Consider the following 72,089-nt stretch of genomic DNA (forward strand, 5'->3'; position numbering starts at 1 on the left):
GCTTCGCTCCTGCCCCCTCCCCAAGTAAGATTTTCATACGTGAAAGTACGTTAATGGTTTTGGTCCCTGAGATGCTTCGATGTCACTGCCATTCTCAAATAGCATAAGTTCTGGATGTTGGGTGCCATAGTTCAGAGTTCTGAGCAGCGCTTGTAACACTGTCTGAAGCTTATTTCCACCTACTGCAGCTTCACTATTCTCAAAGTAAGTGAGTGTCGTTTGTGGACCTGACTGCATTAGAAAACAATGTGATATGTTACCTTCCTAAACAGCTTGACGGAGGCCCCTGAGGGGCGGTGTGATGGCCATGGACTCGGAGAAGACGCTTGGCTCCGACACCCTCCCCAAGTCTTATAGCACTGGTGTAGCCTGAGATTGCCCCCGACATAGGCGGCCGGCTCCCGGGATCCGGCGGAACTTTTTGCCTTTTGATGACTCTTCAATTCTGAACCTTGTCCCATCCAGCTGAGTTGCGCCCACTCTTGCGGCTACAGCGTCTTGCCCACCATCCAGCTGAATTGCGCCCACTCTTGCGGTGCAGCGATAGGCGACTGCCACAGGACTCTCAAAATGGCGGCCGGCTCTTCGGTTTTGGGCCTGGTCCACTAAAATGGCCCTGGGACACCTTTGAACTCGGACGCTTCCCTGATAGGGCTTGGGTCCCATTCTCGAAAAGCGTCCCCTCAGCCGTGAACATTCTACAAAAGTCTTGGGGGCCTCCGACTCCCGCAGGCTTCTGGTGGGGAGCGGCTGCCATGATTGCTCGTGGAATGGCCACGACGGAGCTACGAGATGGTAGTGGTCTCATGCTGACGCCAGCTTTAGTCTGAAACATCCAGAAACACTGTAGACTACCAATTCGATCAGTTCCGGTAGCGCCCCAACATGACCCGGAAGAGAAGAACTTGCCCTCCCCTCTTTGACTGATGGTTCTTGTTGCCTGTCCCCTCTGTTGTCATTTAACAGAACTTTTTGGACTGCTGAAAGGAGTTGTGTTCCGAACGCTGGTTGGTGGAGACATTTTGACTATATTCTTGACCTACGTTGTCGCGTAATGCGTTATATGACACGCCGCGTTACCGCACCCGGAAGTGATCCGCGGCGCGGCGCGCAGCGCGCAACGTAAGCATAACAGGACATGTGACTTGTTAATAAAACTTTTCATTGGTTCATTTTACTTTTGTTAATTTAATGATGAAAAGCTTGGTCATATGACCTAAAAATTACGCTTTTTATTGTTTTCGAACAATATTTTTTTTTCAAACATATGTTATAATATTCCAGGCTAATGTACTTTCCCGGAAAATTTACAACTGTCTTGTAAGTAAAATATATTCCTTTTTCGAGAAAAAGGGCGTTTCTTCCTTCCATAACGGAGCCGTTGAGTAAAAGAGATTCGACCTGCTATCTTAGTCGCCGATACGCCTGATTATCAGATTCTTATCGATCACTTTATATTGCAGACATGAAAAACACAACTGCCCTTAAGCATTTATCTTTACTGCGTTCCTACATATTATACCTTTTATTCGTCATGTAATTGGACTGCTTTATTTCACTTGCCTTTACTGATTCGAAAACAGTGACTAAAAGTAAAAACTTTACCAATGTAAATACTACTACCGTGTTTTGTTTTAAAAACCTTTATTGTGAAAATGTCAGTATACAAATACGGGCCTATAACCACGTGGGCCGGCCACGGAGCAAACTGAAATCGTATATGATGAGGAGACATTTAAACTGTAGAAGAACGTAACGAGCGGGCCATTAGGTTGCAAGAACAAAGGTGTCTAACAGTTGCGGAATCGGTGGACGTACATTTTGTAATTAAAATACGATACAGCCACTTACAATAACATTTTCTAGATATACATTTGCGGGCAAGGAGTTACGAGTCCCATTTATACCGGCGCCATTTTGGGCGAGGCCGGGCAGGTCCAAGATATAGTCAAAATGTCTCCACCAACCATCGGCCAGACCAGAACCCCTTTCGGCCCTTTATGCTACAAGATGGTGTCTTCCATTCAGAAAATAGTGTTGGCAGCATTTTGAAAGGAAACAGAAACAGCCATTCTCCTAGTGAGTTTCACATTGTTACATTTAGGAAGAATGTTGAAGAGTAGTATGTGGAAAATCTGAAGCCATTTTTCTACAAACTCTCAATCAGACTTGGATGGAAAAAAAAAACCTGAAGAATGTACAAACTGAAAACCAATTTTTGTCTGTATAGCATCAACAGTAACGCTTGAGTCAGCTTTGTGTCAAGCCGCCATTTTCATTCAATCAATAGCGTCCCGCTGCACACATTCAGGGACCTGGTCGTGTCTTCAGATGAAACGGATTGTAGGAAAAGAAGCAGAAAGGAAAAGGAAAAAAGTTCCGCCGCACCTCGGGAGCCGGCCGCCTATGTCATGTGCCACCTTTGGCCACACCAGGGCAATAGTGAAGCTGCAGCAGGTGCAAATAAGCTTCAGACAGTCTTACAAGCACTGCTCAGAACTCTCAACTGAGGCACTCAACATCCAGGACTTGCCATTCGGATCTTGGCGCCTTGTGCTGGTTCCGACCTATTCACACATCAGTCCACTACTGACATCACCTCATAAGCCAACGGGGCACCCCACGCCGACTTTCGGCGCAGCATTGTAGGATGGCCACACCAGTGCGGCCACTTGCTGGACACCACCTCGGTGCCATCCGGATCTCGGCGCGTTCGAGTCACTGTGCCGGAAGAGTGACCGGAACTCAGCAGAACACGCCGTCTTTCGGCGCAGCATTGTAGGATGGCCACACCAGTACGGCAATTTGCTGGACACCACCTCGGTGCCATCCGGATCTCGGCGCGTTCGAGTCACTGTACCGCAAGAGTGACCGCAACTCAGCTGGACACGCCATCTTTCGGCGCAGCATTGTAGGATGGCCACACCAGTGCGGCAATTTGCTGGACACCACCTCGGTGCCATCCGGATCTCGGCGCGTTCGAGTCACTGTACCGCAACAGTGACCGCAACTCAGCTGGACACGCCGTCTTTCGGCGCAGCATTGTAGGATGGCCACACCAGTGCGGCAATTTGCTGGACACCACCTCGGTGCCATCCGAATCTCGGCGCGTTCGAGTCACTGTACCGCAACAGTGACCGCAACTCAGCTGGACACGCCGTCTTTCGGCGCAGCATTGTAGGATGGCCACACCAGTGCGGCAATTTGCTGGACACCACCTCGGTGCCATCCGAATCTCGGCGCGTTGTGCTGCCTTTGGCCTATTCGCACATCGGTCCGCTACTGACGCCGCCTCACGTGCCAACGGATTTTCTACGCTTTTTGTAGCCCTATGCCGCATAACAGGTCATGTGACTTGTTTATAAAACTTTTCATTGGTTCATTTTACTTTTGGTTTCCTAAAGATGGAAGGCTTGGTCATATGACCTAAAAATAACACTTTTCATTGGTTTAGAACATTTTTTTTCCCCAAACGATGAAAGCCCCACCTTGTTTCTGGATCATTCAGACTGAAGCTGGCGTCAGCATGAGAGCACCACCATCTCGTGGCTCCGTCATGGTCATTCCGCGAGCAATCATGGCAGCCGCTCCCCACCGGAAGCCTGCGGGAGTCGGGGGCCCCCAAGACTTTTGTAGAATCTTCACGGCTGAGGGGACGCTTTTCGAGAATGGAGCCCAAGCCCTAGCAGGCAAGCGTCCGAGTTCCAAGGTGTCCCAGGGCCATTTCAGTGGACCAGGCCCAAAACCGAGGAGCCGTCCGCCATTTTAAGAGCCATGTTGCAGCCGCCTATCGCTGCACTGCAAGAGTGGGAGCAACTCAACAACATGGTGAGCGAGACGCTGTAGCCGCAAGAGCGGGCGCAACTCAGCTAGATGGCCGCCACCTGGGGAGGCCCGTTCACGCCGCCTCCCCCACGCCCGGGCCGCCGCACGCCAATTTTCGGAGCAGCATTGTAGGATACCAAAACCAGTGCGGCAGTTTACTGGACATCACCTGGGTGCCTGTCGTACATGTTGTGTCAGCCATGTGACACTGGACACAGTCCCATCAACATCTCAACGCGTTCTGCTGCCTTGGGACTATTCGCACAACAGACCGCTACTGACGAGGCCTCCCCCCGCACCACCCGGGACGCCCTACGCTGTTTTTCTGTGCTGCATTGTAGGATCCCAAAACCAGTGCGGCACCCAGGCGACATCACCTGGGTGCCGTCCAGAACTCTGCACGTTGTGCTGCCTTGGGACTATTCGCACAAAAGACAGCTTCTAACCATTGTTGCTTTTTGTGTTGAAAAATGTTTAAATGTTTTTAGTTTTTGTTCCGTTCGTTATAGTTAATAGTTAATAAAGTTTTATAATCTTACTTTGTTGGAGTGTTATCTATTTTTTTAAAAACGGGTGAATGGGGCCTTGAATCGGGTTATTGTCATGTGTGGGCTTTGGAAGTGTGCTGCTGCAGGATCGGACATTTCAAACTCAAATGCACGTTCTTTTTCTTACCTTTCCGAAGCATGGAGCGCAATAGCAGGCAGAGAAAGGGTGATGCACGTGTTGAACACTACCTGACCTGGCAAGTTGCTGGCAGTGCCCCCCCGCCCGCTCCTAAAAGAGGGCACACACACACCGCCGCCCCGAGTACTTCACAAATCTTTAAAAGACCATGCGCTTGTTCATGAGGCTTAAATGGTTTATCACCCCTTCTAGAACCCCTGCATCGACCCTCTGACGTTTCCTGGAAAAATTACCATGTAACACAATACCAAGCCCTGTCAGCTGAAACCCCCAAGGAATCGTGGGACATATTATCAAGGGGGTTTATCTCCGCTTTTTTGGCTTTAAAAGCCATGAAAGCAGAGATAAAATTATCTCCCTATTACCAAGCTGTCGCTAACACCAGTTAGTGACAGCTAAAAGGAGATAGCCACCATCTTGGGCCCCGCTTTGCATGTCAGTGATACTTATCACTAATGACATGCAAAGTGGCGTACCAAGATGTTAGCGACTGGAAACAGTCCCTAACATCGCTATCTTCTATTACCAACTTTTGGAGATATTCGCGCTAAGCGCGAATATCTCCAAAATCTAACACCTGCCCTGAGCAGTTCTTAGCCATGTTATCCAATGGGAGGTGGATAACATGGCTAAGAGCATTTGCTCGATAATACATGAATATCGCTGACTTTTCTGCGATAATAGCAAGGTTTATCTGCGATAAAAATCGCCGATGTGCGGCGATAATTTTTGTCTCTAAACAAGTTAGAGACAAAAATTATCGCTAGTTGTTCGTAATATGCCCCCGGGTTTTTGCTTGCAGAAATCGGGAGGCGGGAGACTAGCACTGAAATCAGTAGTCACACGCCTGAATCAGGAGGGTTGGCATGTCTGAATTCTCTACAGCTGGGGCCATAAACTACATCCGCAGGGGTAGGTGATAGCCTGGGACCAGCCTGGCATCTAAAATGGCTGCCGTGCACGACAAAATTGTGGCATTGGAAAAAAGGCAAGATGGCGCAGCCTCCTCAGCCACCCTCAGGAAACATAGGGGATTAGGATACGTCTCCCGCACCCCCTTATACCTAGTAATTTAATTAACGAAGCACAAAATGGCGAATTCCCGTTTCGCTACCAGTTTGCGGCCCAGTTCGCGGCCCGTGAAGCGCTTCTACCGTGAAAAATAATTTTTTTTTCTTTTCCCCACGGGACCCTTTAATAACCCCAACAACATTCCTAGGGGGTCAAGAGGGGGATACCTTGCCCCCTTTCATTAAATTCCCCCTTAGTTTTTCACCTCTTCTTCTCTCTCGATCCTACCGAGAGACAAGATGGCGGCCGCTCCGGACTGTCACGCAGCAAAATAAAAAAAAGCTCACGCACAGCCGCTGGAAGAGATGTATCAACATATATGAGCCTCCTCAGCCACCCTCAGGAAACATAGGGGATTAGGATACGTCTCCCGCACCCCCTTATACCTAGTAATTTAATTAACGAAGCACAAAATGGCGAATTCCCGTTTCGATACCAGTTTGCGGCCCAGTTCGCGGCCCGTGAAGCGCTTCTACCGTGAAAAATCATTTTTTTTTCCTTTTCCCCACGGGACCCTTTAATAACCCCAACAACATTCCTAGGGGGTCAAGAGGGGGATACCTTGCCCCCTTTCATTAAATTCCCCTTTCGTTTTTCACCTCTTCTTCTCTCTCGATCTTACCGAGAGACAAGATGGCGGCCGCTCCGGACTGTTTAGAATGTTGACAGACACCGGAGAGCCAATCAGCTTTCTGCGCGCAAAGTTCCGATAAGCGAAAAGTAAGCGGACCGGATCGCTGCCCGGAGCGCTGTTACAGATATATATCTTGATTTAAACGTTAATTTCTCAAAATCCACTGAAGTACATATATTGAGACCTAGCAAAGGCACATCGGGCTACCAGTCCCTACAATTTTGCCAAGTTTCGTGCAAATCCATTCAGCCGTTCGAGCTAAAAGTGAGGCCAACCGCCCTATGGAAAACTCAATGTAAAAAACGCGTTTTGGGACCCCCCTTTTTTCTCAGCCCCCCCTTGACGAAACCCCACCAAATTTCCAGGGGCTGCTCAAAAACAAAATGTGCCATTTTCCTGAAAATTTCAGCCGATTCCGTCCACAAACGCTAAAGTTATTAGACATAGAATTTTCAGAAATCCCATAGGGAATAAATCCTAACTATATATACCTACTGGCGATAGCCAGTAGGTAATATATATTTATATATATATATATATATATATATATATATATATATATATATATATATATATATATATATTACCTACTGGCGGTCGCCAGTAGGTATATATAGTTAGGAATTTTTCCCTATGGGATTTCTGAAAATTCTATGTCTAATAACTTTGGCGTTTGTGGACGGAATCGGCTGAAATTTTCAGGAAAATGGCACATTTTGTTTCTGAGCAGCTCCTGGAAATTTGGGGCGGTTTCGTCAAGGGGGGGCTGAGAAAAAAGGGGTGTCCCAAAACGCGTTTTTAACATTGAGTTTTCCATAGGGCGGTTGGACTCACTTTTAGCTCGAACGGCTGAATGGATTTCCACGAAACTTGGCAAAATTGTAGGGACTGTTAGCCCGATGTGCCTTTGCTAGGTCTCAATATATGTGCTTCAGTGGATTTTGAGAAATTAACGTTTAAATCAAGATATATATCTGTAACAGCGCTCCGGGCAGCGATCCGGTTCGCGTACTTTTCGCTTATCGGAACTATGCGAAGCGAAGCTGATTGGCTCTCCGGTGTCTGTCAACATTCTAAACAGTCCGGTGCGGCCGCCATCTTGTCTCTCAGTAGGATCGAGAGATAAGAGGAGGCCAAAACAAAGGGGGAAATTTCGATAAGGGGGCATAGTAGATCCTCCCTGACCCCCTAGGATTTATGTGGAGGTTGTAAAAGGTTTCTGCAGGGCAAAAAAAAAAAAAAAAAAAAAAAATTATTTATGCGTGGTGAGCTCCTAGTACGCGAACCGGGTAGCGCTCTGGGCAGCGTACTATAAGGATAAAAGAATGATAGATTTTTCTAATACTGTATGTTAATTATTTGTTGTTTTTGTTGGTTTTTTTTTGTTTTCTTTATTTTTTTATTTTTTTTTATTATTATTGTGTTTCATACTTTATTAAATTTTCTAACATTTCATTGTCAGAAATGTCATAATTTATTATAGGGTGTAATTTTTTTTCATTTTGAAGCAGGTTGTCCACTGCTTCAACACATTGTAGAAGTTCGTGGTCTCTACTGTCATCCATAAAGTCATCAATTTTGTCTTGGCTGCTCTCCTTCAGTTCAATTGAAAATGTAACTTGTTGTTCGCCTTCCATTTTGCCTGAAATTTTGAATAAAAAAATATATATTAGTAGAGATTGGGCACTGTTGGGATTAATTTTAGATAGGTAGTTTTTATCAGTGAATTTTTCTTTTGGCAGTGTATAGTATCAGAGTGGAAATATAACTATAAAAAAGTGTATGTAATTTAACGAAGAGAAGCCTAACTCCATTCCTAACTATAACAGAGAAGTCTATCTAAATCCATAACTACTACAGAGGGATAGTGTATATGTATCAGAAAAAGTCTACCATATCAAGTTATAGTGTACAATATACTTCATTTTTAAAAATAACAACTTACCTTCAGAAACAAGTTGAAGTCTTAGGTAAGTATTGAAATGTGATGTACAACAAGAAGTAGCAGTCAAAATGGCTGTGTTTTCTTCTCTTCCTTTATATATATTCAGGTATATAACCAATCAAATATCAGGTAATAAAAGTAGAAAATGAAAGTAAGATTGTTATTGGTTGTCAATTCCAACACTTCAGATGTGTTTTGTGAAGTAATTTACCTCAAGGTATTTAGAGAGGTCTACAGGCTTAATGGCTAAATGGAATTTCAATCAAATTTGTAAAAATGAAAGGGATTGTTATGTAGTATGAGTTAATCTATATTTGGTGAGAGTGTCTCCAGTCCTTTTTCTTGGAATTACTTTCCCACCTTTTCTTTGGGCCGCTTCCCGGGAAGCAGTTTAGTCCGCGAACTAGAAGCGTAACGGGAGTCCACCATTTTGTGTTTCGGTCGAATTAACATATAAAATGGAGGTTAAATAATGTTCAGAAAGGGTAGAAGGGGACACGGTACAAGTATTTTGACCCCCCAGGTTTTCTGAGGGTGGCTGAGGAGGACCATATGTGCGGAGAAAAAACATTTTTAAAATAATTTTGGGCGGTTAGTTTCCAGTTCGCGTACCGGGTAGCGCTCTTTGAGCGTAGTTTGTTGAAAATTACAGAAATAAGTTAGAGAAAAGTATTAATTGTGCGTGATCAGATGAAGGGTAGCTCTGAGAAGAGCTTTTGGGTTTATGTTCCATTTAGGTACTTATAAGTAGGTACCAATGCACAGTCTTAAATTCAGAATGAAAATTCTGTTGCCCTCATCTGAGAAGTGAACTCCATCTCCTCTGTAGATATCTTGCATGTAGTAACGCAAGTTATTATTGTACAGGGAGCCCATTCCATGGTCTCTCATGAAAGCTGAAACAGATTTGTTTACATGCTTCCTCGCTTTCTCAATTTGTGGACAAAATTGGTTGGACCACCTCCATTTCTGTCTTTGGCATATATTGGAATATACCAAGGCAGTTTGAGGAAAAAGTGCCATTAATTGCTCAAAGGTGTCCTTTAAAAGTATTTCCAGACCTACTCCTGTTAAAGTGCCCAAATCATTACCTCCACAATGCACTATTAACAGGTCAGGTTTTGGCAAATGCATAAAGGTTTTCACCAATGGTATCAATTGGTGACATTTTAATCCTCTTTGGCCCAACCATTTAATTTCCACATCTTGTAAATTGAGGTTGTGTAAATTTCTGTTGTAAGCATACCTTTGAGCCCAGTGGATGTAACTATGTCCAACAATCCAGACGTTAAACATGGTGGGAGAAGGTTGTGCTGCAGTCAGATGAAGTGTGGTAATGAAAGGGCAGTTGAAACAGTAGGAGTTTGTAAAGAAAAAAAACTGTGGATTTCCAATGCTAATGATTCATTAGCAGTGATTGGCGCATTTCCATTTCTGAAAACAGAAAGTTAGGGTGCATGGATGTGTTCTTGAAACATGTAATTTCAATGGTCAAGGAAGAAACTTTTAATGAAAGATTGCACTGGATACGCAGGTGCACTGAGAGTTCAGAGTTCAATTGAAACATTGTTGTGTGAATTTGCAAACATGAGAGGTCTTCCAGGAGGTCGTTGCTATGGAAAAAAGGCAGAGAGGGCAGAGGGGGGGAAGGGTTTTGATTTGAAAAAAGTGAGGGAAGAGTTATGATTGGCTAATATGAGAGATATGTGAAATGAATATCTGTATGTCTGTGCTTTCAATAGCTGCAGCCTCTGGAGTGCATCCTTTTTCTTCTGCTGAAGACAATTTGGTGTATTTCTGAGACTGTTTTTAAAATCCAAAAAGTATTTGCTAAGGTGAGAAAAGATGTATTTATTTTAGATATAGAATAGAATGATTTAAGGAGAAAATGATGAAGAAAGCTGTGTTTTAAAACTGTGGCTTTGTCTATAGTGATATAGAAATAGATTTTGTTACTTTGAGAAATTGTATTTGCATATTCGGTGTAGGATTCTGGCATGTAGTAACTCAAGGTATTGTTGTATATGAAGCGCATTCCATGGTCTTTTATGTAAGGTGAAACAGATATGTTGTTTTTAAAAACCATTTTGAAATCAATTAAATTTTGGATATGTACTGTTAGAGCTTCATAGGTTGTTTTGGGTCATATTTATAAGGCATTTGAGTGTCTTTGATGTTATTTTTTCATTTTTAAATGGAAAGCATTCCTCATGGGGCAAGTGTCTTGTAAATACGCTCTCACCTGCGCTTGGCAAATTTAGATTTTGATTATGGGAGTTACATAGCCATGTTAATAATGTCGGAAAAATGGTGCTAGGGCATTCCAGAAAACGCTTTCGTGTGTCTCAAGGACATTTTCAGTCATTTCCTCTTGAATGCAGGTATACAATTGATTTATATGCTGTGTTTAAAAACGATTCTTTTCTATGATGATATTTTTTCTCTTTTAAATGGAAAGCGTTCCTCATGGGGCTCTGAGCAGTTCTTAGTCATGTTATCCAATGGGTGGTGGATAACATGGCTAAGAGCATTTGCTGAATAATGCATGAATATCGTTGACTTTTCAGCGTTATTCATGCATTGCGGCCGTTTTTTTTCGCATTTGCGAGCAGTTTCTAGCCATGTTATCCAATGGGAGGTGGATAACATGGCTAAGAGCATTTGCAGGATAATGCATGAATATCGCTGACTTTTCAGCGTGATATTCATGCATTGCTACCGCTTTTTATCGCTAAGGAGAAAATGATGAAGAAAGCTGTGTTTTTAAATTGTGGCTTTGTCTGTAGTGATATAGAAATAGATTTTGTTACTTTGCGAAATTGTAATTGCATATTCGGTGTAGCATTCTGGCATGCAGTAACACAAGTGTGCTTGGCAAATTTAAATTTTGATTATGGGAGTTACATAGCCATGTTAATAATGTCCAAACAATGGTGCTGAGTAGTTTTTAGCCATGTTATCCAACATGGGCTTCCATTGGATTTCCACAGAGCATATTATGAAGCCCATTATCGCCGCTTTATCAGCCGTTTTCGGCCGATAATGCGACGATAATTTTAGTGTACAGGTTTGATAATATTTCCCTACATTCGCAGGGCTAGGTGATAGGCTGAGACCAGCCTGGCATGTAAAATGGCTGCCGTGCACGACAAAATTGTGGCATTGTAAAAAAGGCAAGTTGGCGCAGACATTGTGTCTCAATAAGGATTCATTTATAACAATGTGGTATTTTATCAAGCCTGTGCGCTTCAATTATCGCCGCTTTATCGGCCGAAAACGACCGATAAAGCGGCGATAATGGGCTTGATAATATGCTCTATGGATTTCCAATCGAAGCACATGCTAGATGTGAAGACATCTAAAATGGGCTTCGATTGGAATTCCACAGAGCATATTATCAAGCCCATTGTCGCCGCTTTATCGGCGATAATTTTAGCGCACAGGCTTGATAATATGCCTCAAAATATTTTATCGCACTGAGAAATTGGTGGTCAACACTTCCTGATTTCCTTCGAATCGAACGTTAACAGACGTCACGCAGCAAAAATTTAAAAAAAGCTCACGCACAGCCGCTGGAACACATGTATCAACATATATGAGACTCCTCAGCCACTCTCAGAAAATATAAGGGATTAGGATACGTCTCCCGCACCTTCTTATTCCTAGTAATTTAATTAAAACGAAGCACAAAATGGCGTATTCTCGTGCAGTTTGCGGCCCAGTTCGGTGTTTGGGAAGCGGTTCTATCGTGAAAAATATATATTTTTTTATTTTCCCCAGGGGACCCTTTAAAAAATTCCAACAACATTCCTAGGGGGTCAACTGGGGTATACTTTGCCCCATTTCATTAAATTTCCCCTTCGTTTTTCACCTCTTCTTCTCTCTCGATCCTACCGAGAGATAAGATGGCGGCCGCTCCGGACTGTTTAGAATGTTGACAGACACTGGGGACCCAAGCAGCTTTGCATTGCTAAGTTCCTTTTCGCAGGTGGGAGCGTATTTACAAGAAACTTGCACCATGAAGAACGCTTTCCATTTAAAAAAGAAAAATAACATCATACACAGTCATATGCCTTGATTTGCTATGTTAAATAATAAGAAGGGCATTAAGTTTTTGATGACTGTTATTCATTTACTGTTTGGTAATAGTGGTTATTAACATTTTTTATTATATTTTTCAACAGATTCAACTGCAGATTCTTTCATAGTTTGGAAAATGCCTACAAAAAATAGAATTAGAAAGGCTCAAAAACGTCAAAGACAGCACGGTGATGTTTTATTGCAGCAGTCCTCTTCCCTAAATACTTATCAAAACACCAAGAAAGCTCCGGGTAAGAGCACAAAGTCTTTCTTAAAAAATATTTGTAGTAAAAAAAGTATTTCTCGCCAAAATGTTTCAGTTCAGAAAAAGAAGAGTAATTTAAATGGAAAGGAAAGACCCATGAAAAATGTTACTGGTAGAGGAAGAGATAACTCTGTGCATGATAGTAGAAGGAAAGAACAGTTTAGGGACATTCGACAACGAATGTTCCGTAATCGGATAATAGTTAATTTAATAAAAAATATTAAGAAATGCAAACAGAAAGCGGCATTTTATAAGAAGAAGAAAAATGTCGAGAAAATTATTGATCATGCTTTTGAAATTAAGCGAAAGTTGTTTATTTTGGTAATCAATAGAATTAGGAAACTAAGCAAGGTAATTTCTGATTTTAAAACAAACAGTAGATGGAAGAGAGTAGTAAATCGTAGCAACTTTTGTGAAGTTTTTTCCGGAGAATGGATGCATAGTTCAAGTTCTGAGGCATTTTTTAATGAGGAGAGTTATTTTCAGGATAATGATTTGGTGCATGCAGTTGACATCAGTGGTCGAGCTTATGAAGTGAAGGATGGTTGTCCAGTTGAAAAAGAAAAACTTGTGACAACAGAGACAGAAGAGGCGCTAAGTGATGAGGTTTTAGGAAGACGTCCTAAGGCTCCTGTGTACATTTGGAAGTGTAGTTCTATTTGCAGTGTGCGACAGGTTTCCATCAATTTGCTTTGTGATTTTATACGGACATTTAATAAGAAAAGTTTGAAGCAGAAAATGAAGTTGTTGCAAGATTTAGATCCTTGCAGAGTGAGACAAATAACAGGTTTGCGTGGTCATTCACTGGCTTGTCTTTCCAGGAGAGTATGCCAGAGTGTTTTTCATCATTTCAGGATGCTAGCAGTGCATCATAATAAAGTGAGAAAATTAGTGAGAATGTTGTATTATGCAAAGAGTCCAGCAATTATGCTTAAACAATTATGTGCTGCTCTTTTGCATGGTTCTGAAATAGATGTGAAGAATATTTGTGAAGAAATTGAGTTTTGTTACTTTAGTAGTAAAGATGAGAATGTTCAAATTGACCCTGAAGTAGAGAGTAATGTGGAAGATAATGTACAGGTTTACAGTACAGATAATTTTCAGAAGGAAATTGCCACGTTTCAGATGAAATCAAGTGAGAGGCCTAATTTCACTTGTGTTTGTTGTCGACGTACTTATTATAAGAATCAGACTAAGGTAGTGGATTTATATGCAAAAAGTGAAAGGGAAAATAATAGTGAATGGAAGGATTTTGCCACATACTTGATGGTAGAAAATTATTTTGATTTGGGATCGGATCAACGTGTGTGTAATTATTGTTGTAATAAATTAAACCAAAACCAGATGCCTGCTAGGGCAGTTCATAATAATCTTGAATTGGTTGAGATTCCTTCTGAATTGAAGGATTTAAATACTTATGAATCTATTTTGATTCAAAGTATTCATCCCTTTCAGGCTATTGTAAGAATGGAGCCAAAGACAGGGAAGTTGCCTCCAGCAGATTTACAGAGAGGATTAAAGGGAAGAGTTGTTTATTTGCCTTTAGATTTGAATAAAAACATTAACACAATTGGAGTAGAAGAAGTGGAAGAGGAACCTCTGGTTATCTTGGTTAATGGGGTTCCGACAAAGAATAAGAAAATATGGCAAGATTTAGTGGATGTTAGGAAAGTCAAAAAGGCAACAGTGTATTTGAAGAAAAATAATAAGTATTATAAGAATGTGTATGTTGCAGAAGAGGAAGTAAGTGATGAAGAGGATAGCGATTTGTGTGCTGGGCAAATTGAGAAAGTAGAGGCCTCTAAAAGGGAAGAAATATATGAACATTATAGTGTTCATCCTTTGCATTCCAAGGAAGTCATGGGGAATGCTATTGAGTTGTTTCAAATGAAACAAGCCAAAGGGAGTCCCATTAGTGTTTGGGAGGAAAGTTTGGAAGCTCGGTGTTTCCCACAGCTATTTCCCACAGGTCGAGGAGGAAGATATGATGAGCGATCTCATCAAATTCCTGCGTCTGAATACCGGACTTTACGATTGTATGGAGAAGATCCTAGGTTTCGTCAATGCATTCCCTATTTGTTTCATCTCCTGTTTGAAAGCGATCTGTCTGGACTGTCATATGCAGTGAACCACATCTTAAAAAGTGGTATACAGATGCGAAATATCTCGGCAAGAGACTTTATGCATAAAGTTAATGTCCAAGATAGTATTTTGGATTCTCACTTAATTAATCTCATGGCGTGTCAGCGTGGTACTAATGAGTATTGGTATCATCGTCATGGTGATTTAAAATGTATGCTGAGGAACTTAGGAACTCCGACATGGTTCCTCACTCTGAGCTGTGCCGAGTATGGCTGGGAAGACTTACTTGAATTTCTACGAGAAGCAAATGGAAATATTGAAAACATTGAATTCAAGACACCTGGAGAACTGTGTTCTTTGGATCCTGTGAATGTATGCAGGTACTTCAATCATAAATTTGAAGCTATGATGTCTTTCATCACAAATAAGAAGAATCCACCTCTTGGAGAGGTGTTGGATTTCTTCTGGAGAAAGGAGTACCAAGCAAGAGGTGCTCCTCATATACATATGTTGTTGTGGATCAAGGATGCACCTAAATTTGGAACAGATCCCGATCACTTAGTGATGAATTTCATAGAACAGTATTCTACGTGTGCTGTTCCAAATGCAACGGAGAAGAAAAGCCTAAGAGAACAAGTTCTACGTTTCCAAAGCCATCGTTGTGGAAAGTACTGTCGTCGTAAATTCAGAAACAAGGACAAGTTCTACACCAAATGTCGTTTCAACTTTCCACGGCCGGTGATTTCTAAAGGAAAAGTGAACAGTTTGATGTCTTCACTACGACATAATGTGACGAGGAAATCACCCAAAAATACATACAATTTGAAAAGGAACGAAGAGTCCAAGTACATCAATGACTACAACCCAGTGATTTTGTCCATGTGGAATGCTAACATGGATATACAGTTTGTGGGTGACAACTGCATGGCTGTGGCTCGGTATGTGACATCTTACATCACCAAAAAAGAAAAGACAGAACTGAAGGATATGTGGGAGGACATATCCCATGAAAAGAGCCTCAGCAAGAAGTTGTACAGTTTCAGTCTGAAGATGTTGTCGCATCGAGAAATCGGAGCTTACGAATGTTCAGATCGATTGTCTTCAGCAAGTCTCTATGCCAAATCTAGGAGTATCGTTTGGGCGAGTCTTGGTCTTGCTGCAACGCGAAATCGAGTTCTAAAACCTGTCCGGGAAATTGAGTATTTGGCGGAAAAGGAGCCAAACAGTACCGACATTTTGAAGACCAACATGTTGGATACATATTATCCAAATCGAAGCAGTCACCTTGAGAATGTTTGTCTATATGAGGTTCTCCAAAATTATATATTCAAGAGGAACATCAAAGAAGATATTGAGAAAGGAGTGTATGCTGTAATTGGAAGTGAGGGATGCCTGGTCAAGCAAAGAAAATGCCAATTAGTAAACCATTGAAAATTGAGTGGTGAATCTCCAGAAAAAAAGGAGTTTTTCTATTTAGCACTTTTGCAACTTTTCAAGCCTTGGCGTGCAGAAGAGGAACTGCTTGGAGATTTCCTCTGTTACGAAGACTCTTTTAATGCAGCCAAGGAGTCCATAGAATGTCCTGCTTTTCCTAAATATCAAGAAATGCTAACTTTGGAAATTGAGCAGGAAGCAACGATTGCAGCCGAGATTGCCAGAGACAGTTCTCAGGACAGTCAGAGTTCTGTTTCATTGAGTCAAGATCCACTTGGAGGACCTATTATCGAAAATGAAGCTGCCACTGCTATGAATGAAGTGGAAAGAGCCATGGCACATGCTCAGGAGGATTCAGTTAACTTAGAAGACTTGGAAAAACAACTCAACGTTGAGCAGAGGAAAATATATGATGAAGTTACCAAGGAAATTGAGCACGGATTAAGTCATGAGAAGAAAGAGTGCTCATGTACGTCGTTGAAGCCTGTCCGACTGTACGTGAGTGGAAAAGCGGGAACTGGAAAGAGTTTCCTCATTAAAGCAATTTCTTGTTATTTGCAGGAAAGGACTAAGTCATCGCTGTCTTGTGTTGTCACCGCTCCTACTGGACTGGCAGCACATAACATTAAAGGTATTACTTTGCATCGTCTACTGATGCTGCCGGTGGAGCATGACAACAAATTACAATACAACAAGTTATCTGGAGATGCTTGCTGTGAAGTTTCAAGAGTCTTGAGGAAAATGAAACTACTTATCATTGACGAAGTAAGCATGGTTTCCAATGTCATGCTTGCCTTTGTGCATTTGAGAATGCAAGAAGTACTTAAAACTGAATATGATGTGTTATTTGGTGGCAAACACATCATTGTTTTCGGAGATCTTCTGCAGCTGACACCAGTAAAAGGTCAACCTGTGTTCAAAATACTCACACATGAAGATACCAGGAAGTGCCTAGGGAGCATTGGCAACGTCAATATATGGTTAAACTTCAATTATGCAGAACTGCATGAAAATATGCGTCAGGCAAAGGATGAAGATTACAAGAATATTCTACAAGATATTAGAATTGGAAAAGTGACCGAGCATGGGAGAGAAGCTTTAAATGCACGATTACTGTCATATTTATATCCCAAACAAGAGATTGTGCCTGAGAATATTTTTCAGAAAATTACTGAAAAGAAATCCGGGATATGTCTCATGCCAACTCTTGCAGAATGTGCCATCTTCAACAACAAAATGTTGAATTTAGAAAAGCAAGAGATTGTGAAACTTGAAGCTATCGACAATTTAGAGCATATGGGATCAACAATTATTTTGTCAGACAATTTGAAATCAAAATTGGATTCATTAGAGAAGACTATATCTAAAACAGCGGGTTTTGAAAAGACTTTGAATGTGTGTTTAAATTGCCGAATCATTTTGAGAAGGAATTTACATGTAGAAAGAGGTCTGGTAAATGGATCAATGGGTAATGTTGTTGATTTTGAGAAATACAAAAATAGAGATGGAATAGAATTTTTAAGAATTAAATTTGATGGCATTGAGGAAGTACAGCAAATTGGTTGTTGTTCTGCTAGGTTTTTGCTTGTTAAAGACTTATATGTTCGCCGTAAACAGTTTCCTGTTTGCTTGGCATATGCGGTGACAATCCATAAATCGCAAGGTTTAAGTGTAGACTGTGCATTGGTGAATATTGGCAGTTCTGTGTTCAAGGAGGGTATGGCATATGTGGCATTGTCACGAGTTAGAACTTTATCGGGATTGTACTTGATTGACTGTGATGTCACAAACATTTGTGCGGATCTAGATTGTGTTAAGGAATACAATAGGTTAAGAAGAGAGTATGCGCCACATTTGCCTCAATATCCTTTGTTTGAGAAACGTGTGGTAGGCCAGAAACGTAGAAATATCAGTAATAGTAGGGAGGTTGTTGCAAAAAGACTAAAAGTCAATGAACCGAAAGTTGTTAGCAGAAAGAAAGTGGATTCTGTTGAAGATGTTGTCGGTTTTCAATTTGAAAACAGTTCTGGTGTCAACTGCTATGCAAATGTAGTGGTTAATGTTCTCTTTCCACTAGAGAGTTTAAAAGAACAGATTGTGTTCAATTCGGAACAAAGTTTATGCTGCTTGTTGAATTCTGTGTTAGAGAAATGTAGCACTGATCGAACAAAAGTAGAAAGTGTGTCTGAAGTTCGTTATCTGTTAGATGAATGTTCAGGTCAAACAGACTTCTCTGAAAATAATCAGCAAGATTGTCAGGAGTTTTTAATGTATATGCTTGATGTATTGGAAGATGAGGGTGTAGATGTAGATCACCTGTTTGGGCTTTCTTATCAATGGCAGCATGACTGCGAGAACTGTATGGTATCAAGTACTACTAGTGTAGACTCAGAAAGATTTATATATTTAACTTTGCCAGACAGTAAATCAGTGTCCTTTAATAAGCTAGTAAATGCAGCGGATCACAACATGGAGTGTAGCCAATGTAAATGTGATATGATGTCAACATTATTTATACGTAGATATAGCCAGTATGTCATTTTAATGATCCAACGATGTAGGCCTGATGGATCAAAATTGTCAACTTTAATAAAAAATGTTGTGGCTTCTCAGCTGTCAATATCAGGGAGGACTTTTGTAACTGTAGCAATTATCTATCACGATGGTCCATCAACAACATCAGGACATTATACAGCTTACTTAAAGTCTGGAAACGGCTGGTCATTCTGTAATGATTCCGTTGTAACTTTCAAAAAAAAATTGCCGTTTGACCTTAAAAATTCTTACCTGGTGTTTTTAAAACCAAAATTTTAAGTAGAGGGAATGTAAGTCTGCAATGCTGTCTAGATTAAAAATCCAACTATATAAACCTGATGCAAGTAAGTTTGCTTCATAGTAAGCAGTATCAGTGTCATAGGAAAAGGAGAACATGAGTGACAAAGAAGAGTAAGATATTAGTAGTCCAGGATTGTGAAAATAATCTCAAATATTTTATTTTTGAAAGTTGCGAAAATAGAAAATGTCGGGATTTGATTGGAAAAATTACAAGACTTGCGAATCGCGGCAACATGATTTGGCCTAGTGGAAACATGTGATAGAATGAGAGAAGTTTTTTTTTCTATGTAACATATTTTACGTATCGATGGAGGTTTTCTTTCAGAAAGTGGCGGGCTGAAAATATTTATAGCACAACAGAGTGGATGCTGTTTATAGGAGATCCTTCGACGTCATTGAAAGTAAGTTAATTTTAAGGAGTTTTGAAATCAGATTTCTTAGGTTGTATGGGTTTTTTAAACACAGTCATTTTGATTGTGTTTTTTTTTCCCCGCTGTTACATGATGAATACCTTCAAGTCACTGATTTAAGTGAAATTTGATACATTCTGAGAACAGCAAAAATAAACCATTTAACATGTATAATTAATGTTATGCTTTTTGTACTTATGATATACATTTAGAAATGTGAGGTACATATGGGTAAGCTGAGTCTTCTGTAAGTATCAATTTTAATGCTTACAGTGCTGTACTTCTGGGTACTGTTTTTTTTAAAAAAAAGAAAAGAGGCCTCACCTCAAAGAAAGCTCTTGAAAGCACACATCTTATTTGCATCCTAAAACAATCATTTTAAATGTTAGACACAATTTTATGATGGTTTTACATCTCTTTTGCGCTGTTATGGCATCACTATTGTGAGACATAAGCAATGCAAAAGAAGCATCATATTTCAAAATAGGCCTCATTTCATCAGCATGAAGATACTGTTTGTTGAAAATAAATATATTTAGGATTGTGTAGGGGTCGTAGAGAAGTAGAGGTTTCTATAAGTGTCAAAGTTGTTTAAAAAGTGTTTCTTCTTGAACCTTTTCCCTTCTTTTTTCTAATTTTTAAATACATGTTTTAATATTTTTGGAAATGTTTGTTCTCTCTGTTACAGATTGAATGTATGAAAAATTTTCTTTAAAAATTAACAAGAATTATAAGGTAAATGTTTTCTACTTTTTTAACCTGCATTCCACTGCTGATGATGTCACTGACTATGTTATGAATGATGTAATAAGTGGGCATATCTGTTATCTCGTTAAAAAAAGGAACAGTAAGTTTAAGGATAGGAAACAGACAGTTATGTTACAAAAAAGACAGCTATAGGACGTAAACAAAAAAAACTGTTACTCGCAATCCACTGCTGATGATGTCACTGACTATGTCAAAAATAATGTAATATATGACATGATCAGAAGTGAATTGCGGGTCACAGTATCTTTTCTTTACTCCCTATAGCTGTCTTTTTTGTAACATAGCTGTCTGTTTTCTTTCCTTATACTTACTGTTCCTTTTTTTAAAAAAAAAATTTTTGGTGCGCTCAAAGTTCGCGTACCGGAGTGCGAACTGGGAGCGAACTAATAGAAATAGAGCTTGGCAGAGTTCAAAGAATTCTACCAATTTTTTTTAATAATGGGGAGGTAGTTCTGAAAAGAACTTTTTTTTTCTTTTTGTTGTTTTAATTTTTTTTTATTAGTTTTCTGAACATTTTTTATATTTTTTTGTTTTTTTCTGAACATTTTGTATTTGTTTTTTTTGGGGGGGGGAGGGGGGAAACAAAAATGATTCATCGAAGAGGGCTCAACAGGAGCAACAAAAAAAAGAAGAATTTATTTTTGGGGGCGTTTTGGACATACATGATTTTGGATGGCTCTAATTATAAGAGTTATGCTACTTTCGCGGTAGCATAATATTTGATTGCACCTCACACAAACTTGTTTCACTTCCCCCATGTCCATTTGAATATTTGGGATCAGCTCCCTTGCTTCAGGTCCCGTAACTTCTGGCACAATCGATCTTCTGGCTATTGCTGGTGAATTCTGTTGTTTGTCTCGAAGCTGAGCTGCACTATAGTTATTTGGGTGCCACCTGCTCATGTGTCTGTGCATAGTGAAATTCCCATAACTATATTTTTTGTCCGTGCCTCTAGAAAGACGATCATCACAGATTCGGCAAAAGACATACCTGGCGTTCACTTTCTTTTGCCCTGGTGGAAATTTAAAAAATTGCCAAATGAAATTTTCCTTCCTGTTATACCTCCTGGGCTCCTCAGGCAAATATTCAGGCTCTTCCTCCTCTTCCTGCTCTTCCTCTTCTTGAAAGATTGGTTGAGTTGGTGGTCCTTTCTTTCCATGAGGAGGTGGAGGTGGTGGTGGGGGAACACTACCAGAAGCAACAACAGAAGCCATTTCTCTGGATTGTACAAAGGTCTTTCTCTCACCAAGATGAAAGTCAGAGTGAGGAAAGAAGGAGGGGTTTTCATCATTTGGGAAAAGCCAAAGTTCTAAACCAATGAAAAGTGTTAATTTTAGATCACATGACCTAGTATTACATCATTAGGAAACCAAAAGTGAAATGAACTAATGAAAAGTGTTATTATCGAGTCACATGACCTGCTGTCTTTACGTTTCGCGCTTTGCGCCGCTATCCAATCCGCTTTCGAGTCCGCTAACTTGGCGCGTCGGATAATGTATTACGCGACAACGCAAAACGTCATGATAACGTAACAGTTACGCTTAAGGAGCGATTACCGGCTCGCGCACCAAGTCGCGGCTTTGAATTCAGCTAACGGGAAGCTGACCAGTTCGCGGACTAGGAGCGGAACAATTTTTTTTTTTTAAAAATGTATAAAAAACATGTACAATATATTTTATGATTTAAAGAAGAATACATTTTACAGATAGAAATATTAGCTTTCAAAAAACCATTGAAATTCAATGAAAAAACCATAGGTTATAGTCCATATATAGTTAGGAATTAGCATTTACAAAACCTCATTTTACTCGCATAAAACCATTGAAATTCCATATATAGTTAGATGCGCTAACTATATATCGCGCACCCGCAATCCACTGCTGATAATGTCACATATTACATCATTCATGACATGGTCAGTGACATCACTGATGACATCACTGATGACAACATCCAGTGACTGTATGTTTCTGTAAAGTTAAAACATGTCTTACATATTGAAGAATGAGTGGATGTATAAGTGTCTGGATGAAGGATTTAGTAGGTGCATGACTGACTGTATGAGTGAGTGATTAAATGTGTCTCACTGAGTGCACGGGTTAGTGACTAAACTGTCTTAATAAGTGCATCATTATGTCTGTTGTTCTGTAAACTGCTGCATGTGTTGATCAGTAGCTATATGAGTAACTATATGGATTATTGATTGGTTGCCCAAGTATATGTATGGGAGACTGAGTGTGTGTGTGGGTGGCTGGGAAGTGTATGACTCTGTGCATAGATGTGTGAGCAGTTGATACACTAGATGTATGGGTTCAAAAGTGCATGTGGAAACAGCTGTATGGGCGGTTGACTGTGTGCATGAGTGTATTGGTGAGTGAATGGATATCTCAGTGCTACATGTCAAAGTAAGTACATATTTAAAACACAGTACATGTGAGAGTTGACATATATAAATAACTGTGCATAAGAGCCAGTGAATGTGTGAGTGGCTGTATTGATCATTGTGAACTTGTATCAGGGATTGTATAAGAGAGTAAATATGTGTTAGTATATGTTTGAATAAGTAAGGTGTGTATAACTGTATAGTTGAGGAAATGGAGGTGTGATTGATTCTTTGCAAGACTGACTAGGTGTGTGAGTAACTCCATGGATGAGTGACAGTCTGTGAGTGTCTGTTTACACTGATTGTATCTAAGGTCATATTAGAGTCTGAAGAGGTTCATTGAATTATCACATAAATGATATCATCAGTGATGTGATCACTTATGTCAAATGAGATGTCATCAGTGATGTCATCAGTGATGTCATTTGAGATGTCATCAGTGATGTCATCAGTGATGTCACTGACCATGTCATGAATGATGTAATATGTGACATCATCAGCAGTGGATTGTGGGTGCGCGATATATAGTTAGCGCATCTAACTATATATGGAATTTCAATGGTTTTATGCGAGTAAAATAAGGTTTTGTAAATGCTAATTCCTAACTATATATGGACTATAACCTATGGTTTTTTCATTGAATATATATATATATATATATATATATATATATATATATATATATATATATATATATATATATATATATATATATATATATATATATTCACTGAAAAAACCATAGGTTATAGACCATATATAGTTAGGAATTCGCATTTACAAAACCTTATTTTACTCACACAAAACCATTGAAATTCCATATATAGTTAGTTGCACTAACTATATATCGCGCACCCGCAATCCACTGCTGATGATGTCACATATTACATCATTCATGACATGGTCAGTGACATCACTGATGACATCACTGATGACATCTCAAATGACATCACTGATGACATCTCAAATGACATCACTGATGACATCACTGATGACATCTCATTTGACATTACTGATCACATCACTGATGATATCATTCATGTGATAATACGATGAACCTCTTCAGACTCTAATATAACCTTAGATACAATCAGTGTAAACAGACACTCACAGACTGTCACTCATCCATGGAGTTACTCACACACCTAGTCAGTCATGCAAAGAATCAATCACACCTCCATTTCCTTAACTATACAGTTATACAAACTTTACTTATTCAAACATATACTAACACATATTTACTCTCTTATACAATCCCTGATACAAGTTCACAATGATCCATACAGCCACTCACACATTCACTGGCTCTTATGCACAGTTATTTATATATGTCAACTCTCACATGTACTGTGTTTTACATATGTACTTACTTTGACATGTAGCACTGAGATATCCATTCACTCACCAATACACTCATGCACACAGTCAACCGCCCATACAGCTGTTTCCACATGCACTTTTGAAACCATACATCTAGTGAATCAACTGCTCACACATCTATGCACAGAGTCATACACCTCCCAGCCACCCACACACACACTCAGTCTCCCATACAAATACTTGGGCAACCAATCAATAACCCATATAGTTACTCATATAGCTACTTATCAACACATGCAACAGTTTACAGAACAACAAATTAAGACAGTTTAGTCACTAACCCATGCACTCAGTGAGACACATTTAATCACTCACTCATACAGTCAGTCATGCACCTACTAAATCCTTCATCCAGACACTTATACATCCACTCATTCTTCAATATGTAAGACATATTTTAACTTTACAGAAACATACAGTCACTGGATGTTGTCATCAGTGATGTCATCAGTGATGTCATTTGAGATGTCATCAGTGATGTCATCAGTGATGTCACTGACCATGTCATGAATGATGTAATATGTGACATCATCAGCAGTGGATTGCGGGTGCGCGATATATAGTTAGTGCAACTAACTATATATGGAATTTCAATGGTTTTGTGTGAGTAAAATAAGGTTTTGTAAATGCGAATTCCTAACTATATATGGTCTATAACCTATGGTTTTTTCAGTGAATTTTCAAGGTTTTGTAAATGCTAATTCCTAACTATATATGGTCTATAACCTATGGTTTTTTCAGTGAATTTTCAAGGTTTTGTAAATGCTAATTCCTAACTATATATGATCTATAGCCTATGGTTTTTTCAGTGAATATATATATATATACATACATATATAAACATATATCATCTGTATATCTATATAAATACAAACATAAATGCATGCATACATATACTTATATGCATTTTAGGGTTGTTAGGGCGTTTTCGTGTGTATTATGTTGCTTTTTTAGGGCTTTTGGGTCAATTAAGTAGGGTTCCCGGAGCCTAGGGCTGAGGGGCCGGTTCAGTTTCGTGCGTATTGGTGTTGGCAAGGTTTTGAGGGATTTTGGCGGTTTTTGGTCGAGATTTGGCCGTTTTATGGCTTTTTTTGTGTTTGCAGGGGGTGCGTATTCGGGTTGAAATTCGTCCCCGTTCCAGTGGATGGATTGGGCTGATTTTTGAAGAGATGTTAGGGAATCGCTGGAACTAGTGTCCAGCCAAGTTTGAAGCGGATCGGAGCAGTGGAAGTGCTTTAAAGAGCACTTTTTGTGCGGAGTAGCGAATTGCCATGTTATTCAATGGGAGTTTTTGGTGCGCATGGAGAAGGTGAATTTGGGGTGTTCCAGTTGCGCTAGAGGGACGGGGCTTGGGTGAGCTGTAGGGAGAGTGGATCGGCAGGTGTGCCAAATTTTTGGGATTTGTTGGCCGAAGGGAAGGGTGTGCTTGGGCAAAGTCGATTTGGTGAAAACGGTGCATTATTTACATGAAAGTTGAAAAAACACTAATAAAAGCAAAGCTAAAAAGCCACCTCATTACAAACAGAATGGCTTTAATTTAAACGAGGGCGAGATCTATTGCGTTTTCAATGCTTGTTTACTTTGGTTCCATCAAGAAGGCATTCAGATGTGTCACACATTTGCCATAAATTCTGAATGTTAGCACTCTAGTTGCACATTAGATCACTGTAGTAAAGCTACTGCTCACCAGGGACGTCTGCTGCTGGTATTCAAAGTGCATGTTTCAGTCTGCATGTCAGAATTTTTTTAATGAAATAGAAGAGGATTTGAGAAGTCACTCAAAATGATCCCTAATTTTTCTTTCTGAAGCACTAATCATACTTTCTATGGCAAAATTAACCCCCTCATGTTGTTCCTTTTTAAATTGAGTGTTTTCAGACTTACCACTTCATTCCAATCAAGATGGCTTCTGGTGTGCCATACTTTTGTCATAAGTAAGACTGTTAGCGCTCTAGTTGTTCTTTAGAACACTCTGGGACATTCTGTCATTGGGCTATACTTGGGGTACATCTGGGTGATATTTGGGCTACATTTAGGCTCTTTTGTCTCTGGTGGCCATCTTGGGAGACTATGTCAGAATTTTTTAATGAAATTGAAGAGGGTTTGAGAAGTCACTCAAAATGTGCCCTAATTTTTCTTTCTGCAGCACTAATCATAATTCATATGGCAAAATATACCCCCTCATTTTGTTCCTTTTTAAATTAAATGTTTTAAGAGTTACCACTTTATTCCAATCAAGATGGCTTCAGGTGTGCCATACCTTTGTAATAAGTAGGACTGTTAGCGCTCTAGTTGTTCTTTAGAACACTCTGGGACATTCTGTCATTGGGCTATACTTGGGCTACATCTGGGTGATATTTGGGCTACATTTGGGCTCTTTTGTCTCTGGTGGCCATTTTGGGAGACTGCATGTCAGAATTTTTTAATGAAATAGAAGAGGATTTGAAAAGTCACTCAAAATGTGCCCTAATTTTTCTTTCTGCAGCACTAATAATACCTTCTATTGCATAATATACCCCCTCATTTTGTTCCTTTTTAAATTAAATGTCTTAAGAGTTACCACTTTATTCCCATCACGATGGCTCCAGGTGTGCTATACCTTTGTAATAAGTAGGACTGTTTGCGCTCTAGTTGTTCTTTAGAACACACTGGGACATTCTGTCATTGGGCTATACTTGGGCTACATCTGGGTGATATTTGGGCTACATTTGGGCTCTTTTGTCTCTGGTGGCCATTTTGGGAGACTGCATGTCAGAATGTTTTAATGAAATAGAAAAGGATTTGAGAAGTCACTCAAAATGTGCCCTAATTTTTCATTCTGCAGCACTAATCATACTTTCTATGGCAAAATATACCCCCTCATGTTGTTTCTTTTTAAATTAAATGTTTTAAGAGTTACCACTTTATTCCAATCAAGATGGCTTCAGGTGTGCCATACCTTTGTAATAAGTAGGACTGTTAGCGCTCTAGTTGTTCTTTAGAACACTCTGGGACATTCTGTCATTGGGCTATACTTGGGCTACATCTGGGTGATATTTAGGCTACATTTGGGCTCTTTTGTCTCTGGTGGCCATTTTGGGAGACTGCATGTCAGAATGCTTTAATGAAATAGAAAAGGATTTGAGAAGTCACTCAAAATGTGCCCTAATTTTTCATTCTGCAGCACTAATCATACTTTCTATGGCAAAATATACCCCCTCATGTTGTTTCTTTTTAAATTAAATGTTTTAAGAGTTACCACTTTATTCCAATCAAGATGGCTTCAGGTGTGCCATACCTTTGTAATAAGTAGGACTGTTAGCGCTCTAGTTGTTCTTTAGAACACTCTAGGAGGCTGCAGTAGAACACAAAGGAATCAACTGACAGTCTCTGTCCTTGTTGGATGTACATGTTTTACTGAGAATGTCAGACTTCATTTTCACATGACTGAGAAAGATAATGTGAATTTACAGAAAATATGCTTTCAGTTTAGCTTATAGATCCCCTTCCAAACCACTGTGGGAAAATCATGAGATATTAGTTTTCTTTCAAACAATATTCATGATATCACAGCAGAAGGTTTTTTCACATGGTAAAATCACCTTAGAATCCACCACAATTCCTAAAACGAGTATGGTACCATCAACAAATGATTTATAATGTAACTAAAGTCCTAAAACCCTCTATTAACTACAATGCTTTTTAATGAGGTGCTATCATGTATATTGGTCCCAAGATGGCTGCCAACACTTCTTGGATGAAGTGCTGACAGCCAATCAGATCAGATGTGTGGTTAGGCTCCGCCCAGATATATATCTTGTTTTGAACCTAAATTACTCAAAATCCACTGGAGCACATATATTGAGACCTAGCAAAGGCACATCGGGCTAACAGTCCCTACAATTTTGCCAAGTTTCGTGCAAATCCATTCAGCCGTTCGAGCTAAAAGTGAGGCCAACCGCCCTATGGAAATTAACATGGGAAAAACGCGTTTTGGGACCCCCCTTTTTTCTCGGCCCCTCCTTGATGAAACCCCCCCAAATTTTCAGGGGCTGCTCAGAAACAAAATGTTCCATTTTCCTGAAACTTTCAGCCAATTCCGTCCACAAACGCCAAAGTTATTAGACATAGAATTTTCAAAAATCCCATAGAGAAAAAATCCTAACTATATATACCTACTGGCGACCGCCAGTAGGTAATATATATATATATATATATATTACCTACTGGCGGTCGCCAGTAGGTATATATAGTTAGGATTTTTTCCCTATGGGATTTCTGAAAATTCTATGTCTAATAACTTTGGCGTTTGTGGACGGAATCGGCTGAAATTTTCAGGAAAATGGCACATTTTGTTTCTGAGCAGCTCCTGCAAATTTGGGGGGGTTTCGTCAAGGGGGGGCTGAGAAAAAAGGGGGGTCCCAAAACGCGTTTTTAACATTGAGTTTTCCATAGGGCGGTTGGACTCACTTTTAGCTCGAACGGCTGAATGGATTTGCACGAAACTTGGCAAAATTGTAGGGACTGTTAGCCCGATGTGCCTTTGCTAGGTCTCAATATATGTGCTTCAGTGGATTTTGAGAAATTAACGTTTAAATCAAGATATATATCTGTAACAGCGCTCCGGGCAGCGCTCCGGTTCGCGAACTTTTCGCGTATCGGAACTTTGCAAAGCGAAGCTGATTGGCTCTCCGGTGTCTGTCAACATTCTAAACAGTCCGGTGCGGCCGCCATCTTGTCTCTCGGTAGGATCGAGAGACAAGAGGAGGCCAAAACAAAGGGGGAAATGAAGGGAAGGGGGCAAGGTAGACCCCTTCTGACCCCCTAGGATTGATGAGGGGGATATTATAGAGCCACGCCGGGCCCAAAAAAAAAAAAAAAAAATCCGATTTTTTCGCCGTAGAGACGCGTCTTGGTTCGCGAACCGGGCAGCTAACCGGGCAGCTAACCGGGAAGCTAACCGTCAGTGTAACCCAAAAAAAAAAAAAAAAATTCCGATTTTTTCGCCGTAGAGACGCGTCTTGGTTCGCGAACCGGGCAGCTAACCGGGCAGCTAACCGGGAAGCTAACCGTCAGTGTAACCCAAAAAAAAAAATAAAAAAATCCGATTTTTTCGCCGTAGAGACGCGTCTTGGTACGCGAACCGGGCAGCTAACCGGGCAGCTAACCGGGAAGCTAACCGGCAGTGTAACGGGAGTCTGAGGAGTAGCTGATTGGCTGTCAATATTGTAAACAGTCCGGAGCGGCCACCATCTTGTCTCTCGGTAGGATCGAGAGACAAGAGGAGGCCAAAACAAAGGGGGAAATGAAGGAAAGAGGGCAAGGTAGACCCCTTCTGACCCCCTAGGATTGATGAGGGGGATATTATAAAGCCACGTGGGGCCAAAAAAAACCAAACAAAAAAATCCGATTTTTTCGCCGTAGAGACGCGTCTTGGTACGCGAAATGGGCAGCTAACCGGGCAGCTACCGGGAAGCTAATCGGCAGTGTAACGGGAGTCTGAGGAGAAGCTGATTGGCTGTTATCATTGTAAACAGTCTGGAGCGGCCGCCATCTTGTCTCTCTGTGGGATCGAGAGACAAGAGGTGGAAAAAAAAAAGGTGTAAATGAATGAAAGGGGTAAGGCAGACCCCTCCTGAACCCCTAGGATTGATGAGGGGGCTATTAAAGTTCCCTGGGGGGTGAAAAAAAAATAAATTGCGATTTTTCGCGGTAAAGGTGCTTCCTGGTACGTTAACCGGGCAGCTAACCGGCAGCGTAACGGGAGTCCGACATATTGTGTTTTTTGAACGTTTGTGATATGTGCACGTGTGGATTTTGTCTAATTAAGGTTAAAAAAATATATATATATCTTTAAGCGTGTTCTGGCGCGCTTACGTTTTGGGTTTGGTTTGCGCTGCAGAGACGATACGTCACGGTTATGCGATGCATCATGAGGCGGCTCACGGGCTACGTGATACGTCACTTAATAAAGAATATATTTTACAGCTATAGATATTAGCTTTTAAAAAACCAATGAAATTCACAGAAAAAACCATAGGTTATAGACCATATATAGTTAGGAATTTGCATTTACAAAACCTTGAAAATTCACTAAAAAAACCATAGGTTATAGACCATATATAGTTAGGGATTAGCATTTAAAAAACCTTATTTTATTTGCACAAAACCATTGAAATTCCATATATAGTTAGTTGCACTAACTATATATCGCGGACCCGCAATCCACTGCTAATGATGTCACATATTACATCATTCATGACATGGTCAGTGACATCACTGATGACATCACTGATGACATCTCAAATGACATCACTGATGACATCACTGATGACATCATCCAGTGACTGTCTGTTTCTGTAAAGTTAAAATATGTCTTACATATTGAAGAATGAGTGGATGTATAAGTGTCTGGATGAAGGATTTAGTAGGTGCATGACTGACTGTATGAGAGAGTGATTAAATGTGTCTCACTGAGTGCATGGGTTAGTGACTAAACTGTCTTAATTTGTGCATCATTATATCTGTTGTTCTATGAACTGCTGCATGTGTTGATCAGTAGCTATATGAGTAACTGTATGGGTTATTGATTGGTTGTCCAAGTATTTGTATGGGAGAGTGAGTGTGTGTGTGGGGGGGTGGCTGGGAGGTGTGTGACTCTGTGCATACATGTGTGAACAGTTGATTCACTAGATCTATGGGTTCAAAACTGCATGTGGAAACAGCTGTATGGGTGGTTGACTGTGTACGAGAGTATTGGTGAGTGAATGGATATCTCAGTGCTACATGTCAAAGTAAGTACATATGTAAAACACAGTACATGTGAGAGTTCACATATATAAATTACTGTGCATAAGAGCCAGTAAATGTGTGAGTGGCTGTATGGATCATTGTGAACTTGTATCAGAGATTGTATAAAAGAGTAAATATGTGTTAGTATATGTTCGAATAAGTAAGGTGTGTATAACTGTATAGTTTAGGAAATGGAGGTGTGATTGATTCTTTGCATGACTGACTAGGTGTGTGAGTAACTCCATGGATGAGTGACAGTCTGTGAGTGTCTGTTTACACTGAGTGTATCTAAGGTTATATCAGAGTCTGAAGAGGTTCATCGTATAATCACATGAATGATGTCATCAGTGATGTGATCAGTAATGTCAAATGAGATGTCATCAGTGATGTCATCAGTGATGTCATTTGAGATGTCATCAGTGATGTCATCAGTGATGTCACTGACCATGTCATGAATGATGTAATATGTGACATCATTAGCAGTGGATTGCGGGTCCGCGATATATAGTTAGTGCAACTAACTATATATGGAATTTCAATGGTTTTGTGCAAATAAAATAAGGTTTTTTAAATGCTAATCCCTAACTATATATGGTCTATAACCTATGGTTTTTTTAGTGAATATATATATATATATATATATATATATATATATATATATATATATATATATATATTCACTGAAAAAACCATAGGTTATAGACCATATATAGTTAGGAATTAGCATTTACAAAACCTTGAAAATTCACTGAAAAAACCATAGGTTATAGACCATATATAGTTAGGAATTCGCATTTACAAAACCTTATTTTACTCACACAAAACCATTGAAATTCCATACATAGTTAGTTGCACTAACTATATATCGCGCACCCGCAATCCACTGCTGATGATGTCACATATTACATCATTCATGACATGGTCAGTGACATCACTGATGACATCACTGAGACATCTCAAATGACATCACTGATGACATCTCAAATGACATCACTGATGACATCACTGATGACATCTCATTTGACATTACTGATCACATCACTGATGATATCATTCATGTGATAATACGATGAACCTCTTCAGACTCTAATATAACCTTAGATACAATCAGTGTAAACAGACACTCACAGACTGTCACTCATCCATGGAGTTACTCACACACCTAGTCAGTCATGCAAAGAATCAATCACACCTCCATTTCCTCAACTATACAGCCAAAACAAACCTACACGAAGAAATGAAAGAAGTTGCCGAATGGATGAAACACAGCCGTCTGAAACTGAACTCAGATAAAACAGAAGTCCTCATCTTAGGTACATCCCCCTCTGCATGGGACGACTCTTGGTGGCCGGAAGCCCTTGGAAAAGCACCCATCCCGACAGACCACGCATGGAACCTAGGCGTTATCCTGGACTCTTCACTTTCAATGAATAAACAAGTCAACGCCGTATCCTCATCCTGCTTCAACATTCTTCGCAAGCTCAAAAAAACATTTAGCTGGATCCCCACCGAAACCAGAAAAACAGTCACCCATGCTCTGGTCACGAGCCGACTGGACTACGGAAACACCCTCTACGCAGGTACTACCGCTAAACTCCAGAAGAAACTCCAACGAATCCAAAACGCCTCAGCCAGGATCATATTAGACATCCCGCGTAACGAACACATCTCTGGCCACCTGAAAGACCTCCACTGGCTACCCGTCAATAAGAGGATCACTTTCCGACTGCTAACCCACTCACACAAATCACTCTACGACATCGGACCAGAATGCCTCAACTCACGACTGTCCTTCTACACCCCCTCCCGCCAACTACGCTCTTCCAGCCAAGCCCTCGCCACTGTACCCCGCATCAACAAGACCACCATGGGAGGCAGATCCTTCTCATACCTGGCAGCTAAAACATGGAACTCACTCCCCACCTACCTTCGCCTTACCCAGAACCTCCTAGCATTTAGAAAGCAACTTAAAACGTGGATATTTGACAAGTAATCCTCCTCCCCTCCCTTAGCGCCTTGAGACCCTCTGGGTATGTAGTGCGCTATATAAATTCTCTGACTTGACTTGACTTGACTACAAACTTTACTTATTCAAACATATACTAACACATATTTACTCTCTTATACAATCCCTGATACAAGTTCACAATGATCCATACAGCCACTCACACATTCACTGGCTCTTATGCACAGTTATTTATATATGTCAACTCTCACATGTACTGTGTTTTACATATGTACTTACTTTGACATGTAGCACTGAGATATCCATTCACTCACCAATACACTCATGCACACAGTCAACCGCCCATACAGCTGTTTCCACATGCACTTTTGAAACCATACATCTAGTGAATCAATTGCTCACACATCTATGCACAGAGTCATACACCTCCCAGCCACCCACACACACACTCAGTCTCCCATACAAATACTTGGGCAACCAATCAATAACCCATATAGTTACTCATATAGCTACTTATCAACACATGCAACAGTTTACAGAACAACAGACATAATGATGCACAAATTAAGACAGTTTAGTCACTAACCCATGCACTCAGTGAGACACATTTAATCACTCACTCATACAGTCAGTCATGCACCTACTAAATCCTTCATCCAGACACTTATACATCCACTCATTCTTCAATATGTAATACATATTTTAACTTTACAGAAACATATAGTCACTGGATGTTGTCATCAGTGATGTCATCAGTGATGTCATTTGAGATGTCATCAGTGATGTCATCAGTGATGTCACTGACCATGTCATGAATGATGTAATATGTGACATCATCAGCAGTGGATTGCGGGTGCGCGATATATAGTTAGTGCAACTAACTATATATGGAATTTCAATGGTTTTGTGTGAGTAAAATAAGGTTTTGTAAATGCAAATTCCTTACTATATATGGTCTATAACCTATGGTTTTTTCAGTGAATTTTCAAGGTTTTGTAAATGCTAATTCCTAACTATATATGGTCTATAACCTATGGTTTTTTCAGTGAATTTTCAAGGTTTTGTAAATGCTAATTCCTAACTATATATGGTCTATAACCTATGGTTTTTTCAGTAAATATATATATATACATACATATATAAACATATATCATCTGTAAATCTATATAAATACAAACATAAATGCATGCATACATATACTTATATGCATACAGATGCATGTTATTTACATGAAAGTCGAAAAAACACTAATAAAAGCAAAGCTAAAAAACCACCTCATTACAAACAGAATGGCTTTAACTTAAACGAGGGCGAGATCTATTGCATTTTCAATGCTTGTTTACTTTGGTTCCATCAAGAAGGCATTCAGATGTGTCACACATTTGCCATAAATTCTGAATGTTAGCACTCTAGTTGCACATTAGATCACTGTAGTAAAGCTACTGCTCACCAGGGACGTCTGCTGCTGGTATTCAAAGTGCATGTTTCAGTCTGCATGTCAGAATTTTTTTAATGAAATAGAAGAGGATTTGAGAAGTCACTCAAAATGATCCCTAATTTTTCTTTCTGAAGCACTAATCATACTTTCTATGGCAAAATTAACCCCCTCATGTTGTTCCTTTTTAAATTGAGTGTTTTCAGACTTACCACTTCATTCCAATCAAGATGGCTTCTGGTGTGCCATACTTTTGTCATAAGTAAGACTGTTAGCGCTCTAGTTGTTCTTTAGAACACTCTGGGACATTCTGTCATTGGGCTATACTTGGGCTACATCTGGGTGATATTTGGGCTACATTTGGGCTCTTTTGTCTCTGGTGGCCATTTTGGGAGACTGCATGTCAGAATTTTTTAATGAAATAGAAGAGGATTTGAAAAGTCACTCAAAATGTGCCCTAATTTTTCTTTCTGCAGCACTAATAATACCTTCTATTGCATAATATACCCCCTCATGTTGTTCCTTTTTAAATTAAATGTTTTAAGAGTTACCACTTTATTCCCATCACGATGGCTCCAGGTGTGCTATACCTTTGTAATAAGTAGGACTGTTAGCGTCTAGTTGTTCTTTAGAACACTCTGGGACATTCTGTCATTAGGCTATACTTGGGCTACATCTGGGTGATATTTGGGCTACATTTGGGCTCTTTTGTCTCTGGTGGCCATTTTGGGAGACTGCATGTCAGAATGTTTTAATGAAATAGAAAAGGATTTGAGGAGTCACTCAAAATGTGCCCTAATTTTTCATTCTGCAGCACTAATCATACTTTCTATGGCAAAATATACCCCCTCATGTTGTTTCTTTTTAAATTAAATGTTTTAAGAGTTACCACTTTATTCCAATCAAGATGGCTTCAGGTGTGCCATACCTTTGTAATAAGTACGACTGTTAGCGCTCTAGTTGTTCTTTAGAACACTCTGGGACATTCTGTCATTGGGCTATACTTGGGCTACATCTGGGTGATATTTGGGCTACATTTGGGCTCTTTTGTCTCTGGTAGCCATTTTGGGAGACTGCATGTCAGAATGTTTTAATGAAATAGAAAAGGATTTGAGAAGTCACTCAAAATGTGCCCTAATTTTTCATTCTGCAGCACTAATCATACTTTCGATGGCAAAATATACCCCCTCATGTTGTTTCTTTTTAAATTAAATGTTTTAAGAGTTACCACTTTATTCCAATCAAGATGGCTTCAGGTGTGCCATACCTTTGTAATAAGTAGGACTGTTAGCGCTCTAGTTGTTCTTTAGAACACTCTAGGAGGCTGCAGTAGAACACAAAGGAATCAACTGACAGTCTCTGTCCTTGTTGGATGTACATGTTTTACTGAGAATGTCAGACTTCATTTTCACATGACTGAGAAAGATAATGTGAATTTACAGAAAATATGCTTTCAGTTTAGCTTATAGATCCCCTTCCAAACCAATGTGGGAAAATCATGAGATATTAGTTTTCTTTCAAACAATATTCATGATATCACAGCAGGAGGTTTTTTCACATGGTAAAATCACCTTAGAACCCACCACAATTCCTAAAACGAGTATGGTACCATCAACAAATGATTTATAATGTAACTAAAGTCCTAAAACCCTCTATTAATTACAATGCTTTTTAATGAGGTGCTATCATGTATATTGGTCCCAAGATGGCTGCCAAAACTTCTTGGATGAAGTGCTGACAGCCAATCAGGTCAGATGTGGGGATAGGCTCCGCCCAGATATATATCTTTTTTTGAACCTAAATTACTCAAAATCCACTGGAGCACATATATTGAGACCTAGCAAAGGCACATCGGGCTAACAGTCCCTGCAATTTTGCCAAGTTTCGTGCGAATCCATTCAGCCGTTCGAGCTAAAAGTGAGGCCAACCGCCCTATAAAAATTAACATGGGAAAAACGTGTTTTGGGACCCCCCTTTTTTCTCGGCCCCCCCTTGATGAAACCCCCCCAAATTGTCAGGGGCTGCTCAGAATCAAAATGTTCAATTTTCCTGAAAATTTCAGCCAATTCCGTCCACAAACGCCAAAGTTATTAGACATAGAATTTTCAAAAATCCCATAGAGAAAAAATCCTAACTATATATACCTACTGGCGACCGCCAGTAGGTAATATATATATATATTGCCCACAGTACTTCCCCACTCAGGAAGAATTCTCACGGACACCTCACATGGGTTTGCAGGTAATTTAATCACACATCAGACTGCACAGCAACGCGTTTCGACTTCGAAGTTGAAACGCGTTGCTGTGCAGTCTGATGTGTGAATAAATTACCTGCAAACCCATGCGAGGTGTCCGTGAGAATTCTTCCTGAGTGGGGAAGTACTGTGGGCAATATTGTACAGGGCTGCCGGTGCCCTGATCACGGACAGCCCTGTGAGACGGCCTCTTTCATGACCGGAGTCGTTGCTGTTGATATATATATATATATATATATATATATATATATATATATATTCAATGAAAAAACCATTGGTTATAGAACATATATAGTTAGGAATTTGCATTTACAAAACCTTATTTTACTCGCATAAAACCATTGAAATTCCATATATAGTTAGATGCGCTAACTATATATCGTGCACCCGCAATCCACTGCTGATGATGTCACATATTACATCATTCATGACATGGTTAGTGACATCACTGATGATATCACTGATGACATCTCAAATGACATCACTGATGACATCTCAAATGACATCACTGATGACAACATCCAGTGACTGTATGTTTCTGTAAAGTTAAAATATGTCTTACATATTGAAGAATGAGTGGATGTATAAGTGTCTGGATGAAGGATTTAGTAGGTGCATGACTGACTGTATGAGTGAGTGATTAAATGTGTCTCACTGAGTGCATGGGTTAGTGACTAAACTGTTTTAATTTGTGCATCATTATATCTGTTGTTCTACAAACTGCTGCATATGTTGATCAGTAGCTATATGAGTAACTGTATGGGTTATTCATTGGTTGTCCAAGTATTTGTATGGGAAACTGAGTGTGTGTGTATGGGTGGCTGGGAGGTGTGTGACTCTGTACATAGATGTGTGAGTAGTTGATTCACTAGATGTATGGGTTCAAAAGTGCATGTGGAAACAGCTGTATGGGCGGTTGACTGTGCATGAGTGTATTAGTGAGTGAATGGATATCTCAGTGCTACATGTCAAAGTAAGTACATATGTAAAACACAGTACATGTGAGAGTTGACATCTATAAATAACTGTGCATAAGAGCCAGTGAATGTGTGAGTGGCTGTATGGATCATTGTGAACATGTATCAGGGATTGTATAAGAGAGTAAAGTAAATATGTGTTAGTATATGTTTGAATAAGTAAGGTGTGTATAACTGTATAGTTGAGAAAATGGAGGTGTGATTGATTTTTTGCATAACTGACTAGGTGTGTGAGTAACTCCATGGATGAGTGACAGTCTGTGAGTGTCTGTTTACACTGATTGTATCTAAGGTTATATTAGAGTCTGAAGAGGTTCATGGTATTATCACATGAATGATATCATCAGTGATGTGATCAGTCATGTCAAATGAGATGTTATCAGTGATTTTATCAGTGATGTCATTTGAGATGTCATCAGTGATGTCACTAACCATGTCATGAATGATGTAATATGTGACATCATCAGCAGTGAATTGCGGGTGCGCGATATATAGTTAGCGCATCTAACTATATATGGAATTTCAATGGTTTTATGCGAGTAAAATAAGGTTTTATAAATGCAAATTCCTAACTATATATGTTCTATAACCAATGGTTTTTTCATTGAATTTTCAAGGTTTTGTAAATGCAAATTCCTAACTATATATGGACTATAACCTATGTTTTTTTCTGTGAATTTCATTGGTTTTTTAAAAGCTAACATCTGTAGCTGTAAAATGTATTCTTCTTTAAAACCCAAAATATATTTTAGATGTTTATTGATAATTTTTTTAAAAATATTTTTTTTCTTCGCTTCCGGTAAGCGAACCGGGAAGCTTTCCGTTAGTTCGACTTGATGCCGCGATCTAGTACGCGAACCGGTAAACGTTTCGTTAGCGGAACTGTGACGCGTCGCGGAAGCGCGACGTATCACGTTGTCGCGTAATGCGTCTTATGACGCGCCGCGTTACCGCTCCCGAAAGTGCTCCGGACCGCGAACCGGAAGCGATGCGGGACGCGGCGTGCACCGCGTAACGTAAGCGGAACAGGTCATGTGACTTGTTTATCAAACTTTTCATTGGTTCATTTCACTTTTGGTTTCCAAATGATGTATGACTAGGTCATGTGACCTAAAAATAACACTTTTCATTGGTTCAGAACTTTTGCTTTTCCAAAATCATGTAAACCCCTCCTTCTTTCCTCACTCTGACTTTCATCTTGGTGAGAGAAAGACCATTTTCCAATTTGATTGCAATGGCTTCTATCCTTGCTTTAGCTGGTGGACCCCCACCACCACCTCAACCTCCTCATGACAAGAGAGGACCACCATCACAATTCATTTCCAACAGAGAGGAGGAAGAGGAGGACTTAGAAGAAGAGGACACTGATGAACCTGAATTTATTCAGGAGTTGCCCCGTGTTTCCCGAAGGAAAACAAGTTTTATATGGCAGTTTTTCTCAATTCCTCGAGGGGAGAAGAAGGTTAATGCCAAATAAGCCACCTGCCTAATCTGCAAATACAGATTATCTCGAGGCACAGACAAAAAGTATAGTATGGGCAACTATACTATGCATCGCCATATGGTCAGGTGGCATCCATTAAATTACAGCCGGGCAGAGTTAAGGGACCTTCAAGATAATCCCCCGACATCTCCTGTGGCCAGATCAACATCAAGTATATCTTTGACTGCAAGAGAGGCACAGGACACTGTGCCAAACATACAGCCAAACTTCAAGCACATGAAGTTTACGTGCATACATTGTGGTGCTATGCTCTCATGTGGCAACATGAGCGTGAACTTAATCAACTTGGTGTTTGAAAACCATAACTGCCCTAACCCACCCAAGCAGTAATTCTTTTTTTGCTCCTGTTGAGCCCTTTTCAATGCCTGTTTTTTTGTTGTTTCCCCTCCATGAAAAACACAAAAAAAACATAAAACTGTTCTAAAAATACAAAAAAAACAAAAAATGTTCCAAAAAAAATAAATAAATAAATAAAACAACAAAAACATAAAAAAAAGTTCTTTTCAGAACTACCTCCCCTTTCAAATAAAATTGCTAGAATGTTTAGCACTCTGGCAAGCTCTATTTCTTTTGGTTCGCTTTCCAGTTCGCTGCCCGGTTCGCGAACTTGAAGCGAACCAAAAAAATATTTTTTTTTAAAAAAAGAAGAGTTAGTATTAGGGAAGTAAACAGAGAGTAATGTAAAAAGAAAGACAGCTATAGGGAGTAAACCAGAGATACTGTTTAATAGATCTATTTATTAATTCAGGATGACGATAAGGTGTGATGACTCCTGAGGTTTGTTTAAGGTGAGACCTACTCAGGGTTACAGATCAATTTTACACTTGTTGAAAAATACAGAGCAGATAAAGCATGTGAAGGCCTACCAATGAAGTAAGTCATGTCCTCTTATTACATCATTCATGACATGGTCAGTGACATCATCAGCAGTGCATTGCGGGTAAAAAGAGTAGAAAACATTTACCTTATAATTCTTGTTACCTTTTTTAAATATTTTTTCATACTTTCAATCTGTAAAAGAGAGAACAAACATTTCCAAAAATATTACAACATGTATTTAAAAATTAGAAAAGAAAAGGGAAAAGGTTCAAGAAGAAACAGTTTTTCAACAACTTTGACATTTACAGAAGCCTCTGCTTCTCTACGTCCCCTACACAATCCTAAAGATATATATTTTAAACAAACAGTATCTTCATGCTGATGAACTGAGACCTATTTTGGAACATGGTACTTCTTTTGCACTGCTGATGTCTCACAATAGTGATGCAATAGCAGCGCAAAAAAGATGTAAAGCCATCATAAAATTGTGTCTAATATTTTAAATGATTGTTTCAGGATGCAAATAAGATGTGTGCTTTCAAGAGCTTTCTTTGAGGTGAGGCCTATTCCTTTTTTTAAAAAAAAACAGTACCCAGAAGTACAGCACTGTAAGCATTAAAATTGACACTTACAGAAGACTCAGTTTCTCCATATCTACCTCACATTTCTAAATGTATATCATAAGTACAAAATGCAGAACATTAATTATACATGTTAAATGGTTTATTTTTGCTGTTCTCAGAATGTATCAAATTTCACTTAAATCAGTGACTTGAAGGTATTCATCATGTAACAGCGGGGAAAAAAAAACACAATCAAAATTATTGTGTTTAAAAAACCCATACAACCTAAGAAATCTGAATTCAAAACTCCTTAAAATTAACTTACTTTCAATGACGTCGAAGGATCTCCTATGAACAGCGTCCACTCTGTTGTGCTATAAATATTTTCAGCCCGCCACTTTCTGAAAGAAAACCTCCATCGTTTTGAAAAATATGTTACATACAATAAAAGACTTCTCTCATTCTATCACATGTTTCCACTAGGCCAAATCATGTTGCCGCGATTCGCAACTCTTGTAATTCTTCCAATCAAATCCCGACATTTTCTATTTTCGCAACTTTCAAAAAGAATACATTTAAGAATATTTTCACAATCCTGGACTACTAATATCTTACCCTTCTTTGTCACTCATGTTCTCCTTTTCCTATGACACTGATACTGCTTACTATGAAGCAGACTTACTTGCATCAGGTTTATATAGTTGGATTTTTAAATTGACATTATAATTAAAAGTTTTGGACCAATAATCTAGACAGCATTGCAGACTTACATTCCCTCTACTTGATGAACCTTTTGCAATTCTTCACAGGAAATCCCGAGATTCTTTCTTTAAAATTTTGGTTTTAAAAACACCAGGTAAGAATTTTTAAGGTCAAACGGCAATTTTTTTTTGAAAGTTACAACGGAATCATTGCAGAATGACCAGCCGTTTCGAGACTTTAAATAAGCTGTATAATGTCCTGATGTTGTTGAAGGACCATCGTGATAGATAATTGCTACAGTTACAAAAGTCCTTCCTGATATTGACAGCTGAGAAGCCACAACATTTTTTTATTAAAGTTGACAATTTTGATCCATCAGGCCTACATCGTTGGATCATTAAAATGACATACTGGCCATATCTACGTATAAATAATTTTGACATCATATCAGATTTACATTGGCTACACTCCATGTTGTGATCCGCTGCATTTACTAGCTTATTAAAGGACACTGATTTACTATCTGGCAAAGTTAAATATATAAATCTTTCTGAGTCTACACTAGTAGTACTTGATACCATACAGTTCTCGCAGTCATGCTGCCATTGATAAGAAAGCCCAAACAGGTGATCTACATCTACACCCTCATCTTGCAATACATCAAGCATATACATTAACAACTCCTGACAATCTTGCTGATTATTTTCAGAGAAGTCTGTTTGACCTGAACATTCATCTAACAGATAACGAACTTCAGACACACTTTCTACTTTTGTTCGATCAGTGCTACATTTCTCGAAAACAGAATTCAATAAACAGCATAAAATTTGTTCTGAATTCAACAGAATCTGTTCTTTTAAACTCTCTAGTGAAAAGAGAACATTAACCACTACATTTGCATAGCAGTTGACACCAGAACTGTTTTCAAATTGAAAACCGACAACATCTTCAACAGAATCCACTTTCTTTCTGCTAACAATTTCGGTTCATCGACTTTTGGTTTTTTTGCTACAACCTCCCTACTATTACTGATATTTCTACGTTTCCGGCCTACCACACATTTCTCAAACAAAGGATATTGAGGCAAATGTGGCGCATACTCTCTTCTTAACCTATTGTATTCCTTAACACAATCTAGATCAGCACAAATGTTTGTGACATCACAGTCAATCAAGTACAATCCCGATAAAGTTCTAACTCGTGACAATGCCACATATGCCATACCCTCCTTGAACACAGAACTGCCAATATTCACCAATGCACTGTCTACACTTAAACCTTGCGATTTATGGATTGTCACCGCATATGCCAAGCAAACAGGAAACTGTTTACGGCGAACATATAAGTCTTTAACAAGCAAAAACCTAGCAGAACAACGACCAATTAGCTGTACTTCCTCAATGCCATCAAATTTAATTTTTAAAAATTCTATTCCATCTCTATTTCTGTACTTCTCAAAATCAACAACATTACCCATTGATCCATTTACCAGACCTCTTTCAACATGTAAATTCCTTCTCAAAATGATTCGGCAATTTAAACACACATTCAAAGTCTTTTCAAAACCCGCGGTTTTAGATATAGTCTTCTCTAATGAATCCAATTTTGATTTCAAATTCTCTGACAAAATAATTGTTGATCCCATATGCTCTATTTTGTCAATAGCTTCAAGTTTCACAATCTCTTGCTTTTCTAAATTCAACATTTTGTTGTTGAAGATGGCACATTCTGCAAGAGTTGGCATCAAACATATTCCGGATTTCTTCTCAGTAATTTTCTGAAAAATATTCTCAGCCACAATCTCTTGTTCGGGATATAAATTTGAAAGTAATCGTGCATTTAAAGCTTCTTTTCCATGCTCGGTCACTTTTCCAATTCTAATATCTTGTAGAATATTCTTGTAATCTTCATCTTTTGCCTGACGCATATTTTCATGCAGTTCAGCATAATTGAAGTTTAACCATATATTGATTTTGCCAATGCTCCCTAGGCACTTCCTGGTATCTTCATGCGTGAGTATTTTGAACACAGGTTGTCCTTTTACTGGTGTCAGCTGCAGAAGATCTCCAAAAACAATGATGTGTTTGCCACCAAATAACACATCATATTCAGTTTTAAGTACTTCTTGCATTCTCAAATGCACAAAGGCAAGCATGACATTGGAAACCATGCTTACTTCGTCAATGATAAGTAGTTTCATTTTCCTCAAGACTCTTGAAACTTCACAGCAAGCATCCCCAGATAACTTGTGGTATTGTAATTTGTTGTCATGCTCCACCGGCAGCATCAGTAGACGATGCAAAGTAATACCTTTAATGTTATGTGCTGCAAGTCCAGTAGGAGCGGTGAAAACACAAGACAGCGATGACTCAGTCCTTTCCTGCAGATAGCATGAAATTGCTTTAATGAGGAAACTTTTTCCAGTTCCCGCTTCTCCACTCACATACAGTCGGACAGGCTTCAACGATGTACATGAGCACTCTTTCTTCTCATGACTTAATCCATGCTCAATTTGCTTGGTAACTTCATCATATATTTTCCTCTGCTCAACGTTGAGTTGTTTTTCCAAGTCTTCTAAGTTAACCGAATCCTCCTGAGCATGTGCCATGGCTCTTTCCACTTCATTCATAGCAGTGGCAGCTTCATTTTCGATAATAGGTCCTCCAAGTGGATCTTGACTCAATGAAACAGAACTCTGACTGTCCTGAGAACTGTCTCTGGCAATCTCGGCTGCAATCGTTGCTTCCTGCTCAATTTCCAAAGTTAGCATTTCTTGATATTTGGGAAAAGCAGGACATTCTATAGTCTCCTTAGCAGCAGTGAAAGAGTCTTCGTAACAGAGGAAATCTCCAAGCAGTTCCTCTTCTGCACGCCAAGGCTTGAAAAGTTGCAAAAGTGCTAAATAGAAAAACTCCTTTTTTTCTGGAGATTCGCCACTCAATTTTCGATGGTTTACTAATTGGCATTTTCTTTGCTTGACCAGGCATCCCTCACTTCCAATTACAGCATACACTCCTTTCTCAATATCTTCTTTGATGTTCCTCTTGAATATATAATTTTGTAGAACCTCATATAGACAAACATTCTCAAGGTGACTGCTTCGATTTGGATAATATGTATCCAACATGTTGGTCTTCAAAATATCGGTACTGTTTGGTTCCTTTTCTGCCAAATATTCAATTTCCCGGACAGGTTTTAGAACTCGATTTCGTGTTGCAGCAAGACCAAGACTCGCCCAAACAATACTCCTGGATTTGGCATAGAGACTTGCTGAAGACAATCGATCTGAACATTCGTAAGCTCCGATTTCTCGATGCAACAACATCTTCAGACTGAAACTGTACAACTTCTTGCTGAGGCTCTTTTCATGGGAAATGTCCTCCCACATGTCCTTGAGTTCTGTCTTTTCTTTTTTGGTAATGTAAGATGTCACATACCAAGCCACAGCCATACAGTTGTCACCCACAAACTGTATATCCATGTTAGCATTCCACATGGACAAAATCACTGGGTTGTAGTCGTTGATGTACTTGGACTCTTCGTTCCTTTTCAAATTGTATGTATTTTTGGGTGATTTCCTCGTCACATTATGTCGCAGTGAAGACATCAAACTGTTCACTCTTCCTTTAGAAATCACCGGTCGTGGAAAGTTGAAACGACATTTGGTGTAGAACTTGTCCTTGTTTCTGAATTTACGACGACAGTACTTTCCACAACGATGGCTTTGGAAACGTAGAACTTGTTCTCTTAGGCGTTTCTTCTCCGTTGCGTTTGGAACAGCACACGTAGAATACGGTATACACCTGTTACAACGCATCTTTTACAACTACCTACTGTTACAACGCGACTTTTACAACGCATACCATTACAACGCATTGCGCTGGGGGGCGCTCTAGGATAGGGAATAAGTATAATTTACTATCCAACACCTTCCCTAGTGTCCACGGGGACTGGAGTTAGAATAGTAAATTATACTTACCACTATCCAGCACCTCAAAGCGCTATGCGTTGTAATGGTATGCGTTGTAATGGTCGCATTGTAACAGTAGGTAGTCGTAATGGTATGCGTTGTAACATGGTACATCCGTAGAATACTGTTCTATGAAATTCATCACTAAGTCATCCGAATCTGTTCCAAATTTAGGTGCATCCTTGATCCACAACAACATATGTATATGAGGAGCACCTCTTGCTTGGTACTCCTTTCTCCAGAAGAAATCCAAGACCTCTCCAAGAGGTGGATTCTTCTTATTTGTAATGAAAGACATCATAGCTTCAAATCTATGATTGAAGTACCTGCATACATTCAAAGGATCCAAAGAACACAGTTCTCCAGGTGTCTTGAATTCAATGTTTTCAATATTTCCATTTGCCTCTCGTAGAAATTGAAGTAAGTCTTCCCAGCCATACTCGGCACAGCTCAGAGTGAGGAACCATGTCGGAGTTCCTAAGTTCCTCAGCATACATTTTAAATCACCATGACGACGGTACCAGTATTCATTAGTACCACGCTGACACGCCATGAGATTAATTAAGTGAGAATCCAAAATACTGTCTTGGACATTGACTTTATGCATAAAGTCCCTTGCCGAAATATTTCGCATTTGTATACCACTTTTTAAGATGTGGTTCACTGCATATGACAGTCCAGACAGATCGCTTTCAAACAGGAGATGAAACAAATAGGGAATGCATTGACGAAACCTAGGATCTTCTGCATACAATCGTAAAGTCCGGTATTCAGACGCAGGAATTTGATGAGATCGCTCATCATATCTTCCTCCTCGACCTGTGGGAAATAGCTGTGGGAAACACCGAGCTTCCAAACTTTCCTCCCAAACACTAATGGGACTCCCTTTGGCTTGTTTCATTTGAAACAACTCAATAGCATTCCCCATGACTTCCTTGGAATGCAAAGGATGAACACTATAATGTTCATATATTTCTTCACTTTTAGAGGCCTCTACTTTCTCAATTTGGCCAGCACACAAATCGCTATCCTCGTCATCACTTACTTCCTCTTCTGCAACATATACATTCTTATAGTACTTATTATTTTTCTTCAAATACAATGTTGCCTTTTTGACTTTCCTAACATCCACTAAATCTTGCCATATTTTCTTATTCTTTGTCGGAACACCATTAACCAAGATAACCAGAGGTTCCTCTTCCACTTTTTCTACTCCAATTGTGTTAATGTTTTTATTCAAATCTAGAGGCAAATAAACAACTCTTCCCTTTAATCCTCTCTGTAAATCTGCTGGAGGTAACTTCCCTGTCTTTGGCTCCATTCTTACAATAGCCTGAAAGGGATGGATACTTTGAATCAAAATAGATTCATAAGTATTTAAATCCTTCAATTCAGAAGGAATCTCAACCAATTCCAGATTATTATGAACTGCCCTAGCAGGCATCTGGTTTTGGTTTAATTTATTACAACAATAATTACACACACGTTGAGCCGATCCCAAATCAAAATAATTTTCTACCATCAAGTATGTGGCAATATCCTTCCATTCACTATTATTTTCCCTTTCACTTTTTGCATATAAATCCACTACCTTAGTCTGATTCTTATAATAAGTGCGTCGACAACATACACAAGTGAAATTAGGCCTCTCACTTGATTTGATCTGAAACGTGGCAATTTCCTTCTGAAAATTATCTGTACTGGAAACCTGTACATTATCTTCAACATTACCCTCTACTTCAGGGTCAATTTGAACATTCTCATCTTTACTACTAAAGTAACAAAACTCAATTTCTTCACAAATATTCTTCACATCTATTTCAGAACCATGCAAAAGAGCAGCACATAATTGTTTAAGCATAATTGCTGGACTCTTAGCATAATACAACATTCTCACTAATTTTCTCACTTTATTATGATGCTCTGCTAGCATCCTGAAATGATGAAAAACACTCTGGCATACTCTCCTGGAAAGACAAGCCAGTGAATGACCACGCAAACCTGTCATTTGTCTCACTCTGCAAGGATCTAAATCTTGCAACAACTTCATTTTCTGCTTCAAACTTTTCTTATTAAATGTCCGTATAAAATCACAAAGCAAATTGATGGAAACCTGTCGCACACTGCAAATAGAACTACACTTCCAAATGTACACAGGACCCTTAGGACGTCTTCCTAAAACCTCATCACTTAGCGCCTCTTCTGTCTCTGTTGTCACAAGTTTTTCTTTTTCAACTGGACAACCATCCTTCACTTCATAAGCTCGACCACTGGTGTCAACTGCAAACATCAAATCATTATCCTGAAAATAACTCTCCTCATTAAAAAATGCCTCAGAACTTGAACTATGCATCCATTCTCCGGAAAAAACGTTACTACGATTTACTACTCTCTTCCATCTACTGTTTGTTTTGAAATCAGAAATTACCTTGCTTAGTTTCCTAATTCTATTGATTACCAAAATAAACAACTTTCGCTTAATTTCAAAAGCATGATCAATAATTTTCTCTACATTTTTCTTCTTCTTATAAAATGCCACTTTCTGTTGGCCTTTCTTAATATTTTTTAATAAATTAACTATTATCCTGTTACGGAACATTCGTTTTCGAATGTCCCTAAACTGTTCTTTCCTTCTACTATCATGCACAGAGTTATCTCTTCCTCTACCAGTAACATTTTTGATGGGTCTTTCCTTTCCATTTAAATTACTCTTCTTTTTCTGAACTGAAACATTTTTGCGATAAATACTTTTTTTACTAAAAATATTTTTTAAGAATGATTTTGTGCTCTTACCCGGAGCTTTCTTGGTGTTTTGATAAGTATTTGGGGAAGAGGGCTGCTGCAATAAAAGATCATCCTGCTGTCTTTGACGTTTTCTAGCCTTTCTAATTCTATTTTTCGTAGGCATTTTTCAAAATATGAAAAAATCTGCAGTTGAATCTGTGGAAAAATATAATAAAAAATGTTAATAACCACTATTACCAAACAGTAAATGAATAACAGTCATCAAAAACTTAATGCCCTACTTAATATTTAACATAGCAAATCTTTTGCACCAGCACTGCATCACAAAAATGACACACAGTGCTACAAAACAGGCATACAACAATCATAAATCTCTCCCTAATATTTTAAATGATTAATTCAGGATGACGATAAGGTGTGGCCTATCTAAAGGTTTGTTTAGGCCCAGATCTTTGGACTGGGGTGAATGTGTGTCATTGATCCTCATTCAGTCCATCGCCTGTTTTGTTTATTTGAGGTGAGGCCAACACATGGTTGCAGATAAGATTTTCACTTAAGAAAACAAAGGAGATAATACATGTGAAGGCCTACCAATGAAGTAAGTCATTCATTGAAATTAATTACATTTCTGGATATGTACTGCTAAAGCTTCTTAGGTTGTTTTGGGTCATATTTATAAGGCATATGAGTGTGTATGATGTTATTTTTCCTTTTTAAATGGAAAGCGTTCTTCATGGTGCAAGTTTCTTGTAAATACGCTCCCACCCGCGAAACGGAACTTTGCGATGCGAAGCTGATTGGCTCCCCGGTGTCTGTCAACATTCTAAACAGTCCGGAGCGGCCGCCATCTTATCTCTCGGTAGGATCGAGAGAGAAGAAGAGGTGAAAAACAAAGGAGGAATTTAATGAAAGGGGGCAAGGTATACCCCTCTTGACCCCCTAGGAATGTTGTTGGGGTTTTTAAAGGGTCCCGTGGGGAAAATAAAAAAAATATATTTTTCACGGTAGAAGCGCTTCCCGAACACCGAACTGGGCCGCAAACTGCTGGCGAAACGGGAATTCGCCATTTTGTGCTTCGTTTTAATTAAATTACTAGGTATAAGGGGGTGCGGGAGACCATTTTGTGCTTCGTTTCAATTAAATTACTAGGTATAAGGGGGTGCGGGAAACGTATCCTAATCCCTTATATTTTCTGAGGGTGGCTGAGGAGGCTCATATATGTTGATATATGTGTTCCAGCGGCTGTGCGTGAGCTTTTTTTTTTTTTTGCTGCGTGACGTCTGTTAACGTTCGATTCGAAGGAAATCAGGAAGTGTTGACCACCAATTTGTCAGTGCGATAAAATATTTTGTTATAAATGAATCCTTATTGATAAACATTGTCTGCGCCATCTTGCCTTTTTTACAATGCCACAATTTTGTCGTGCACGGCAGCCATTTTACATGCCAGGCCGGTCCCAGGCTATCATCTAGCCCTGCGGATGTAGTTTATGGCCCTAGCTGTAGAGAATCCAGACATGTCAACCCTCCCGATTCAGGCGTCAGACTACTGATTTCAGTGCTACTCTCCCGCCTCCCGATTCCTGCAAGCAAAAACCCGGGGGCATATTACCAACAACTAGCGATAACTTGTTTAGAGACAAAAATTATCGCCGCACATCGGCGATTTTTATCGCAGATAAACCTTGCTATTAGCAAGGTTTATCGCAAATGCGATAAAAAACGGCCGCAATGCATGAATATCGCTGAAAAGTCAGCGATATTCATGCATTATCCAGCAAATGCTCTTAGCCATGTTATCCACCTCCCATTGGATAACATGGCTAAGAACTGCTCACAAATGCGATAAAAAACGGCCGCAATGCATCAATATCGCTGAAAAGTCAGCGATATTCATGCATTATCCAGCAAATGCTCTTAGCCATGTTATCCACCTCCCATTGGATAACATGGCTAAGAACTGCTCGCAAATGCGAAAAAAAACGGCCGCAATGCATGAATATCGCTGAAAAGTCAGCGATATTCATGCATTATCCAGCAAATGCTCTTAGCCATGTTATCCACCTCCCATTGGATAACATGGCTAAGAACTGCTCAGGGCCCCATGAGGAACGCTTTCCATTTAAAAAGGAAAAAATAACATCATAGAAAAGAATCGTTTTTAAACACAGCATATAAATCAATTGTATACCTGCATTCAAGAGGAAATGACTGAAAATGTCCTTGAGACACATGAAAGCGTTTTCTGGAATGCCCTAGCACCATTTTTTCGACATTATTAACATGGCTATGTAACTCCCATAATCAAAATCTAAATTTGCCAAGCGCAGGTGGGAGCGTATTTACAAGACACTTGCCCCATGAGGAATGCTTTCCATTTAAAAAGGAAAAAATAACATCAAAGACACTCAAATGCCTTATAAATATGACCCAAAACAACCTATGAAGCTCTAGCAGTACATATCCAGAAATGTAATTGATTTCAAAAATGGTTTTTAAAAACAACAACATCTATTTCTATATCACTACAGACAAAGCCACAGTTTAAAAACACAGCTTTCTTCATCATTTTCTCCTTAATTCATACTATTCTCTATCTAAAATAAATAAATCTTTTCTCACCTTAGCAAATACTTTTTGAGTTTTGAAAACAGTCTCAGAAATACACCAAATTGTCTTCAGCAGAAGAAAAAGGATGCACTCCAGAGTCTGCAGCTATTGAAAGCACAGAAATACAGATATTCATTTCACATATCTCTCATATTAGCCAATCATAACTCTTCCCTCACTTTTTTCAAATCAAAACCCTTCCCCCCTCTGCCCTCTCTGCCTTTTTTCCATAGCAACGACCTCCTGGAAGACCTCTCATGTTTGCAAATTCACACAACAATGTTTCAATTGAACTCTGAACTCTCAGTGCACCTGCGTATCCAGTGCAATCTTTCATTAAAAGTTTCTTCCTTGACCATTCAAATTACATCTTTCAAAGAACACATCCATGCACCCTAACTTTCTGTTTTCAGAAATGGAAATGCACCAATCACTGCTAATGAATCATTAGCATTGGAAATCCACAGTTTTTTTTCTTTACAAACTCCTACTGTTTCAACTGCCCTTTCATTACCACACTTCATCTGACTGCAGCCCAACCTTCTCCCACCATGTTTAAGGTCTGGATTGTTGGACATAGTTACAACCACTGGGCTCAAAGGTATGCTGAGAACAGAAATTTACACAACCTCAATTTACAAGATGTGGAAATTAAGTGGTTGGGCCAAAGAGGATTAAAATGTCACCAATTGATACCATTGGTGAAAACCTTTATGCATTTGCCAAAACCTGACCTGTTAATAGTGCACTGTGGAGGTACTGATTTGGGCACTTTGACAGGGGTAGGTCTGGAAATGCTTTTAAAGGACACCTTTGAGCAATTAATGGCACTTTTTCCTCAAACTGCCTTGGTATATTCCAATATATGCCAAAGACAGAAATGGAGGTGGTCCAACCAATTTTCTCCACAAATTGAGAAAGCGAGGAAGCATGTAAACAAATCTGTTTCAGCTTTCATGAGAGACCATGGAATGGGCTCCCTGTACAACAATAACTTGCATTACTACATGCAAGATATCTACAGAGGAGATGGAGTTCACTTCTCAGATGAGGGCAACAGAATTTTCATTCTGAATTTAAGACTGTGCATTGGTACCTACTTATAAGTACCTAAATGTACCATAAACCCAAAAGCTCTTCTCAGAGCTACCCTTCATCTGATCACTCACAATTATTATTTTTTTCTAACTTTTTTCACTAATTTTCCACAAAATATGCTCCCCGGGGCGCTACCCGGTTCGCTAACCGAAAGCTAACCTCGCGGAATTTTTTAAAAAAATGTTTTTTTTCCGCACATATAAGCCTCCTCAGCCACCCTCAGAAAACCTAGGGGGTCAAGATAAGTCTACCATGACCCCTTCTACCCATTCTAAACATTATTTGCCCTCCATCTTGTATCTTAATGCGACCGAAACACGAAATGGTGGACTCCCGTGACGCTTAAGGTTCGCTAACCGGGCCGCTTTCCAGAAAGCGGTCCTAAAAAAAGGTGGGAAAGTAATTTACAGAAAAACGACTAGAGACACTCTCACCAAATATAGATTAGCTCATACTACATAACAATAAGAATGAGCGAATTTTGCATATCTCGCGTTTGCGAATTTTGCGGATTTGCGGATTCGCAATCCGCAAAATCCGCGAATTCCCGCGAATTTGCGGATTTTTTTTTTTTTGTGTTCGCCCGTGTTTCTGCTAGTTCGCGAGGGTTTTGTACACTTTCGCAAATTGCGAACTTACCTGTCGGGTCGCAAGTTTCGCGAACTTGTTGTTTCTACGTGTCCAGCCTGTTTGGGACACTCTTCTTCATCACTGCCACTCTCTGTCACCACTGCCACTCTCTGACTACTCATGCCACCCTCTGGCCCACCCATGCCACCCTCTGTTTCATCACCACACCCTCTGGTTGTCCAGTGTACATTATTTTCGGCAAAGCAAAGCACACCTTCCCTGCCTCAAGTGACCTGAATTAATTTGGGGCTGATTAATGTGTCACAGAATATTTTTTTAGCTGGCACCTGCTTCCTTAGTGCGCCCTGATTAGTGATCTTTTGCACTTGCTAAGTGCTTTCATTGTTGCAAAATTAGTTACAACACCTGCCCTGCCCCAACTGACAATAATGAATTAGGGGCTGATTAATGGATTTTAACTTCCAGCCTGGCTCCTGCTTGTCTCCCTTAGCTGTAATTCAGGACCTTTGTGGCATATGTGTAACTATTCTGAGGTTCAGAGCAGGGTCACATAATAGTTGCAACTGGCAACTGAACTCTGGAGGGGCCCCTCAGGAAGCACTACAGGAAATGGCTACTAATGATGAGCCTGAACTTTTGGAAAGGGGCGACCACTCGGTCCCCCCGAACGTATGGCAGAGTGCCTCGATCCCCCCGGGAAGACATTTTTGGGCGGGAGGCGCGTCTCGGCTGGTATGCCCGAAGCGGCGTAGCCGGGGCGCGCTTTTTCCCGCCCTTGAGTGGGCTGGCCTAGACACGGACGCCGCCGGCCACGCCCTCGGGGCAGGCAGGGGCGGGTTTACGCCCGCCCTGAAGATGGATAAAAAGAGACGCAAGACCAGAAGACATCCTCTTGTTCCTGTGCTCTGAAGCTGCACCTCCCCGCTGCACGTGAGCTCGAGACGGAACGAAGAGCCAATTTTGAGCGTTTTAATCGTTCTTGTTTGTTTTTCAGTTACTTTGTTGGAGAATGCCGAAGAAGGTTGGAAAGCGTATGAATACCGACCAGATGCTGCGTGTTCTCATGAAGGAGATGTCCGAGCTAAGGAAGCGGGTGGACATGAACGAAGAGAGGGGTCCAAAACGTCCTTTGGCGGGAGCAGCCCCGGGAGGGAAAAATAAGAGGCCCAGGAGGGGGGCAGCGGGAGAAGAGATTCCCGGTCCCAGTGCTCCGCTCGAGGCTCCAATTCCCGTGCCAGGGGAAGGGAATCCGATCACCCCCGTGTCCGATGATGATATGCCGCCCGAGTTGGCAGCACAATTGGCAGCGTGGTTGGGAAAAGGTAACGAGGGCGCCACGGCTGTCGAAGCGCAGGAGCTGATTAAGCAATTGCGTGAGAAGCGGGAAGCAGCCAAGGTGCCCGTACCGGCTGCAGTAGGGGACAAGTCACCAGGGACGGTTGCGACCACAGAGGCAGCGTCAGGTGCAGGTAAGCGGCCATTGCCGATCGCGAGGGATGAGTCAGCACCCTCTCGGAGAGAAAAGTTGGGGCAGCATGTTCCTTTGGCAATTAAGGAGAAGATTTGGGCGGGGGAGTATGTGAACATTTTTTCGTTACTTGTTGATCATTATGAGGTTGAGCATGTAAAGAGTCAGAAGGACCTAATGCACCCGAGTGTTTGGCGCGCAAAGATGGCTGCCTTTAAAGTGAATGAGAATATCGCCAATTGGGGCAATGCCTGGGGAATTTTTACATCAATCCTGGGCGAACGTAGGCCTGAGTTGCTTTCCGAGTTCCCAATATACCAATCACGAATCATGGGGTACTCGACATCGCACCAGGGGAACCATTGGTTTTGTTACGATAATATGTTCAGAAAGGAAAAGGAGCATAATAAAAGTTTAACCTGGGATTGTTATGATGCCTTGACCTGGGATAAAATGAAGGAGTCAGGAATGTTAAAAATGCCGTTGGTAGGAAGTAATGTGGGTGAATCCTCTCGACAATATGCGGGGACGCCCTTTCGATCAGGTTCGGGGTCCGACGATCACTCGAAACCTACCGGCAATACCGGAAGAAAGGGTTTCTGTTTTAATTACAACAGAGGGAAATGTACGAGACCGCAGGGATCGTGTAAATTCAAACATGAATGTAGTGGTTGTGGGTCGTCCCATCCTGAGGTCTCGTGCAGAGCCAGAACGGGTGATAACGGGGGGAGAGGAGGTGCCAAACAGGTCTAATATAGTCCGAGGGGCGCCTTTACCCACTCCCATTGATACCCTGGCAATGATCCCTTGGCTCAGTGATTACCCGGATCGTACTTCTGCTGGGGTGCTGCGAAACGGTTTTTCGTATGGTTTCCGCATCCCGGTAGGGGACTTTCAGGGTGTGGAAAAGTGTACAAACCAACTTTCCGTCCTGCAACATACAACCGTGGTACAGGAAAAGATCCGAAAAGAGGTGACTCGAGGTCGGGTCGCTGGCCCGTTTAGTGTACCCCCAGTTCAGAATTTTGTTTGTTCTCCCTTGGGGGTAGTACCCAAGAAAGACCCTGGAGAGTTCCGACTAATTCATAACTTATCAGCTCCACGAGGTCTTTCCGTAAATGAGGCAATCGATCCAGAAGTGTGTTCGGTGCGGTACGCATCCTTCGATGAGGCCGTAGCCATTTTTAATCGCCTGGGGCCCGGGGCGCTGATGGCGAAGTCAGATATCGAGTCAGCGTTCCGATTGCTCCCGGTACACCCAGACGACCAGCGTCTCCTAGGTTTCATGTTTCAGGGTTGTTATTACATGGATAGGTGTATGCCAATGGGGTGTTCTATATCCTCTGCCTATTTCGAAAAATTCAGTTGTTTTCTACAATGGGTTTTCACAAAGAAAACGGGTTTCCAAAATGTAATGCACTACCTTGATGATTTCTTATTTCTTGGGCCAGCTGGGGGTCTTGAATGTGGCCGGGCCTTGGCCGAATTTTGTGTGTTGATGAAACAGTTAGGCGTGCCGTTGGCGCCGGGTAAAACAGTGGGTCCTACGACTTGCCTCGAGTTTCTGGGGATCGAGTTGGACTCCATTGAGGGGTGTTTCCGTTTGCCAGCCGAGAAAGTGTTGAAGTTCAGGGCTGCACTGCAACTGTGTATAGATGCTTCAAAAGTTACGTTGCAACAATTACAGCAAGTGGTGGGACAGTTGAATTTTGCACTGAGGGTGATACCAATGGCCCGCCCCTTTTCCCGTTCAATTGCCCAAGCGATGGTCGGCCTTAAAGAAGGCCATCATCGCACGAGACTATCGGCCGAGATCCGCCAGGACATGCGTATTTGGTTAGCATTCTTGGCGGATTTCAATGGTAGAATCGTCTGGAATAAACCAGCCGTGTCTTCTGATGAGCTGGGGCTGTGGACAGATTCGGCGGGAAGCATAGGTTTTGGCGCCATTTTTGGCACAAAATGGTCAGCACAAAGATGGCCGACTTGGTGGCATGAGAAGGGGCTAACGAGTAATATTGCTTTCCTCGAGCTGTTTCCCATCTTGGTGGCCTTGAGAACATGGCCCGATGGGTTCAAAAATCACTCGGTCATATTTTGGTCGGACAATATGACTGTGGTCGAGTGCATCAATAGTCAGGCAGCACGTTGTAAACTGATCTTAAGACTACTTAAAGAAATTGTTTTACTATGTATGCAATTGAGCGTGCTATTCAGAGCAAAACATGTGCCAGGGGTGATGAATCAGGCAGCTGATGCACTGTCTCGTTTTCAAATGCAGGCTTTTGCTGGTTTCCTTCCCTCAGCGGACCCGGAGCCGGCACCCTTTACCGAGGCTCTCTGGTCTCTCGGTGCCCCGAACTTCGTCACCTCGTGGGAGAGAGTCTAGCACCAAGGACGAGGAAGGCATATGAAGGGGCGTTTCGGGCCTATTTAGCCTTTTTGGGGAGTGATAGAGAGCGACTTTGGGGTCATGAGGAATGGGTGGTGAATTTCCTGATGTCCTTACGTAGGGCTGGGAAATCGGTGGCTACGGCCCAGAGGCATCGTGCTGCCATTTCCTTTGTTGCCAGAGCACACGCTATCCAGGACCCAACAGCGTCTTTCGTTGTACAGAAAGCGCTGCGTGGGTGGCAACGCCTTGAGGGTCGCAGAGTAGATGAAAGGCGCCCGATAGGTTTGGATAGATTGTACCAGTTGTTGGCTACACTTCCTGCCACATGTTCATCTCAGTTTGAGGCAGTGCTGTTCCGAGCCGCGTTTACGCTAGCATTTCACGGAGCAATGCGAGTAAGCGAACTAGTTGCAAGGAACAGACTGGATGTGGCGGGGGGTTTGTGCCGGGAACACGTTCAGATCAGGGGAGAAACAATGACTGTCTCCTTTGTAAGGTCTAAGACTGACCAAGATGGGATGGGTGACTGCGTCATCATACGCAGGATTCCTAGGTCCTCCATATGTCCGGTAAAGTGTTTAGAGGATTACCTAGCACGAAGGGTGGCATCTTGGGGGGGGACTTTGTTAAGACACGCGGACGCCACCCCACTGACGAAATTTCAGTTTCAGCGGGTGCTTGCGATGTCAGTTGCCGCTGCGGGCTTGAACCCTGGCGAATTTGGGACCCATTCCTTTCGGATAGGGGCTGCTACGGAAGCTACAGCCAGGGGTTTTAATGTTGAGCAAGTGAAACGAATGGGGCGTTGGTCCTCCAATTGTTATAAAAGATATGTGCGGTTGCACATGTTGTGAAGCTGTAATTATGTACTCTGTACTCACGCTTCTTGTTTTGTTTGGTTTCAGTTACGCAAGCCTACGAGGCGGGGCGGACTATGCAGTCGACCTTACACCGGGCCAGCGGTCAGACATCACCGGCTGTGAAAAAGGAGGTGTGGGTCGTGGGCCACTCATACGTGAGGCGTGCCGCAGACGTATTCAAAGCAGGTGACATGATTCACGTAGCTGGGGAATACGGGTACAGGATGTCCTTCTACGGAAGGGGCGGTCTCTGTATTGACCAGTTTCAAACATTTTTTGAGGGTTTGTTAGGGCGGACAAGGTCACCGCCGTCTATAGTTATAGTGCATGTTGGGGGCAATGATTTGGTCACCATCGGTAGACGACTACTCCTGGAGGCAATGCTTTCCACTGTAAGTTGGTTGGCGAGGAGAGTTCCGGGGTGCACGATTGCATGGTCCCATTTGATTCCACGAAAGGTGTGGCGGGGGGCTATCTCTATACCTGCTTTGAATCACTCTGTTAGAAAGCTTAACAATAAAGTGAGTAGGTTGTTCCGTTCCAGGACATTGCATTCTATTTCTCATAGCTGTATTAATGATGACAGGATGTATTCGGGGGATGGTGTGCATTTGTCTTGGGTGGGGAATGAGTTGTTCTTAGGAGACCTCGTAGCATGGTTGAAATCTTTGAAACATGACCTTTAGGTAGGAGTTTTGTGGGGGGTCCGGATAGCCGGTCAACTATCCGGCCTGTGGCGGTAAGGTCATGATCGGTGAGCACTAATTGGAAGATCCCTATGAGTGGGCGTCACCCAACACGGATGGGAGCGCTCGGGGGAGGTGGCCTTTGGCCCCTCAACGGGGAGGCGGTCCCTTCTAAGGATGGGTCGCCGGAAGAAGAGGAAAGGCGGTCAAGGCCCCTTCCTGTGTAGGAGGGGTTACAGCCCCCTCCTGGGGAATTTCCCGGGGCCAGTGACATCTGCGACGGCAGATGCGGTAAGTTGTGTGGGGTTGGGGGGAGGTCTACGATACCTTCTAGATACCTCACACGAGTCTTCGAACGACCTTTAACTGGCGTCGAGTTGATAAGTGCCCCCGTCAAGACAAGGGAAATTGTAGTAGTTGCACGTGAGTACGCCTCAGTGCTGTCGCCCCTCCCAAGTGGGGGGGGGTATGTCTGGTTAGGGATCTTGACACCGGTTACGACCTTGCCGTTGGCCCTTAAACGTTAGGATGTACAATTTCAATATTTCAAGTAAATGTTTTGTAGGATGTTAGATCGGCTAGGAGAACCTCTGTATTAGAGAATCTGTTAAGGTTAGCCAAACATCGCAGTGTGGTATGAAATTGTACATTAATGTTTAAATGTTTTAATTTTTTGTTTTTAATAAATACGGCCGGGAGGGTCACTCCCTCCCACTTCCAAAAACTTCAAGAACTGTTTCCGGTTTCCCTCATTTGGGGATTGTGTTGAGAGGGGGTGGCGGGTATCTCAGCCATATGGAAAGGGGCGACCACTCGGTCCCCCCGAACGTATGGCAGAGTGCCTCGATCCCCCCGGGAAGACATTTTTGGGCGGGAGGCGCGTCTCGGCTGGTATGCCCGAAGCGGCGTAGCCGGGGCGCGCTTTTTCCCGCCCTTGAGTGGGCTGGCCTAGACACGGACGCCGCCGGCCACGCCCTCGGGGCAGGCAGGGGCGGGTTTACGCCCGCCCTGAAGATGGATAAAAAGAGACGCAAGACCAGCAGACATCCTCTTGTTCCTGTGCTCTGAAGCTGCACCTCCCCGCTGCACGTGAGCTCGAGACGGAACGAAGAGCCAATTTTGACCCACCCACCAGCCCCTGAGGACAGCTAGTTGTTGTAATAAAGTTGATCAGTTATTCTATTTCGTTTTCAGGTTGTTTTGGTGTTATGTTGATATTTAATGTGTAATAAAGATTGTTATAATGTTACAAGTTGGTGATTAAAGAATGTCGGATTTAAGGTCCATTTAGACACAGGTTTTTCGGTCAGAGTGGCCAATGTAGTTTCGTTTAGTTAGCACTTGTCGTATTTATTTCGGTCAGGCGGTAGGCGGTAAGGTCATGATCGGTGAGCACTAATTGGAAGATCCCTATGAGTGGGCGTCACCCAACACGGATGGGAGCGCTCGGGGGAGGTGGCCTTTGGCCCCTCAACGGGGAGGCGGTCCCTTCTAAGGATGGGTCGCCGGAAGAAGAGGAAAGGCGGTCAAGGCCCCTTCCTGTGTAGGAGGGGTTACAGCCCCCTCCTGGGGAATTTCCCGGGGCCAGTGACATCTGCGACGGCAGATGCGGTAAGTTGTGTGGGGTTGGGGGGAGGTCTACGATACCTTCTAGATACCTCACACGAGTCTTCGAACGACCTTTAACTGGCGTCGAGTTGATAAGTGCCCCCGTCAAGACAAGGGAAATTGTAGTAGTTGCACGTGAGTACGCCTCAGTGCTGTCGCCCCTCCCAAGTGGGGGGGGGTATGTCTGGTTAGGGATCTTGACACCGGTTACGACCTTGCCGTTGGCCCTTAAACGTTAGGATGTACAATTTCAATATTTCAAGTAAATGTTTTGTAGGATGTTAGATCGGCTAGGAGAACCTCTGTATTAGAGAATCTGTTAAGGTTAGCCAAACATCGCAGTGTGGTATGAAATTGTACATTAATGTTTAAATGTTTTAATTTTTTGTTTTTAATAAATACGGCCGGGAGGGTCACTCCCTCCCACTTCCAAAAACTTCAAGAACTGTTTCCGGTTTCCCTCATTTGGGGATTGTGTTGAGAGGGGGTGGCGGGTATCTCAGCCATATGAACCTGGTAAGTAGTTACTTTCAGTTTTGCTAAGATCGTATTTCTGCAATTTTGCACTTATTCGCGGGGCGCGAACTCACGCGAACTCACGCGAACAGTGCGAGCAGTGCGAGCAAAATCCGCTGCTCGCGGATTTGCGGATTTTGCGGGAGATTCGCAAATCTCGCGGATTGCGGATTTCCCGAAAATCCGCAAAATCCGCGAGCGGAACGGATTTTCCGCCCATGCCTACATAACAATCCCTTTCAGTCTCACAAATTTGATTGAAATTTCATTTAGCCATTTAGCCTGTAGACCTATCTAAATACCCTGAGGTAAATTACTTCACAAAACACATCTAAAGTATTGGAATTGACAACCAATGAAAATTTTACTTTCATTTTCAATTTTTTTTACCTGACATTTGATTGGTTATGTACCTGAATATATATAAATGAAGAGAAGGAAACACAGCCATTTTCACTACTACTTCCTGAACTACATTTCAAGAGCCTTTTCACCTCCCTGTAAAGTAAATTGATAATTTGGAAGTGGCACTTTAAATTAATTTGTAAAAACATTTTTTGATAATTATTTACTGTCCCCCTGCTATAGTTATAGATACAGATAAGCTCCTCTGTTATATTTATTGATTGACTTACACTTCTCTGCTATAATTATGAATTTACTTACTTTAACTTCACTGTTAAAAAAACAGAACTACCTGTCTGAACTTAAACCCAACAGTGCCCTAACTCTTCTAATATAATTATTTTTTTATGCAATTTACAGCAAAAAAATGGAAGGGGAGCACGAAAAAATCAATGTTTCCTTCGACATTACAACAGAAGAGATTTTAACTGAAGAAATTTTGGATGAAGATTTTATGGATGAATCTTTTGATGAACAATTTATTGAAAGCTTACAAGACATAGAAACATGCATGTTTGAGGAGATTCCAGATGATGTAATGCTGGAAGTTTTAATGAACTATGAAAATTCTGACCCATACATTTTTTTTTAATCAAAATAAATAAATAAATAAAAAAAAACGAACAAAAACAACAAATAATTAACATACAGTATTAGAAAAGTCTATCATTCTTTTATCCTTATAGTACGCTGCCCAGAACGCTTTCCGGTTCGCGAACTTGGCGCTTACCACGCAAAAAAAAAAAAATTTTTTTTGACCCTCCTGGGCCCTTTTAAAACCTCCACATAAAACCTAGGGGGTCAACGAGGATCTACTATGCCCCCTTATGGTAATTTCCCCCTTTGTTTTGGCCTCCTCTTGTCTCTCGATCCTATCGAGAGACAAGATGGCGGCCGCTCCGGACTGTTTAGAATGTTGACAGACACCGGAGGGCCAATCAGCTTCGCATCGCAAAGTTCCGATACGCGAAAAGTTCGCTAACCGGATCGCTGCCCGGAGCGCTGTTACAGATATATATCTTGATTTAAACGTTAATTTCTCAAAATCCACTGAAGCACATATATTGAGACCTAGCAAAGGCACATCGGGCTAACAGTCCCTACAATTTTGCCAAGTTTCGTGGAAATCCATTCAGCCGTTCGGGCTAAAAGTGAGTCCAACCGCCCTATGGAAATTAACATGGGAAAAACGCGTTTTGGGACCCCCCTTTTTTCTCGGCCCCCCCTTGACGAACCCCCCCCCAAATTTCCAGGAGCTGCTCAGAAACAAAATGTGCCATTTTCCTGAAAATTTCAGCCGATTCCGTCCACAAACGCCAAAGTTATTAGACATAGAATTTTCAGAAATCCCATAGGGAAAAAATCCTAACTATATATACCTACTGGCGACCGCCAGTAGGTAATATATATATATAAAAATATATATATATATATATATATATATATATATATATATATATATATATATATACATATACATATATATATTCACTGAAAAAACCATAGGTTTCACACCAGTTATAGTTAGGAATTAGCATTTAAAAAACCTATTAAATTCACTGACAAAACCATAGATTTCACACCATTTATAGTTAGCTGGAAATTTTACTGACATAAAACCATTGAAATTCCCACGTTATAGTTAGTTGGACTCACTATAACTTGCGCGCCTGTAATGCACTGCTGATGACGTCACATATTACATCACTCATGACATGGTCAGTGACATCACTCATGACATCACTGATGACACCATCCAGTGAATGTGTGTCTTTCTGAAAAATAAATTTGTTTTATATATGTATTTGTAAAGGTCGATGGAAGAATAAATGTTTAAATAAGTGTGTAAATGGATGTTTTTTTAACAAAAAATTGGTTGGGTAACTGGCTTATTACGTGTATCTTAGTGAATACATATATTAGCGAGTATTGTTTAAATATTTAAATGTTTGTATCAGTGTTTCTCTTTGTGTATAAGTGGCTGCAGGGGTTGGTGACTGACTCACTGTTTGTATGTGTTTTGAAGACAGCATATGTGCAGGACTGTATGGGTGGATGAGTGTGTATATGTGTGTGTTAGTGAGTGAATGACTGTCTCACTAGTGTCTTCATTAGTAACGACATATGTTTTAATCTAGTATATGTGAGTATTGATGTATATAAGTGAGTATAGTATATATAGTGAGAGATTGTAGAAGTTCCTGTTTAAATAAGTATGTGTTTCTATAAGTGATTGTTTAAGAGAGTAAGTATGGGTAAGTTTCCTTAGAAGTAAGGTGGTAGTGTGTGTATAAATGTATATGCAAATAAATGGATGTTCAATAGTTTATTTGCATGTGTGAGTATGTGTGTGAGTAACTTTTGGATGACTGCTGATGTGTAACAGGATGTATAGGTGTATCACTACATATGATGAGTGAGTATATATATGAGTGACTATATAGAACTGTTGGTGAATGAGTGGATGTGTATATAGATGGTGGAATTACTGAATTGGTTGTTGTTACTGGTTTGGGTATCTCCATTTTTTTGAAAATGTTTGTTTCTATTTTTGAATATGTGTTTCAAGCGTTACATTACACTGAAATTAGGTCTGTCACTCTGTCACAAGGATGGTGTCATCAGTGATGTCATGAGTGATGTCACTGACCATGTCATGAGTGATGTAATATGTGACGTCATCAGCAGTGCATTACAGGCGCGCAAGTTATAGTGAGTCCAACTAACTATAACGTGGGAATTTCAATGGTTTTATGTCAGTAAAATTTCCAGCTAACTATAAATGGTGTGAAATCTATGGTTTTGTCAGTGAATTTAATAGGTTTTTTAAATGCTAATTCCTAACTATAACTGGTGTGAAACCTATGGTTTTTTCAGTGAATTTCAAAGGTTTTTTAAATGCTAATTCCTAACTATAACTGGTGTGAAACCTATGGTTTTTTCAGTGAATTTCAAAGGTTTTTTTAATGCTAATTCCTAACTATATAAGACCTGAAAGCCCACCAGGAATCTCCAGTATGCGCCAGGGGACTGCATTGCAGAGAGGTGTAATGAAGCCACAACCCTTTTTACACCTCTCTGCAACGCAGCCCCCATGCATGTTTGAAGAGGGGGAACTAATTCCCCTTGCATACTGGGGGCCCCTGGGGGCCAATTAGCCCACCTGGAACCTCCAGTATGCGCCAGGGGCTGCATTGCAGAGGTGTAATGAGACTATGCCCCTTGTTACACCTCTCTGCAACGCAGCCCACTGCCGCGTTTGTAGAGGGGGAACTAATTCCCCTTGCATACTGGGGGTCCCTGGGGTCAACTGGTCCACCAGGAGCCTGCAGTATGCGCGAGGGAGCTGCATTGCAGAGAAGTGTAATGAGGCCACACCCTTGTTACACCTCTCTGCAATGCAGGCCACTGGCGCGTTTGTAGAGGGGGGACTAATTCCCCTTGCATACTGGGGGTCCCTGGATCATATCTGCCCAAACACCGATATTCCGAACGATTGTACATTACTTTTACTACTCTCTACTACTCACTCTACTATTCACTATACTACTCTCTACTACTCACTCTCTGCTACTCTCTCTACTGCTCTCTACTACTCTCTACTACTCACTCTCTACTCTCTATTACTCACTCTCTACTCTCTACCTCTCTACCTCTCTCTTCTTCTCTCTCTACTAATCTCTACCTCTCTACCGCTACCTCTCTACCTCTCTACCTCTACACCTCTACCTCTCTACCTCTCTCTACACGCACACATATACACATATATGCATATATATATATATGCATATGCATTTATATATATGTATGTGTATGTATAAAAAAAACAACAAAACATTTTTTTTTTAAACAGCTACTTTTAAAACTGTCATTCTTTTTCCCCATGGTACACTCCCCGGTACGCTTACCGGTGCGCGTACCGGTGCGCGTACCGGGCGCTCACCCCGCGAAAATCAAAATTTATTTTTATTTTTTTTTTGCTCCGCGGGGCCCTTTTATGGCCCCCACATCAAACCTAGGGGGTCAAGGGGGGTCTACTCTGCCCCCTTATGGTCATTTCCCTCTTTGTTTTGGCCACCTCTCGTGTCTCGATCCTACCGAGACACAAGATGGCGGCCGCTCCGGACTGTTTAGAATGTTTACAGACACCCCAGAGCCAATCAGCTTTCTGCGCGCAAGTCGCGGTAAGCGCCCGGTGCGCGTACCGGTGCGCGTACCGGAGCGCTGCTATAGATATATATATTTTTTTGAACCTTAATTACTCAAAATCCACTGGAGCACATATCTTGAGACATAGCAAAGGCACATCGGGCTACCAGTCCCTACAATTATGCCAAGTTTGGTGGAAATCCATTCAGCCGTTCGGGCTAAAAGTGAAATCGACCGCCCTATGGAAATTAACATGGGGAAAACGCGTTTTGGGACCCCCCTTTTATCTCGGCCCCCGCTTGACGAATCCCCCCCAAACTTTCAGGGAAGGACCGGAACGCCGCGAGGCCATTTTGAGGAAATTTTGAGGCAGATTCGTCAACCGGCGCCAAAGTTATTCCAAATAGAATTTTGAGATTTAACATTGAAAAAAATCCTAACTATAACTACCTACTGGCGACCGCCAGTAGGTAATATATATATATATATATATATATTCACAGAAAAAACCATAGGTTATAGTCCATATATAGTTAGGAATTTGCATTTACAAAACCTTGAAAATTCAATGAAAAAACCATTGGTTATAGAACATATATAGTTAGGAATTTGCATTTACAAAACCTTATTTTACTCACATAAAACCATTGAAATTCCATATATAGTTAGATGCGCTAACTATATATCGCGCACCCGCAATCCACTGCTGATGATGTCACATATTACATCATTCATGACATGGTCAGTGACATCACTGATGACATCACTGATGACATCTCAAATGACATCACTGATGACATCACTGATGACAACACCCAGTGACTGTATGTTTCTGTAAAGTTAAAATATGTCTCACATATTGAAGAATGAGTGGATGTATAAATGTCTGGATGAAGGATTTAGTAGGTGCATGACTGATTGTATGAGGGAGTGATTAAATGTGTCTCACTGAGTGCATGGGTTAGTGATTAAACTGTATTAATTTGTGCATCATTATATCTGTTGTTCTGTAAACTGCTGCATGTGTTGATCAGTAGCTATATGAGTAACTATATGGGTTATTGATTGGTTGCCCGAGTATTTGTATGGGAGACTGAGTATGTGTGTGAGTGGCTGGGAGGTGTGTGACTCTGTGCATAGATGTGTGAACAGCTGATTCACTAGATGTATGGGTTCAAAACTGCATGTGGAAACAACTGTATGGGTGGTTGACTGTGTGTATGAGTGTATTGGTGAGTGAATGGATATCTCAGTGCTACATGTCAAAGTAAGTACATATGTAAAAGACAGTACATGTGAGAGTTGACATATATAAATAACTGTGCATAAGAGCCAGTGAATGTGTGAGTGGCTGTATGGATCATTGTGAACTTGTATCAGGGATTGTATAAGAGAGAAAATATGTGTTAGTATATATTTGAATAAGTAAAGTTTGTATAACTGTATAGTTCAGGAAATGGAGGTGTGATTGATTGTTTGCATGACTGACTAGTTGTGTGAGTAACTCCATGGATGAGTGACAGTCTGTGAGTGTCTGTTTACACTGATTGTATCTAAGGTTATATTAGAGTCTGAAGAGGTTCATTGTATTATCACATGAATGATATCACGAGTGATGTCACCAGTGATGTCATTTGAGATGTCATCAGTGATGTCATCAGTGATGTCATTTGATATGTCATCAGTGATGTCATCAGTGATGTCATTTGAGATGTCATCAGTGATGTCATCAGTGATGTCACTGACCATGTCATGAATGATGTAATATGTGACATCATCAGCAGTGGATTGCGGGTGCGCGATATATAGTTAGCGCATCTAACTATATATGGAATTTCAATGGTTTTATGCGAGTAAAATAAGGTTTTGTAAATGCAAATTCCTAACTATATATGTTCTATAACCAATGGTTTTTTCATTGAATTTTCAAGGTTTTGTAAATGCAAATTCCTAACTATATATGGACTATAACCTATGTTTTTTTCTGTGAATTTCAATGGTTTTTTAATAGCAAATATCAAAAGCTGTCAAATGTGAAGTACGTGATAGGTAAAAACGTTTTCGTGTTTATGCACGCTGATGTGCTTTGAACGCTGCCCCCCCCTCCCTTCTTTTCTCTTAGTAGTACTCTCTCTTTGCAGATAGTGAACGGTAGTTAACGCAGACCTTTACCCCCGTTGTAATCCGTCGTACCTGCTTGTCTCTCCATTTGATTGATTGTTATCCAAGCATTTACTGTTTTAGAATTGGTTCTCTTTGGATCATTCTCTATTTACAAACAAGCACAAAGTCGCAATAGTCTGTTTAGTCTTTGCAGATAGTGAAAAATCGTGTAAAAAAATAAAAGTAATCGAGCAAAATCAGTAGACCACTAATTCGATCTCTTTTTGACCTCGGTAAAATACAAACATTAGGAACAACCCTTCATGAGAAATACGAAAATAGTGAAATGAACTGAGCTCCACACCATGAGGGCTGCAAGACAGCTCGACTCCGCCACCCACCCCGCCCAAAATAACGACAAACCCTATGCAAATATTATAAATATAGACAACACACCAGCAAAGAAACAGGGTAAAACATTCTATTAAATAACTATTTACATAACTATTTTATACTTTTTATTGCCCGATCCGGCTAGCTCAATCGATCGAGCATGAAACTCATGCACTGATAGCAAGCGTTGAGAGTTTGTAGAACGATGGCTTCAGATTTTCCACATACGGTGTAGTAGCGCGAACTGGGAGGGGGCGTTTGGATCCTGCCCCTTCCCCAAATAAGATTTTCATACGTGAATGTTCGTTCATGCTTTTTGTCCCTGAGTTGCTTCGATGTCACTGCCTTACACAAATGGCATAAGTCCTGGATGTTGAGTGCCATACTTCAGAGTTCTAAGCAACGCTTGTAACACTGTTTAAACCTTATTTGCACCTGCTGCAGCTTCACTATTCAAAGTAAGTGGGGTCCGTTTGTGGACCTGACTGCATTGGAAAACAATGTGATACGGTGCCTCCCTAAACCGCTTGACGGAGGCCCCCGAGGGGCGGTGAGATGGCGCGGACTGAGAGGGGGCACTTGGCTCCTGCCCCCTCCCCAAGTCGTGTTGCCCTGGTGTGGCCGAGATCGCCCCCGACATAGGCGGCCGGCTCCCGGGGTCCGGCGGAATTTTTTCCCTTATGATGACTCTACCATTCTGGACCTTGTCCCACAATCCGTTTGACCTGAAAACATGCTGTAGTCGGGCGCCCCTTTACCGTTTTAGTTGCCATTCCGCCCGCTTTTGGTACTCTGTGCCTCTTCCGCCATTCAGCTGTTTACCGCCCGCTCTTGCGACTACAGCGTCTCGCTCACCATGTAGTTGAGTTGCTCCCGCTCTTAAAATTTAACCGAACTTTTTGGACTGCTGAAAGCGGTTGTATTCCGACCGCTGGTTGGTGGAGACATTTTGACTATATTCTGGACCTGCGTTCTCGCGTAATGCATCATATGACGCGCCGCGTTAGCGCACCCGGAAGTGCTCCGGTGCGCAAGGCACAGCTTCCCGGAAACGATCCAGAGCGCGCTGCGCAGCGCGTAACGAAAGCATAACAGGTCATGTGACTTGTTAATAAAACTTTTCATTGGTTCATTTTACTTTTGTTTTCCTAATGATGTAAGACTAGGTCATGTGACCTAAAAATAACACTTTTCATTGGATTAAAACATTTTTTTTCCCAAACGATGAAAGCCCCACCTTGTTTCTGGATGTTTCAGACTGGCGTCGCCATGAGAGCACCACCATCTCGTAGCTCCGTCGTGGCCATTCCGCAAGCAATCATGGCAGCCGCTCCCCACCGGAAGCCTGCGGGAGTCGAGGGCCCCCAAGACTTTTGTACAATCTTCAAGGCTGAGGGGACGCTTTCGAGAATGGAACCCAAGCCCTGGCAGACAAGCGTCCGAGTTCCAAGGTGTCCCAGGGCCATTTTACTGGACCAGGCCCAAATCCGAAGAGCCGGCCGCCATTTTAAGAGTCCTGTGGCAGCCGCCTATTGCTGCACCGCAAGAGTGGGAGCAACTCAACTACATGGTGAGCGAGATGCTGTAGCCGTAAAAGCGGGCGGTAAACAGCTGAATGGCGGAAAAGGCACAGTGTAGCAAAAGCGGGCGGAATGGCGACTGAAACGATAAAGTGGCGCCCCACTACAGCAGACGAGCCTCCGCCATGTGCTTCAAAACTGCATACGTATCTCGTGATATCAAGGTTGGGCAATCAGTACACAACAAGCAGTTACGAGTCCCATTTACACCGGCGCCATTTTGGGCGCGGCCGGGCAGGTCCAGGATCTAGTCAAACATAACAAATGAGGCTGACGTCTCTGAAGCAGTTGACGCACAGCAGGACATAGCAAATAAACATGAAGTCTCTAAAGCTGTTAACTCACTGCAGGACAAAACAAGTGAACCTGAAACCTCTGGAATAATTGTCGCTCAAAAGAACAACACACAAAACTCTATAGAGCCTGAAGAAAGAAAAACAAAAGGGCACTGTAGTTTCAGACACACTTAACACTAATGACTAAACAAAGATATCGTCTGTTTATGAAGCAGTTATCATGTTCACAGAATTGACAAAGAAGTGTGCAGACACCAATGCTATTAAGAAACACAAGGAAATCCCTAACGCATCAGCATTCTCGGAAGAGGTTGACACAGATAACATCTTAAGGAACAAAGAAAGACAAAATAAGGATAAGGAAGTTATCACTTTAGTTTTTTCATCAGCTAGCGACAGCAAGAAACATATTGTAATGGAGATTAGAGAGGCTACGGATGGATAAATAAATTATCAAAAGAAATGGCAACTCCCCCCTTTAGCAGATTAGCTAAATCTTTGCGTAATTTGGGCATAAAAGTTAAATTATTGTTGTTGTTGTTGTTATCGTTATAGTTTCCTTTTAAGTATAATTCACCAATAGTTTTGTTTGTAGATGTTTTCCCATTAACAATCCCAGTTCCATCACCCGCCCAGGATATCACCACTGTTCCCCATGTCATAAAACCTTAGGATGTTCAATAACTGAAACAGCTAATATGGGTTTACTTACAGGGGACATCTTTTGTTCTGTTTTGTAAAGTAAAACTATTGTGAACGCAAGTATTATACATAGTAAGTGTTTAATATAGCATTTGTCAGTCATTGGTTAAGCAGCTAGGACCTGTTCACTCTTGACACCCCAGGTGCTGTGTATGTTGCACTATAGTGCTGCATCAGGAATACGGACAACCCTATTGATGTTGATTTTTCATTATTGATTATTGTAAAGAAATGGCGACTCCCCCCTTTAGCAGATTAGCTAAATGTTTGCGTAATTTAGACATAAAAGTTATATTATTGTTGTTGTTGTTGTTGTTATCGTTATAGTTCTAGTTAATTTCCATTCAGAGTGTCCTACACAGCACCACTCTAGGTAAACACTACTTTATGTAAAACCTGGGACATAGCACTCATTGAAACTATAGTTGGTCACCATGGGGTTTAAAGAAGGGATGGTTCTTCACCTGGGTGCCTTCCACAACTCAGCACGTTGTGCTGCCTTGGGACTATTCGCACAAAAGACAGCTTCTGACCATTGTTGTTTTTTTTTATCAAAAAATGTTTAAATATATTTACAGTTTTTGTTGCGTTCGTTATATTTAAAAGTTAATAAAGTTTTATAATCCAACTGTCTTGGAGTACTATATTTTTTTAAAAAATCGGGTGAATGGGGCCTTGAATCGGGTTATTGTCATGTGTGGGCTTTGCAAGTGTACTGCTACAGGATCGGACATTTCAAACTCAAATGCACGTTCTTTTTCTTACCTTTCCGAAGCATGGAGCGCAATAGCAGGCAGAGAAAGGGTGATGCACGTGTTGAACACTGCCTGGCCTGGCAAGTTGCTGGCAGTGCCCCCCCGCCCGCTCTTGAAAGAGGGCACACACACACCGCCGCCCCGAGTACTTCACAAATCTTTAAAAGACCATGCGCTTGTTCATGAGGCTTAAATGGTTTATCACCCCTTCTAGAACCCCTGCATCGACCCTCTGACGTTTCCTGGAAGAATTAGCACGTAACACAATACCAAACCCTGTCAGCTGAAACCCCCGAGGAATCGTGGGGCATATTATCAAGGGGGTTTATTTCCGCTTTTTTGGCTTTAAAAGCCAAAAAAAAGGAGATAAAATTATCTCCCTATTACCAAGCTGTCGCTAACACCAGTTAGTGACAGCTAAAAGGAGATAGCGACCATCTTGGGCCCCGCTTTGCATGTCAGTGATATTTATCACTAATGACATACAAAGTGGGCGTGCCAAGATGTTAGCGACTGGAAACAGTCCCTAACCATCGCTATCTCCTATTACCAACTTTTGGAGATATTCGCGCTAAGCGCGAATATCTCCAAAAGCTAACACCTGCCCTGAGCAGTTTTTAGCCATGTTATCCAATGGGAGGTGGATAACATGGCTAAGAGCATTTGCTGGAAAATGCATGAATATCGCTGACTTTTCAGCGATATTCATGCATTGCGGCCGTTTTTTATCGCATTTGCGATAAACCTTGCTAATAGCAAGGTTTATCTGCGATAAAAATCGCCGATGTGCGGCGATAATTTTTGTCTCTAAACAAGTTAGAGACAAAAATTATCGCTAGTTGTTGGTAATATGCCCCCGGGTTTTTGCTTGCAGGAATCGGGAGGCGGGAGACTAGCACTGAAATCAGTAGTCTCACGCCTGAATCGGGAGGGTTGGCATGTCTGGATTCTCTACAGCTGGGGCCATAAACTACATCCGCAGGGCTAGGTGATAGCCTGGGTCCGGCCTGGACAATCGGACACAGAGGAAGAGGAGTGTCAGAGGGTGCGGTAGTGAATAGGGTGAAACGGAGGTGTCGGGCGGGCACAGAGTGTGATTCTCAGGGAAGAGCAGCGCAGATGGTGGGAAGTATATGGCCGATGCATGAGAGAGAGAGCGGGGGTGACCAGTGCGTGGGGGAGATGCTTGCGAGGGTGGGGAGCCGTGCTGAGAATCGACGGCGTGCAGAGAGTGGGTCTGGTCAAGGCATCTAAAATGGCTGCCGTGCACGACAAAATTGTGGCATTGGACAAAAAGGGAAGATGGCGCAGACAATGTTTATCAATAAGGATTCATTTATAACAAAATATTTACTCGCAGTGACAAAATGGTGGTCAACACTTCCTGATTTCCATCGAATCGAACGTTAACAGACGTCACGCAGCAAAAAAAAAAAAAAAAAGCTCACGCACAGAGCAGTTTTTAGCCATGTTATCCAATGGAAGGTGGATAACATGGCTAAGAGCATTTGCTGGATAATGCATGAATATCGCTGACTTTTCAGCGATATTCATGCATTGCGGCCGTTTTTTATCGCATTTGCGATAAACCTTGCTAATAGCAAGGTTTATCTGCGATAAAAATCGCCGATGTGCGGCGATAATTTTTGTCTCTAAACAAGTTATCGCTAGTTGTTGGTAATATGCCCCCGGGTTTTTCCTTGCAGGAATCGGGAGGCGGAAGACTAGCACTAAAATCAGTAGTCTCACGCCTAAATCGGGAGGATTGGTATGTCTGGATTCTCTACAGCTGGAGCCATAAACTACATCCGCAGGGCTAGGTGATAGCCTGGGTCCGGCCTGGACAATCGGACACAGAGGAAGAGGAGTGTCAGAGGGTGCGGTAGTGAATAGGGTGAAAGGGAGGTGTCGGGCGGGCACAGGGTGTGATTCTCAGGGAAGAGCAGCGCAGATGGGGGGAAGTATATGGCCCATGCATGAGAGAGAAAGCGGGGGTGACCAGTGCGTGGGGGAGATGCTTGCGAGGGTGGGGAGCCGTGCTGAGAATCGACGGCGTGCAGAGAGTGGGTCTGGTCAAGGCATCTAAAATGGCTGCCGTGCACGACAAAATTGTGGCATTGGACAAAAAGGCAAGATGGCGCAGACAATGTTTATCAATAAGGATTCATTTATAACAAAATATTTACTCGCAGTGACAAAATGGGGGTCAACACTTCCTGATTTCCATCCAATCGAACGTTAACAGACGTCACGCAGGAAAAAAAAAAAAAAAAAGCTCACGCACAGCCGCTGGAAGACATGTATCAACATATTCAGAAAACATAAGGGGTCAGGATACAACTCCCGCACCCCCTTATACCTAGTAAT

The sequence above is a fragment of the Lissotriton vulgaris genome, chromosome 8 (genome assembly GCF_964263255.1).
Source record: "Lissotriton vulgaris chromosome 8, aLisVul1.2, whole genome shotgun sequence".
In the NCBI taxonomy this organism is placed as follows: Eukaryota; Metazoa; Chordata; class Amphibia; order Caudata; family Salamandridae; genus Lissotriton; species Lissotriton vulgaris.